This window comes from Brachypodium distachyon, chromosome 2 (genome assembly GCF_000005505.3).
Source record: "Brachypodium distachyon strain Bd21 chromosome 2, Brachypodium_distachyon_v3.0, whole genome shotgun sequence".
In the NCBI taxonomy this organism is placed as follows: domain Eukaryota; kingdom Viridiplantae; phylum Streptophyta; class Magnoliopsida; order Poales; family Poaceae; genus Brachypodium; species Brachypodium distachyon.
In genome coordinates this window covers 29,224,446-29,296,534 of record NC_016132.3, presented here as the reverse complement: position 1 = coordinate 29,296,534, position 72,089 = coordinate 29,224,446, and the positions used below count along the sequence as shown (strand labels likewise).

The window sequence follows — 72,089 nt, the reverse complement described above, 5'->3', positions numbered from 1 at the left end:
CCCAACGTGTAGGTCAGGAGGAAATCCTTGGGATTCACGGTCCCGTCGTATGTACCGAGCACTGGCACTCGGAACTTACGGGGCCATGTCACCCGCCGTAGCTCGCGCGTGAACGTGGTGCAGCCGTCTTCGAGGCATATAGGAGCATCTTCCTGCTCCTGCGGGCGCGGGCGCTCTATCTCGCACCTGCGCGGGCACTCTAAGCGTTGGCGTAGATCCTCTTGCTGGCGGGCATTCAAGATGCCGCGCACGTCACCCTGATTGACGGTGGGTGACGAGTCCGAGGACCCCTCCGGGCCCTTGTTTCCCTGGCCTCCCTGTGGAGGAGGGTTCTCCCCCTGTCGCGAGGCGCGGGGCGCGTCTCCGCGCTCCGGGTTCTGCCCGTGGCCGGAGCCTACCGGGACGCCCTCGCCCTGCGGCTGCTAGGCGGCCAGAGCGAGGAGCGTGTCCAACTCCTCGCCCCACATCTCGTGCGCCGGCGTGCCTTGTTGCAGTTCATCCCGCACCATGACCCGCGCGGCGATGATGGCTTCCGCCGGGGTTCGTGCAGGAGGCAGCCGATTTCCCGAGCGGCTGTTGTCTGCTCTGGCGCCGGATGCCTCCGGGTGCGCGTGGTGTGAGCCCCCGGGCGTCACCCGCGACGCAGCATGCTCATGGTGCTGCTGTCGCTGCGTATACTCGGCCCGCGACTCGACTCGCTGGCAAGGGCGGGTGGCACCATGCCCGCTAGTGCGGCTGGCCCCGGCACTGGGGGCCACCGGCCCCCTCAGCCGATTGTCTGCAGACGGCCGAGGAGGCGGGGCAGGCAGCTGTGATTGCTGCACTCTCGAGGGCTCCGAGTTCTCCTGAGCCCCCGACGCGGGTGGCATGTCATGCGGCCGCGTGTGTGCCGCCGGGGCCTCACACGAGTCTATCCGAGGGTCACCAGCCCGGTTGGGGGGCATGGTGGCCGGTCCCATCGGCAAAGAAGACGAAGCCGACGTCGATGCAAAGACCGCTGCCCGCGGTCACCAGCGAGCTCTCCTCTCTCGCCCGTACCTGGCATGCCAGATGTCGTCGCACAGGGCTCCGACACCGGGGGCGTGCGGTCACGCCCCCTTTTAGGTTCGGCAGGGGCGTCGGGGATCGCTCCAGCGATCGCCAGCGTGGCCGATGGGCCTACGCAACCTGCAAAGTAATGTACACCGGATGCATGCAAGCTAAGAAGACATGCACACACGTTTTTACCCAGGTTCGGGCCACCCGGGGGTGTAAAACCTTACGTCCTGCCTGTCTGAACTGGTATTGACTATAGATCAAGTGTTTACACGTTGCCGGGGGGAGGGTCCCCAGGCGTTCTCTTTTTGGCTAAGTGTGAGTCCGTTTACCCGTCAGATTGTGGAACCGTGGAACCGTTTGACCGTCGGTGGGGGTCCTCCTTTTATACTAGGGGTCGGTCAGGGAGACATGCAACTCCCCCTCGGTGAGTTGGTGGCGTGCATGGGTGCTAACTCGGCTGCTAGGGGTCTAAGACCCTAGGGGTAGGATTGGACAGCCACTGTTCACCTGATTTGGACAGGTAACGCCCCTCCTGTCGGCTCATTTAATGCGCCGTGCACCTCACTCCTCCCCGTGGTGAGACTAAGCACTCGACGCCCGCCACGTGCCCGCGTGGCGCTGTTGCTCTGCCCGCTGGGCCCCACCCTCGCGGCGGGAGCCTGCGCCCAGGACCCTCCTCCCGGCAAGTGGCTCCCGGGAGGCACCCAGGCCTGACACGCCCCGGAACCCCCTCCCGGCAAGCGGCTTCCCGGGAGGTGTCCAGGCAGGAATATTTCCCGAAGCCCCGCTAGCCCTTCCAGGCTGGTAGCTTGCCGGGCTGCTCGTGGCTGCTGCCCGAAACGAGATCCTCCCGGGAACTCAAAGACGGGGCCCACGCGTCGCGCAACAGTGGTACCCCAGGTGCCACTGGTGCGACAATTAGGGTTTTAAACAAAAGGCAAAACAATTAAATAAAACCCTAAATTATAGTTTTATTGGCATCAGCCAAATAATTTATTTCAAAATATTTATTTCTCTGTCCCAATGGACAGAGGATAATTAAACAAAATTTTGGGCACTGGTTTCATTTAAAAAGGATCTCTAAATAATTAGTTATGAATTAAATGGCATTAAACCCTATTCTGTAAATTTACTGTAATTCAAATATTCAAATAATTAGTGCCCAAAGATTCGACAGGTTGAGAGCTTTCCAAAAAGATCAAGTTTGTCAAATTTGGCCAAAGGGTTTAAAAGTTATAAGCATTTGAAGTTACAGGGGCTTTTCTGCAAAATTGCCACTTAATTAAACCGAGGGATTAAAATTAGATTTTCATTTTACAAAATAGGTGCCACGTGTCACGTTCTCATTCGTCGGTACCAGTTCGTTTAAGTGAATAAAACAGATCTAATCTCAGCCGTTGGAGATGGATGGACGGCTGAGATGGAACATGGGCTCACCGGGGCGGTGCGGGCGGGGCAACGGGCGGCTCTCCGGCGGTCTCCGGTCGTCGGGGAAGGGTCCGGCTGATGCGACGCGAGGAGCCGGAGAGGGTGACGCGGTCCGTTTGCTCCGGGGGCGACGAGGTGCACGGCTAGGACGACGACGAGCGGCGGCGTGGTCGCGGGGACTCCGGCGAGGACGAGCGGGTACGGGCGAGCTCCAACTCAGGCTTCACGGCCACAAAACGAGAAAATAAACGCATCGTAGGGTGCGCCCGAGAGAGAGGAACAGGGGAAGGTAAGGGGCGGCGCGGCTTACTCTTTTGGTCACCGGCGACGACCAATAAAAGCGGCGGCGGCAGTGCTGGTGACGGCAAGGAATCGCGGCGGCGTGGGTGCGGGATTTGCGAAAGCGAACGAGGGGAAAGACGAGGGGAAGCTCGGGCTTTATAGGGCCGTGCTTGGCAAGCTGCGGGAGGCACGGAGTGGATGGGGCGAGACAGGCGCGCGGGCGTCACGCGCGTGATTCCGGCTCTTTCCTTCGGGGAAGACGAGCTTGAGAGGTGGGCCCCACCTGTCAGCGGCTCGGTGCAGGCGGCGCGCGCTAGGCCGGTTCGGGCGCGGTTCGGTGCAGGCGAAGCTAAGCCGGGTCGGCCCATTTGGCCGGGCCGGTCCGGTTTTCTCCCTTTTTTTAGCCTTTTCTTTTTCTCGTGTTCTCATATCTTTGATATCTTTTGATTTTGAACTCCAAATTGGTCCAAATAAATTTCAAAAAAATTGTAAAATCATGTTCTATCATGATTCAACTTTTGGGAGTAATTTCGCCTCAAAATAAAATACATAAAAATACATTTGCCCTAGAAATGCCTTTAGGGCTATATAACTATTTAAATAAAATACTTTTTCAACTCCAAATAATTATCCAAAAATTATGGGATAGTTATTTATGCAGTAAACCCCTTTTATAGATAAACCCTATTGGTTTGAAGATCCAAATCTCAAATAGGTGAAAACCCTAGGGTTTAAATTTAAACAAAAACTTTTAAAGCCTTTTGAATTCAAATATGCAATTGTGGCATGATGCTTATGGATGCAATGCACATGTAAGAATTTGAATTTTTGGGATGTGACAGACCTAACCCCTTTAAGATGAATCTCGTCCTCGAGATTCGGTGTGGCTAGCAAAGAGGTGTGGGTGGTCTTCTCGAAGATCATCTTCGCGTTCCCAAGTGGCTTCCTCTTCAGTGTGATGGTCCCACTGTACTTTGCAAAACTTGATGGTCTTGGATCGGGTTTGTCTCTCAGCTGTATCCTAGATTCTGATCGGTTTCTCCTCATAGGTGGGGTCACTCTGCAGCTGGACTTCTTCTAGCGGTATCGTATCCCTTAGTGGTGTGTCGGCCATTTCAGGATGATACTTCTTCAGTTGCGATACATGGAAGACATTGTGGACATTGGATAGTGCTTCCGGTAAATCCAACTTGTAGGCTACTTCTCCTTGTTGTGACAGGATCTTGAAAGGTCCAATAAATCGGGGTGCTAACTTTCCTTTTATACCAAATCTCTTTACCCCGCGTATCGGTGAAACTCTGAGATACGCTCTATCTTCAGCCTCGTAGGTAACTTCCCTACGTTTAGAATCTGCGTAGCTTTTCTGCCTTGACTGGGCTACTTTCAGCCGGTCTCGGATGAGTCTAACCTTTTCCTCGGCATCCTTTATCATATTCAGGCCAAATAGGGTACGGTCTCCTACACCATCCCATAACAATGGTGTTCTGCAGGAGCATTGGTCAAACTGAATGGCATCACGGTATACTCGTACAATCCATACCTAGTGGTGAATGCCGTCTTGGGTATATCCATCTCTCGAATCTTCAGCTGAAAATACCCTGATATCAGATCAATCTTTGAGAACACTTGAGCTTCCTTCAATTGATCGAAAAGATCATTGATTATGGGCAAAGGATATTTATTCTTTATCGTCACCTCATTTAGTGAACGATAATCAATGCACATCCATTGGCTCTTGTCCTTCTTTTCTACAAATAGGACAGGTGCTCCCTAGGGCGATGAATTGGGGCGGATGAAACCTTTCGCTAACTGTTCAGCTAGCTACTTCTTCAATTCCTTCAATTCGTCCACAGCCATCTTATAGGGTCTCTTGGCTATGGGTCCACTTCCAGGCATTAACTCGATGAGAAACTCGACATCACGGTCTGGTGGCATACCTGACAACTCCTCCGGGAAACATCCGGATACTCACTCACTACTGGAACCTTGTCCAGGCTAACCCCCTTAAGAGAATTGACCTTAGGTCTCTTAAGTTCAAAAGCAGACTTGAAACGGATTCTCTTATTCTCTGGGGTGGTGAGGGTGATGGTTCTTCTGACACAATATATGAGTCCCTCATGCTTGGCTAGCGAATCCATTCCTAGGATGACATCCCAACCCTTCGAACATCCTCGGGCAATCATCCGCGTAGTGCCCCGTCTTGTGGCACTTGAAACATTCCACTTGACTCAGGTCAAACTAGGTGAAGTCTTCATTATGATTCTGTCCATTGTTGTTTCCACTGCCTTGACCAATGGTGTTCCCTTTTCCATGGTCAATGCCCACGTGCTGGTGTCGGTGTCCATTCCCCTGATAGTGCTCATGGTGGCCATTCCCTCCATGGATGTGGTGGTGGTGGCTGTTGTTGTTGGGGCACGTCTCGGAGGCATTTGTTTAGGACAGCATAGATGAGAAATAGACAGAGTAGAGCTAAGGATGTCTAATTCCCCACAAAACAAGATATTAACACAGGCATATTTCAATCATTCACTCAATCAATCATGAAAAGGTTTTGAAAAAGGTAGCAAAACACACTTGTTCACGATGGGGTATTACCCATAAGAAAAGAGTACGGGAAAAAAATGCAATCGATCTACATTGCCATACACATGGATTGTATGGTCAATGACTAACTCGCAATACTGATAACGATAAAGACTGATAAAAACTGGCAGTCACCAACAAGTCTAAGGGAGTGTGGCTGATGGTGCGTCCCGTTCGCCTTCCTCTTGGAGCTGGTGTTGGAGGCAGGGGTGTCCATCTCCTGGGGCTCCTCCTCCTCAGTCGGTACCTCCTCCTGAGGCTCCATGTCCTGATCCTGTGGCGGAGGTGGGATCTGAACAGCCACCGGTGCGGCGGCTGGTGCGGCTGTGACGAACGCCTGGAACTGCTCGAAGTAGTAGCGAGCCTGGTCCCAAACTTAACCCTAAGAAGTGCACGTTCGGTGTGGACTCGGGGCACTTTCTGGGCTTCTTGGTCTCTCACAGGGGAATAGAAGCCAATCCACAGAAGATCGAAGCGATCGAGAAGATGGAGGCACCCCGCAAGGTTAGAGACGTCCATCGCCTTAACGGGTCCGTTGCGGCGCTCGAGCGTTTCATTTCAAGGCTGGACGAGCGAGCCCTGCCTTTCTTCAAGGTGATGAAGAAGAAGGGTCCAATCAATTGGACTCCCAAGGCGGAAGTTCCAGGACCTGAAGAGGTGTACCTGAACTCGCCGCCGGTCCTCGTTGCCCACAAGCCGGGCGAGCCGTTGCTTCTGTACCTGGCAGCAACGGACCAGGTAGTGAGCTCTGTGCTCATTGCCGAGAGGGAAGAGCAAGTGCCGAGGGCTGAGACAGAAGGGCCGGGGGCTCCCGGCGAGCCAAAAGAACCCCCGGCTACCTCCTCTGCCCCGAGGGACAGCCCATGCATGCTCTCCCCCGCAAACGGCTAATACAGCATCCCGTGTACTTCGTTAGCACGGTGCTGCGCGATGCCCAGGTACGGTACCCGCAGGTCCAGAAGCTTCTGCTTGGGATCCTGCTCGCTTCGAGGAAGCTGCGCCATTACTTTCAGGCGCACAGCATCACGGTGGTGTCGGGGTTCTGTTTGGAGAGGGCCCTCACCAACCATGAAGCCATCGGAAGGGTGGCCGAGTGGAGAATGGAGCTGGCAGAGTTTGGGCTGCGTTTCGCAAACACCAAGAGCATCAAGAGCAACGCTCCGCTGACTTCATCGCGGAGTGGACGTCGACAGACATAGATGAAGAAGAGCCGGGAGTGAGCCTTCCCGGCACATTGGACGAAGGTACTGGGTCATGTATTTTGACGGCGCCTTCTCCTTGCAGGGCACCGGTGCCGGAGTGGTGATCGAGTCGCCCACCGGAGACCAACTCAAGTTCGTAATACAGCTTGACTTCGCCAACTCCACCAACAACATAGCAGAGTACAAGGGGCTGCTTGCCGGCCTGTGCGGCGATCGCCCTCGACATCAAGCGCATGGTTGTTCGCGGGGACTCCCAACTCGTGATCAACCAGGTTAACAAGGACTACGACTGCCCCCAGATGGCAGCGTGCGTGGAGGAAGTGCAAAAATTGAAGTCCAAGTTCAAAGGACTTCGGTTTGAGCACGTAAAGCGCAAGGACAACTTTGTTACGGATGAACTGTCCAAGTGGGCAGCGGAACGTAGCAAGGTGCCTCCCGGGGTGTTCGTGCAGAGGCAGTCAAAGCCCTCTGTCGACCCCAAGACAGTTGCCAGGGAAGCCCATCCGGCAACTCAAGGTGACCCTGCAGCTGCAGGGGACTATGCCGCCAAGTTGGTGGCATATACTAGCCGGGAGCCACCACCCTGAGGGACGGATATTATTCGCTACATCAGGGACGGGACCCTCTCGGAGGAAGACGTTGCCGCGGAGCGAGTAGCCCGACAAGCTAAACTGTATGCCCTGGTGGACGGAGAACTCTAACGGAGTCATGCTCCTCTGCGTGCCCCAAGAGGAAGGGCGCGCGTTGCTGGAAGATATACATCGAGGCACATCCTCACACCATGTGGCCTCCAGGGTACTAGCTGGGAAAGCATTCCGGCATGGCTTCTACTGGCCGACAACACTAGCCGATGCTGAGCAATTAGTCAACACTAGCCAGTTTCACGCCAAGAAGAGCAACCAACAAGCGCAAGCCCTGCAAGTCATCCTGACCTCGTGGCCGTTCGTGGTCTGGGGGCTGGACATCGTCGGCAAGCTGCCGAGAGCAGTTGGCGGCTACGAGTACCTGCTCATGGCCATCGACAAGTTCTCAAAGTGGATTGAGGTGGAGCATGTCCGAGCCGTCACGGCACAGGCAGCCATCTAGTTCTTCAAAGGCATTGTGTGCTGGTTTGGTGTGCCTAACGGCATCATCACCGACAACGGCACGCAATTCACTAGTGCGGTGTTCCAAGCTTACTGCGAGGACATGGGCACTAAGATTCACTTTGCCTCCATCGCTCATCCGAGGAGCAACGGGCAAGTGGACAAGCTCAAAGGCCGCAGGAAACACTGGGTTGAAGAACTCCAGCCCGTGCTGTGATCACCGCGGACCACACCGAGTCGCGCAACAGGTCAAACTCCATTTGCCCTCGTATACGGGACAGAAGCTGTGCTGCCCCTCGAGCTCAAGTATGGGTCACCTCGGGTACGCGCGTACGGCGACAAGAGCCAACACACGCATAGGATTGATGACCTTACCTTCATCGAGGAGATTCGATGCCGGGCTGCTGTACGAGCTGCAAGCTACCAGCAGGGGCTCCGTCGTTATCACGACAGGAGAGTCTGTCCCCGGTGGCTCGAGGTTGGAGACCTTGTCCTGCGCCGGATACAAGGAACGAAGGCCGGGATAGAATAGGTGTCTCAATTCAAATTAACTATTTCTATCTATTCGAAAAATGTCTTAATATTCTTATGATATAATTAAGTATATCTATTATGAGGAATATTGACTATTGTATTTTTTAGTTTGCAAAATAAATATTTTTAATAGAAGACTTTTTTCTGTAAATACTGCGTATTTGATTCTATTATCATATGATATAGTATATTTGATTTGTATTTATAACAAGTTGACTCCAATCTGGGAAGGCCCTTTCCGGGTAGTGCAGGTGACCAGACCGGGGACTATTAGGCTGGAAACCGAAGAAGGCTTGCCGGTGCCCAATAGTTGGAACATTGAGCACCTACGCAAGTTCTACCCGTGAAACGATGGCGCCTTACCCACGGGTGACGCTGCGGTAGCGTGCCTCTTTAAGCTAGTGTAGCCGGGCAAGGACCGATTGTAATCCGCTAGCACAAAGTTGAATAAAGATAAGTATTACATTGGTGAATATCGTGGTTTGCTGTTTGAAAATGCTTCTATCTCCTGCTCTAGGTGCACAGAATTGTCTCCTCATCCTTGGCTGTGAGCAGGGGGCTGCTGGAAGCCCGAGAACCAAGCTCGTTGCCGGGACGCCCCGAAACGAGGCCTAGCAGTTGCCGGACCCGTCCGCAACGTGCTACGTGCCAGCGAGGCACCGTGGAGATGTAAAGATGCTCACACCCAGGTTTGAGGTCGACTCTTCAGTGCCCGGGGGCTGGGAGGCAGGAGGTTATCCAGTTGATACTGTTTTTCTTACATTTCAAAAAAAATTGCTATGTACCTTGGGCACTGCAGGAATCTGACATGAAGGATAGAGATAAGGCGAAGGCACACTCTGATGCCCGTGGGGTGGTCACGGGTGTCGTCGTCTTGCGAGTAAGTTGTACATATATGGCAATTACTTCGAGGCTTGATGCAGGAAATTGAGACAGGGCCAGTCCCTCCACGCGGCGACTGGTGGTCCCGGACGTGTGGAGGCAAGAGCAGCACTTTGGCTATTTAAGAAGACTAGGGCAAGTGCAACACCAACAACGGGCAAGAAAACAAGAGATATCGCAGAGAGGCGATGGTGGTGGATCCCTCTGAGCTTGTCGCTGAGGGTGTTCCCACCATCGTGGCCTTGCCACATCTCTTACGAAGCGACATCAGAAGTGGCGATGAGACAAGTGAGAAGTGTCGTAAAGACGCGGTGGGGGTGCATGCCTCTGCAGCTCCAAGGGTGCTGCTGGAGGGTGCACGGCCACCGCGTCCTTGCCACGGCTCTTAACAAGGCGCAACAAGTCCAAAAAGAATGAGAAGCTAAGTATCTCATTTTGGGTCCTTGGTTTTTTCCCCTTTAGTAATACTGGTTTGCTGGGGTAGCCGGAGCGTAGGAAGGACGCTTGCTGGGTGAGGACGCCCCCCACACGTGGCTCGCGGGTCCGTCCCGGAGGCGTGCGCGCTGGGGTAGTTAACCCGCAGGCGGAGTGACTAGCCGCTGCTGTTTGGTCCTAGGTCAGCACCGTGGGTCCGTCCCGGGTCCCTAGTCTGGCCAAGCATGTGGTTGGCGAGTCCCTGGGTACGCAAGGCTAAAACACGGGAAGGACAGAGCCCTTCACCGGCAAGCTAGTCTTAAGCAAAGAAGCAAGTTAAAATAGCATCGGATATGTATTAAAGCTTGGGCAAAACAAGTTGACGATTAACACTGATAATGACAAGGGAAAGCTAACAGAAAAAGTTCTAAGGCGCCACGCGCCACTTGCAGGGAAAAAAAAAAAGAGAAGGAAGGGAACTACGCGGGAGGTGCTCTCGGAGCGGCTGCTTCGGTGTCAAGGGCATCCTCGGCATCGGGGGCTTCTCCAACAACCTCCTCAGCAGCGGCTCCGTCGTCGTCGACCCTGCCCTGCATTCGTGCCACCATCTCGTCCACGACGCCCTGCACTGCCTCCCGGTGGGTCTCGGCCTCTTCCTCGTCTGACCAGGCGTCGAAGACCGACTCGAACGGGAAGTCGGGGTGGGCGGAGTGGACCCGGGAGAGAATTTGCCCGGTGACCTGCTCTGTCGCGAGGCCGACTTGCTGCTCCCCGAAGGTCGTGACACAGCTCTGTAGGCCACTCAGCCAGCCGACGAAATCTGTGAAGAACGAAGTGAAGCTCCCCATATCAGCCCCATCGAAGGAAGCCACAGTGATGTCGAACCCCTGCAGCGCTTCCACCGCTAAGTCGGCCAGCTTCTTCAGCCTGGCCACTTCCCCTGTCCTGCGGGCCCGCAGCTCGGTGTTGTTGTCGTCGGTCAGCCGGAGTTCCTGCCGCACCATGTCAAGCTCGCCCTGAAGGGATGAGCTGGCATCTTGGGCGGCCTTGAGCTGCCCCGCAGCTCGCGCTCCCGGGAGCGGGTCTGGTCCTGTAGCTCCTTCTCCCGGCGCGCCGAGGCTTTGGCTGCTCTTGCGGGCGCCGTCTCCAGCTCTCTGACCTCGTGGCGGAGGCGCTGGATCTTCAGGTAGTAGCCGGACAGTAAGTCCGTTTTCTCCCGGAGACGCCCTTAGAACGAGTCCAGAGCCGCTTGGTGCTCCTCCTCGCTCTTGGCGTGTGTGGCCTTCACCAGCTCGAGCTCCCGCTGGTGCTCTTGCTGGAGATCCCACAGCTGTTGGAGGACCTGCGCCTCCGGCACCCCTTGCACGGCAGGCATTGCCCCGGCTTGCCGCGCCTGCTGGAGCTCCTCCCGGAGTCGCTGCAGCTCGGTGCGCCGCCTCCCATCGCACTCCGCCCAGTTCTGCCACTACACGGGCGTGGTGCTGCTACGCGTCGTTGAAGAAATCGACGAACATCCGCTGTTGCTGCTGGATGTTGTCGATCACTTGGTGTCCCTGCTGGAACACGCTGGGGTCGAAGGTGATCCGACCACAGGTCCGCCCGGCGAGCTCCCCTACTCCCAGGCTGAAGACGGCTCCAGCGGAGGAGGAGGACCCCGCCGCGACCGTCTGCAACCCCGAGGGCGCATTAGGATTTGATGGCGCGCCCCCGGCATGGCCGAGCCCCACTACTCCCTGCTCGTCCGAAGGGGCAAGCTGGGGGCTCGGGGGCTTCTCCAGGGCACCACCGCCCGCCCCAGCTGGCGGAGGCTAATCTGTGCCGCCCGCCTCCGATGGCGCCCCTTGTGTGTGGCGTCACCTATGGCAGCAGTCACGGCCCAGGGCAGGCGCCATGGCCGATTGCTGAAGGGCTCCGGCGGAGGCAACATCTGCCGGAGCATCGTTGTCGACCTCGCCAGTAAGGTCGATGACCCGCACCTCTGTAGGCGCGGGCGCTGCCGGAGCCCCTCCGGCAACTGCACGAACGGCTCCTACATCAAGCGTGGGGATTGGCCCGAATAATAGTAAAGAAAGTATTCGACCTTGCGCGTACCTGCCACCAGGGCGGTGCCCTGCGAGCTCGAGTCGGGGATCCTTGGGTCCCCTGCGGCCGCTGCCGCCGTCGCCACCGCTGCGTCAGCAGCGCCTTGGTTGGCGCTGCCCGATGCCGGGCGAGGCTTCTTGGTTGGGGCTGCTGGCGACACGTTGGTCTGCGCCCTCTTCCTCGACGAACTGGAAAACGCAAAAGTAGATTAGTCAGGCACAAAATAATTTCGCAAAATCAAAGCTGTTCTGGACGACATTGTACTTACCCCGCCGGCTTGAGCATGAGCACCCTGTCCGCCAGGATTCTCCTCGTCGGAGGGCCGCTTCGCGCGGGGGGAGTTGTCGGAGTTGCCGAGGTGGTCGGGGCAGCTGCTGCAGCCGCGCCACTGCCGCCGGAGGCCCTAGTCCCCGCGTCGCCGTGAGGCTCCTGGAGCTATGGGCTGGCCTCCTGCCTGCCCGCCCGCTCCGCCGCAGACCGCCTCACCAAGGGGACGTCATCTTCCTCGTCGTCCTCTTCTGGCACGACCTCGCCGGCTACCGGGGGAACGTCGTCGTCACCGTCGTCGTCGCTGATGTCTCCTCCGACGCCCAACGAGGAGTCGTCGGAGTACGAGCCCTTTGCCTTGGCGGAGGCCTGGCCTTGGCCCCCTTTACCCGAGTCGGTAGCCGGTTCCTTGACCTTTTGGGACCAGGGCTGCGGGGGTGAGGGTTGCGCCAAGGGGTCCTCCACGATCCCCCACTCGTCGCAGAGTGGGAGATCTCGACCTCACGCAACGCTTTGATCTTTGCACAGATCGGGGCCAGCTCCTCGTCCTTCGGGTCACGGAGCGTCCAGTCGTCAAAGCCCTTCGGAGGCCCGAGGGGCTCCTCGTGGAACTCCTAGAGCTCGTCGGTGCACACCCAGCACCAGTCGCGGCGCCATTCGTGCTCGATCTTCTTCTTCCCCAGCTCGATGAATTCCGATTTGATCCTGTCGCGGAATCGGAACACTACCCCCGAGGACAAGGGGGCCTTCGTCTCCACCCTCGGGTAGTAGTAGTGGCAGAATAGCACCACCGACGACATCACCCCCACGAACGCTTCACAGTGGTTTTGGAAAACAACCAATGTGAAGAACGTCGTGGGGAGAATCTGCGCCATGAGGAGCCCGTCGGACTCCATGATGGCCGAGAGGAAGTAGGAGTGCGGCGGCACGAACCTGGCAATGATGAACCTCCCGAAGATCCGGAAGTAGTTCCCGTCGCCCTCCGCTCCGACGGGAAGGACCCGCGTCGGCCCGTGCTCATTGTGCTTGGTGGCCAGCGCCAAGTCCAGCATATCGACCCCCTCGCCGTTGTACCCGGGGGGGGGGGGGGGAGAAGGCGAATTTAGCCCGCATTTCCTCCTCCTTCCGGGCCTTGTCCGACAGCTCCTTCTTGCCGGTCTTATCCCCTTTTCTGGTGCTCCCCTTGGGACGGTTCTGACCCTTGGAAGACATCGGCGGAGGTGGAGAGGTGGTTCGGTTGGAGTTGGGAGCGGGGAGCTTGCGAGGAGATGATGGCAGGAGCGAGAGACAATGAGGAGTGCCCTGCCGCCGGCCTTGGGTATTTATCGGGGCTGGCGGACTGCAACGGGCACCCCCACGATCGGCAATAAAGAACCCTAAAGCATCGGAGATTAAGAGGGGGGTGCGCGATGTGGCCTTAACTCTCTGGTGATTAAGGGAGATAAGGCACGAAATCGTGCGCCCGACCGTTCCGCTTGGAGAAGTGGAGCTATAAATGCGTCCCACGAGGCCAGGTGCCAGGGGGTTTCCCCCTTGAGACCCACACGTCGGATAGGGCGTAGCCCGGCAACCGACCGAGGAGAGCACTTGCTGGAAGCTTCAAGGCTGCCGGCTGTAATAGCCCGAGAGTAACCCTTTTCCTTTTAAGCCCTTTTGGATTGTTTTGTAATTTAATCGTTATCATCATGTTATCATGCTCATGTCATCATCAACATTTTGCAATGTCATTAGCATCATGTCACATGAACTTACTTTCGTTTGCATAAAAGCTGTCGTTCCACCTTTTCGTGTGTTCGCGAAAGCCTAAAACTATTTTGTACAAATCCTAATTTGAGTTTGACAAATTATTTTAGGGTTTAGTTAGACCTAGCCACTCGTCTCTTAACTTATTTTGAAAATCTAAATTGCAAACCTGTATTTTTGTTTGAGGCTTTTGTTGGCCCAAAAGCCCACTAAGCCAAACCCTAACCCTATCTATTTAATCCCCTTTTCCCTTCTCTGTTTTCCTCTCTCCCTTTATTCCTCCGCCGCCGCCAGCTCTCCTTTCCCCTTCTTCCTTCTTCCTCCCGACGCATCTCCCTCAAGCTCCCGCGACCCCCTGGCCGGCACGCCCTCGAGCTCCCTCTCCACCGGCACGCCTCCCTCTCCCTGCGGCCCTCTCTCCCGAGCTCCCTCTCTCCCGTGGCTCCCTACCGCTCACCCTGCGCCTCTCTCCCTCTGTGCCGGCGCCGCCTCCACCTCGCATGCCCGCACACGCGCCTCCTGCTCTCCTCGCCTGGCCGCCCCACGCCGCCTTGCTTCTCCCCGCCACCACCGTCGACCTGGCCGCGCCGCCTAGTTCCCCTGCCGTGCGTCGCCCACCGCCGATCCGCGCGACCACGCCCTCCGTCGCTCGCGTCTGTTGTTTCCCTGCTCCCCTCTGCTCCGACCACCTCCACGCGCGCCGCTCGCCGAGCTCGCCTCCAGCTCGCCGCGCCCCTCCGCCTCCCCTTCCCCGAGCGCCACCTCGCTCCCTTGCTCGCCCCGGTGCCGATTCTCTGCCTCCGCCGCGCGCTGCTCCTCGCTCCCCTTGTCTCGTCCTCCAACCCACAGGCCCAGCTCCTCCTCCTTGGCCCATCTCCAAGCCCAAGTCTAGCAGGCCCGTGCCTTTTCCTCCCTTTGGTCTTTTCTGTTGCCGTTGGCATGTGCAACCCCATTTGACTCGTTTCTTTGGTGTGTTGTTCTTGTTTTAAAGCACGCATCGCACCTATCCATGTCATTATCATGCATGATAATACAACTATAATGTTGTGTGTAATTAATTAATTAAACTCTATTCCTTGCATATGGAGTTGTATAGATGCTATGTATAGTGTATTCAGACTCCATCTAACTTGGTAGTTGTAAATCAGATTTACTTTTGGAATCCTTAGTATGTCATGCATCATCCCTATGTCATGCATCATCCTTTGATTGCGCATATCTATTAACTTGTGTATCTTGTATGCTTCTATTTTCCTTTTCTGTGGTGTATTTGCTTCTTCCTCGCTAGTCTTCGATTCCTACGACGACGACTACGTTTGTGTTCTTCTTCCAGGATTCTTGCTCAATTCCGGGCAATTGAGTACTCCAGGCAAGCAGTCCTTCCTTGACCATGTTGATTATACCTATTGCCTCTCTCTCATTCTTGCACTAAGTTACGTTCTCAGTCTTGTCACGATGCCTCTAGGATTGCATAGCTTTTAGTCAGTTCTACTTATTGCCCTATGTCTTGTTACTTGTCCTATTACCATGTCACATGTCTGCTTGTTGCCCTAGTTCTTGGTCATTAGAATTCTTGCTTACTTGCGAGTCTAGTGTCCTTATATCTGGGGTTCCACAATTGCTACATCCACATTCTACTTTATGTTTTAAATTGCAATTATTAAACTGTGATATGATATTTAACTGTAACAAGGCAACGATGGGAGGCCGTGCTCTAACGCATTGGTGATTTGTTCCATTTGCGCCGACCTAAGACTGAGTTCTTGTTTTCGCCGACCCAAGAAACTTCGTGCTAACCGCTCGTGGGAGAATATATGGGTTCCCCCTCGACTTAGTACTTGATCCTCAGCTCTTCCAGGGGCCACATAGTTCGGGCGTTCCATTTGGCATATCGCAGATACACTGGTGTTGTGTTGGAGACTTGTTGGTGACTTTGCATTCATATAGGATTGCGGCACTAGTCCGGAGTGGTCATCCTGCGGGCCCTGAACCACTACCAACTGTCCTCGCAACTTTTGAGTCCGTACGACACTTCGGCCGGGCTCTCGTTTCGGATAGACTCAGTTGGGTGGTCCCCCTGGATTAGTTGTGGAACTTGGAAACGTCATGTCGCTCAATCCAGCCAGCGCACATTTGAGTGTGAGCACGCTTGGTATTCGTGGGTTGGTCGAACGTGTCCGGGTAAATTGGTGCACCCTGCAGGGATAAATCTTTCGGAAAGCCGTGTCCGCAGTTATGGATGACTTAGCTGGTCATTACTTGATCATAGAGAACTTAACCAACTTAATCTCAAAAACTTGAGTAGTAATTAGCCTTAATCATGGATATGCTTAAAACTGCTTAATTGTGAGTGTCCTTTGGATTGCTTCCTCACAGGGTGTTGAGGGGGTGATATGAGGATTGTGTTGTTTTGTGTTTAGTAAATAGGTTAATCACCTTACACCTTGGTAGACGCTTCTCTTCCTCTCATTAGACGTTGTTATTAGAGTGTCTCTCCAGATATTAATGCTGCCGCATAATCCCACCATATTTATCCATCCTTTGAGACTTGTTGCATATTTAGTTTAGTTCTCCCCATAAGTCTTGTGAGTACTTTGTACTCAGTTGCTTTGCAACGTTGTTTTCTTCAGAGGTTCGAACAGAGCATGTGAGCCGCTAGCTTCTTCGTGGAGCACGACGTTGGATTCGATGTTTAGCCAGGAGATCCAGATCAGGGTTCTGAGACCCGTGGCGGGTTTCCTTCCAGCTTCCAGCCTCTTCAGGCCATGCTGTATTCTTGTCCGTACTCGGGCATAATTCGACTTCCGCTGATGTAATGATTAATGTTGGGACCTGTGTCCTCTCTTTGTAATAGTTGTTATTCTGCTCCTTGTATGAGCTTTGTAATTACTCTCTTCTGTAGAGTTTTGGTAATGATATTCATGTTGCAAAACCCTGCGATGAGCACATTAATGCATGTATGTATTGAAGTGTTTATTGTAGGTTAAGAACCTGAGGCTTGAATTATGCAAAGGTTAGCAATTTGGGGCTAAATTATATAATTTCGGTCCCGGGGTCTTACAACTTGGTATCAGAGCTAAACTGATTCTAGGATTCCCTGGCTACTTATGGTCGAAGTTTAGTCTAGAAATCTAGTTCGTTCCTCTAAACTATTTGAAAACGTGAAAATAGACTCTATTCTTCTTCTTTCCCACCCACCCACCCTTCTTGTTTTCGGAAAAGTTCCCTCTGGCCTATGTTTTGCAAACTAAGTATCTCGTTAGTTTTTCCTGTAGTTCCTCAGGTGGTGCCTTTTCTCGTCTCTTCTTTTGCTTCAAGACAGATGAAGACCTTCTACTTCTCTTCTAGCTGGTGTTTCTATATGTGTTATAGACCAAGCTTTTCTTCTCTTTCGCTCGTCTCCTTCTTTTCTTCTTGACTCCCCGACTTGCCTTCTTTTTAGATGGCTTCGTCTTCTTTCAATTGGCTTCATCAGGTTGTCCGATTTTACTCGCTGCGAGAACAACGCTGTTCTTTTGGCCATGCCGCGTAACGCAATGAGTTCGTCAATCTGTTCTTTCCTTCCTCTTTCTGGCATTCTATATTTGTTATAGAACATGCTTTTCTACCTTAGCTTTTGCCTTTCCTTTTAACGACTTCGTGGATCGCCTTCTTCTAGGTTGGTTGTTTCACATGTTGTTCCTTTGTCCATTGAGTCAAGATCTTCTGTCATCTCTGGCTATGTTTTGCGATGCCTTGGATTACATTGGATTTTTTTGGGAATCTTAGTACGTTGTGTACGAAGATTACCTTTATCTCAACCAGGAGATGTATCGTGTAGTGGTTTACACTTAAGACGATGAGCCGTCTGACGCAACACCACTTCATGTTTTTGTGGCATTGGATAATATCGTTTGAGATTGCAATCCAGCATGTCAAACCACATCTGCGTTACCCTGCTATGTACGAAGTACCTCAGTATGGAGAAGTCACTTTTCAAAATGCATTCCTAGGGGATACATTCGTGAAGTAGGACTTTACTTTAGACTATGCAAAGAGGCTAAGGATCATCTGATCTATGTTGAGAGCATACCTAAGTTTGCACATGATGAAGGTAGGATCAACCAGAATCTGCATTTCTAGCTTGGTCACACCCGTGAACGACAATGGAATGCTCTGTGTTGATTGTTGGCTACTATAGATGATGGGTTCTTCTTTAAGGATGTGTTTTACCCTGAGAAACCCTAGTTCTCGTTTCCAACAAATTCCTTGATGTTGGTGGTTTTATCTTTGAGCGTGGTTTTCTCACTGCAACATCCCAAAATTTCAAAACCTTTCATATGCATTGCATCCATGAGCATCATGCCACAATTGCATTTTTGAATTCAAATTTGAATCACAAAAGGCTTTAAAAAGATTTTATTTCAATTTAAACCCTAAGGTTTCACCCATTTGAGCTTTGGATCTTAAAACCAATAAGGTTTATCTATAAATGGGGTTTTTGCATAAATGAGCTATCTCATAATTCTTAAGATTTTATTTCGAGGTAAATAGCTCTAAAGGCATTTATAGGGCAAATGTATTTTTATATATTTTATTTGGAAGGGAAATCACTCCGAAAAAGTGAATCATGATAAAACATGATTTTACAAATTTTCTGGAATTTATTTGGACCAATTTGGAGTTTAAAATCAAAAGATATCAAAGAAATCAGAAAAAGGAAAAAAAGAAAAAAAAAAGAGAACACCGGACCGGCCCGGCCAAAAATGGCCGAACCAGCCCCGTCCCGCCCGCCTGACCGAGCCGAACCGGCCCACTTACCTGCCGCGTGCCGCAGCCCAGCCAGCCCGCAGCCGCGGGCGCGAGCCGCAGCCGCTGACAGGTGGGACCCACCTGTCAGCTGCGTCTTCCCCGAAGGAAAGCGCCGCCGGTCACGCGCGCGATCCCCGCGCCGCGCCGTCACTGCCGTGACGCCTGTGCCCGTTGATTCCGGCCTTCCTGAAGTTGCCCGAGCGCGTCCCTGTAAAGCCCAGCCACCCCTCTCTTCTTCCCCTCTGTTTGCCCCCCTCCCGCACGCGCCCACACCGACGACATTGCTCGCCGGAGCCGCGCGGACACCACCGCAATTCTTGGTCGCTGCCGACGAACGGGTGAGCCAATCTCGTCGCCACTTGCACCCCCCTCCTCCTCTCTCTCTCACGCACGTCGTGACACGGTTCCCTTTTTCTTTTGTGCACCGCAGCTCACCGGCATCATCGAACCGAAGCTCCGCCGTCGCCCGCCGCCTTCGCGTCGTCCTAGGCAAGGATCCCGCCGTCCCCGAGCCTCACCGACCTCGTCACGGGATTCGTCTCGTCGTGCCGCCCTTCCCCGTCACTTTCCCAAGCTCCGGCGAGCACTGGAACTCCGTCCGCCGCCGGACGCCGCTCGCCAGAACCCTAGGGTTCCCGGAGGTGAGCCCGATGCCCCTCGTCCGTCCGATCTAAATAGACAGTAAAATTAGATCACCCGAATAAAATCAACCCACTCATGTCACATGCTTGCATCGCATCATAGCATACTTTCTTTTGTCATGATGTGAATTGTGTGTTTATGTGTGTGTATGCTTGTTTGTTTTAGTTTACTCGGAGAGCGAACCTTGTGATTGTGAAGAGTGCTGAATACCAACTACTATCAAGGCAAGTTCACTTTGATCATTCACCTATTATTTTACTATGCACTAGATGTTTTATTAGTTGCATGGATAGGACTATTATTGTATTTATGCTAGCTATGAATTCCTAGTAGTATAGGATACCATTGCCATGTCCTCACCACCAATTGCCAGCGTAGTAGTAAATGCTATGCTATGTTAGTATACGAGGGTTGGTATTATTACAATGTGACGTTATTGAATTAAAGTATGGTTTTCCTAGTGTATGGCAAAACAAGTAATTCAATGAACCGTCCTGGGTGGGCTACTTTGAGTATTTGAGATGTATGCGACGTCAGGTCCATTTCTATGGGTCCCTCTGAGTCGAGTCTCCGTGGATTCGGAGATGGATCGTCCATGGACGTCTCTTCCGTGGATTCGGAGAGCGCTTGCGTCGCAAATGTGGAATGCCACCTAGGGTATCAGAGACTGGACTAGTTTCCTGTTTAGTAGCTTCCAGTACAACCACAAGCTAAACGGGCTCTGGCTGGATGGAGTAAGAAATATGAACCCAGATCTGAGGTAGTTGTGTAGGTGGGAGCGCGGGTCCCTCAGGTTGTCTGGGGGAGTATGTTCTGAAAATTCTTGAAGTCGATGCCATTGCTACTCTACTCTGAGGACAGCAAGGGATTAACACGTCGATTTCTTGTGGGGAATGTGTACAACCTCTCGAGAGTGTCAAACTAAGTACTTAGCCGTGTCCCCGGTTACGGACAATTTTGAGCAACTAGATTTGGGGGCTGTAAGGAAAGTCTCACTCATTCGAATTTCTTAATAAAATGAATAGATTGAACTGGGTAGGAGCATTGATGTGTCTACTCAATGTGCCTAGGTTAATAGGAGCATGGGTATATCTACCCCGTGTCCAATAGAAATAAAACTATTTGGTTAAAAATGATAGGATGAAACTCTGATGCTTTTATGCAAATAGCCAAACGCCTCCTAGCCAATTATGCATGTACTTGGTAGGTCTTTTATAACTCTGGTGAACTTGCCAATACATTCGATGTATTGACCACGTAGTGGCTGCAATCAATAATGCAGGTGAATCTGACGAAGAGTGAGGTTCGTTGATGTTCTTTGGGTCATGTGCTTACATTCCAACATGCTCTCTCCTCTGGGAGTAGACGAGGCTCATTTGCTCTACCTTTCCGCTGTAGTTTAATGATATAATGTTTTGTGGTTTTGAAACAATATTTGTTTATGCTGGCCCAAGGGGTCATGCAAGTTTGTAAGTACAATTAAGTCTGGATGATACGATGTAATAAAGTACTTTTGACCTTTGTATCTTGGTATTACATCTTGAAACTGTGTGTGCTAGTGAGTCGATCCAGGGTCTAGCACAAATAAGCATAGAGATCAAACCCTGTACGGGGGCGGTCGCTTCGCTTCACTCACCATACTCACAGCTATAGCCATCATCTTTCGTATTTCTATGGCAAGTAAACGCCTGTTCATTTTTCCATGAGACAACAGGCAATTCCAAATGTGTCCGTAACGCTTGATCCTCGTTACTGGGATTCATGAATCCATAGCAATTGTGTACTACTATCCCGTGCGATGTGTGATGCATAATGGTTTTTATGGGTCAAGTTTATCTTTTGATGAACTCGGATCTTTCTTTTCAACCTTGTGTCTATGACTTTGTATCACTGGTACAACTTGGAACTAGACTATAACTTGGCATCTTTTGCAATGTCACTTATGGTCGCTTTCCTTTCTTGTTTTGTCACTCATGCATTATGCAAAAGTGGGCAAACAAACCTCTCCAATCCCTAGAGCATTCTTCTGTGTATGAATTGCATCTAGATTCTTTCCCAAGCTTCTTTTTGTTCATCACCCAGAGTTCAGACGAAGACTTCAAAAGAATTACCTCCGTTCGGAATCTGTTTTGCTTTGACTTTCTGTTCTCTTTTCCAACACTTGATTCTATACCGGTGTTTTGAATCTTTCCGGATGTTATTCCAGAGAATTTGCTAGGCATTCCGTCTAACAAAGCAATCAAGTTTGTTATCAAACTAGAACCAGGATTAACTCCAGTTTTCTAATCGGCCTTGTAAGATGTTTCCCAATAACTTGTTAAGCTCAAGAAAGAGTTGGAAGACTTCGAACTTAAAGGCTACTCTCGATTTAGTTCTTATCCTTGGAATTTTCCACTCTGTTTGTGCAGAAGGGGAATAAAAACCAAGTGCATGTGCATTGATTATCGTCCTCTTAATCAGCGTACAATTAAGAACAAGTATCCTCTCTCGCGCATCAACGATCTTTTGATCAGCTGTCTAGTGCGTAAATCTGTTTCTAAAACTTTATTTGAGAATGGGCTACCATAAACTCAAAATCCGAATGAGGACATTCCAAAGACTTCCTTTCACCACTCGTTTTGGTCTTTACGAGTACACAATCATATCTTTGGCCTCCCCAATACTTCATCAACTTTCTGCCGTCTCTTCAAACTTTGTCTTCTTGGAATATCTCGACATTCTTCGTGGTCCTCTTCAACGACTTCCTCAAGCACTCCAATCCGAAGAACATCATATCTTGCTGAAGATATCTCTCTTGTCCCATCCAACCTTTTTGCACCACCTCTCTATTTTCGTAAATTCCAAGAGTTAAGTTGCTCAATCCACCTATCTGTTTTCGTAAGATGGACTGATCACCCATCGATCACTCTTATTATTCGCTCTTGTTACGTTGGACCGATGGATCGGTGTGTGGCTTACACTTTAGGCAAATTCCGGCTTCCTGAAGTTCTAACTTCTACAAGGTCGTCTTCCTTTCGCTATTATCTTCAAGAAGGATAACTGTTTCCTTTGGACCTCACAGTGCGATGAGTTTCCATATCTTGAAAGATAAGCTTCCTAACCCACAGTTTTCCTAGAATTGTAACCTAACTCTGATACCCTTCTCTAGTTCTTGCTCCTTTAGACTCTTCAAGCTCTTTTTGGATCTTTTGAGATGTTTCTCACTAAGGTCTAGGCGACATTCTCTTCCAAGATCATAAATAAGTTGTGGCGTATGCGTCTCGCCAACTTCGTTTTCACGAACACACAACTATCCAACTCATGATCTTAAATTCTTGCACTTTTTCTCAAAGTCTAGTGACATTACTTGCTCGGCAACCGTTGCAAAATCTTTTTCGAGAACCAAAGCCTCAAGTATGTTTTCGCCACATGATCTTAATCTCAGACCGTGATGCTGAATTGAGAACATCGAAGACTCTGTTTGGACAATTTCACACTTCAGGCAAAAGCTATCGTTATGGCTGACGCATTAGTCGCAATTCTTTTTGCCACAACCACATGTTTAAGGTTTGTCAGCTTGCTCTCCATGAGGAATTTGTGAAACTGAACCTTGAACTCATTCCACAAGGTTATCTCGCCAACCTGTTTGTTATGTCAACGTTAGAAGACAAAAATTCGGAATGCTCCACTTTCTGTTTCTCCTTGCCCGTAAGCTCATTTGTGAGATTATTGCTGGTAACTCCGTGTCCAAGAGTTTCACGACTGATGACAAAGGGATTGTGTTCTTTAAGGATGCATTGTTGTTCCTAATCATCAAGGTCTAAGAGATTTGTTTCTCAAAGATGCTCATGGCACTCCTCTCCTTTTTCACAAAGTTGCACTAAAATCAGGACATTAGTCTTGGTATATGCACCATGTGGTCAATCTTTTCTTCGTGTTACTTTGTTGTGAGGTGCACATCGTTCAGGTATCAAGGACAAGTTCGCTCCGCGATACATTCACCTTTTCAAGTTTCTTGTTTGCTTCAACCTTCCTCCAACCTCTCTAAGGTGCATGTTGTGTTTCACGTGTCCTATGCTCTGCTTCACGTCTATATCTAGTCCTTGACCTTATCCGGAGCGTTTGGTTACATCTTTTGTGAAGCCGAATGTCGCTCTTTGACAAGACCGTCAAGCTACTTCAAGGACGAAGCATCGCAACGTGAAGATCATCGTTGGACCGAGTATTCCACTTCGTTCCCATCCTTCTTTTGGAATCTCGGGACGCGATTCCTTTGAGTGGGGGAGAGTTGTAACAGCCTGAGAGCAACCCTTTTACTTTTAAGCCCTTTTGGACTGTTTTGTAATTTAATTGTTATCATCATGTTATCATGCTCATGTCATCATCAACATTTTGCAATGTCATTAGCATCATGTCACATGAACTTACTTTCGTTTGCATAAAAGCTGTCGTTCCACCTTTTCGTGTGTTCGCGAAAGCCTAAAACTATTTTGTACAAATCCTAATTTGAGTCTGAGAAATTATTTTCGAGTTTAGTTAGACCTAGCCACTCGTCTCTTAACTTATTTCGAAAATCTAAATTGCAAACCTGTATTTTTGTTTGAGGCTTTTGTTGGCCCAAAAGCCCACTAAGCCAAACCCTAACCCTATCTATTTAATCCCCTTTTCCCTTCTCTCTTTTCCTCTCTCCCTTTATTCCTCCGCCGCCGCCGGCTCTCCTTTTCCCCTTCTTCCTTCTTCCTCCCGACGCATCTCCCTCAAGCTCCCCGCGACCCCCTGGCCAGCGCGCCCTCAAGCTCCCTATCCACCGGCGCGCCTCCCTCTCCCTGCGGCCCTCTCTCCCGTGGATCCCTGCCGCTCACCCCGCGCCTCTCTCCCTCTTCGCCGGCGCCGCCTCCACCTCGCCTGCCCGCACGCGCGCCTCCCGCTCTCCTCGCCTGACCGCCCCCCGCCGCCCCCGTCGACCTGGCCGCGCCGCCCACTGCCGTACGCCGCCCATCGCCGATCCGCGCAACCTCGCCCTCCGTCGCCCGCTTCCACCGTTTCCCTACCCCCCTCTGCTCCGACCACCTCCACGCGCGCTGCTCGCCGAGCTCGCCTCCACCTCGCAGCGCCGCTCCGCCTCCCCTTCCCCGAGCGCCACCTCGCTCTCTTGCTTTTATTATTCTATGATATTACATCTTGAAACTGTGTGTGCTAGTGAGTCGATCCAGGGACTAGCACTAAAGCACAGAGATCGAACCCGTGTACGGGGGCGGTCACTTCAATGTCACATGTCTGCTTGTTGCCCTAGTTGTTGGTCTTAGAATTCGTGCTTAGTTGCGAGTCTAGTGTCCTTATATCTGGGGTTCCACAATTGCTACATCTACATGCTACTTTATGTTTTAAATTGCAATTATTAAACAGTGATATGATATTTAATTGTAACAAGGCAACGATTGGAGGCCGTGCTCTAAAACATTGGTGATTTGTTCCATTTGCGCCGACCTAAGGACTGAGTTCTTGTTTTCGCCGATCCAAGAAACTTCGCGCTAACCGCTCGTGGGAGAATACATGGGTTCCCCCTCGACTTAGTACTTGATCCTCAGCTCTTCCAGGGGCAACATAGTTCGGGCGTTCCATTTGGCATATCGCACATACACTGGTGTTGTGTTGGAGACTTGTTGGTGACTTTGCATTCATATAGGATTGCGGCACTAGTCTAGAGTGGTCATCCTGCGGGCCCTAAACCACTACCAGCTGTCCTCGCAACTCTTGAGTCCGTACGACGCTTCGGCCGGGCTCTCATTTCGGATAGACTCAGTTGGGTGGTCCCCCTGGATTAGTTGTGGAACTTGGAAACGTCATGTCGCTCAATCCAGCCAGCGCACATTTGAGTGTGAGCACGCTTGGTATTCGTGGGTTGGTCGAACGTGTACGGGTAAATTGGTGCACCTTGCAGGGATAAATCTTTCGGAAAGCCGTGTCCGCGGTTATGGACGACTTGGCTGGTCATTACTTGATCATAGAGAACTTAACCATCTTAATCTCAAAAACTTCAGTAGTAATTAGCCTTAATCATGGATATGTTTAAAACTGCTTAAGTGTGAGTGTCCTTTGGATTGCTTCCTCACAGGGTGTTGAGGGGGTGATATGAGGATTGTGTTGTTTAGTGTTTAGTAAATAGGTTAATCACCTTACACGTTGGTAGACGCTTCTCTTCCTCTCATTAGATGTTGTTATTAGAGTGTCTCTCCAGATATTAATGCTGCCGCATAATCACACCATATTTATCCATCCTTTGAGACTTGTTGCATATTTAGTTTAGTTCTCCCCGTAAGTCTTGCGAGTACTTTGTACTCAGTTGCTTTGCAACGTTGTTTTCTTCAGAGGTTAAAGCAGAGCAGGTGAGCTGCTAGCTTCTTCGTGGAGCACGACGTTGGATTCGATGTTTAACCAGGAGATCCAGATCAGGGTTCTAAGACCCATGGCGGGTTTCCTTCCAGCTTCCAGCCTCTTCAGGCCATGCTGTATTCTTGTCTGTACTCGGGCATAATTCGACTTCCGCTGATGTAATGATGTAATGTTGGGACATGTGTCCTCTCTTTGTAATAGTTGTTATTCTGCTCCTTGTATGAGCTTTGTAATTACTCTCTTCTGTAGAGTTTTGGTAATGATATTCATGTTGCAAAACCCTGCGATGAGCACATTAATGCATGTATGTATTAAAGTGTTTATCGTAGGTTAAGAACCTGAGGCTTGAGTTATGCAAAGGTTAGCAATTTGGGGCTAAATTGTATAATTCCGGTCCTAGGGTCTTACACCGGCCCACGCCCGGGGGCGACTGTCGTACCAGTGGCCCATGGGGTCCCACTGATACGGGACGCGTGGGTCCTCAGTGACGGAGCCTCATCAAGAAGGACTCCCGGGAAGCGGCGAGCCCGGGAAGTCTGCCTCGAGGAGACGACCCCTAGCGAAGCTAAAGCTAAGGGCCCAGTACAAGATGCTCCCGGGAACCCCGGTCCCAGGAAGCCGAAGGAACGCCTCCCAGCAACTAGCAGGTACGCTAGCCGGAAAGGTGCACCCCAGCAACCCGCGCTCGGGCATGCAGGCAGGACCCGCAGAACAGTGAAGACAGGACAAGACGGCGAGCGCAGTGCATTTAATGCACCGACAGGAGTCTTATCGGCAGACCTAGTCTTGGTGAGCAAGGCTAGGGCGACTAGCCTACGAACTATTTTTTCTACCGTGTACAATGGACTGGGTGCTGGATGGCGTCCAACGCGGATTAGTAAAATTGTATTCCATGCGGCCGTGACACGCGTCTAGGGAACGTGTCACGCTGCATGCATAGCCACCTATGGTATCCCCTTGTCTATAAAAGGAGGGCCAATGCCACCGGTCAAAGGGTTGGTTGGGTTCAGCTCAGTTGGAACCTGAGTGAGTAGAATATAGCACATCGATCACGCTAAGTAGCCAACCCGGGAACTCCCCGGGTGATCTGTACGCACTCAAATTTGTGAATATAACTCATAGCAGGACGTAGGGTATTACACCTCCGAGTGGCCCGAACCTGGGAAAAAATCTCTTGTGTCTACACTACGTGTCCATCGCCACGCCGGCGATCGCCGGAGCGATCACCTCGCCCTCCACCGAACCAAAAAGGAGGTGCTCGGCATCCCCGGTGCCGGAGACCGTGCTCCGATATCTGCACTGCAATAGAATTAACTGTATCTCACCATCGTGCAGAGCTGCATGAATAAGTGCACCGCCACCTTCAAAGTCCTGCTTGCAGCACACAAGAAACTGGCGGCGCAGCACAAAGCTTTGGTAGCCAAACGGCAGAGCAAGAGTAAGTACATTTCCACCGACATAAAAGCTACGTCTAACTTTTTATGTACTGTGAAAACTGATATGTGCTCTCGTTCACAGCCGGGGACGACGCCCAAGTGTCGGAGCTCTTGAAGTGCGTCGCGGAAGTGCAGGGTATAATCTTATCCTTATCTCGGGTTTCCTCCATTTTAGACTTGACTCTTGTAATTCACGTCTTCCAAACAGATGAGAAGACTCGGCTAGAGGAACAGGATCGGGATGAGGTGGCCCGGCTAAAGGCGCAGCTCGAAGCGCAGGCGGAGGCGCACAAGGCCGAGGTAGTTAAACTTACCTCGGCTCTCTCCACCCAAGCCGACTAGAAGATCCGCCTAGAAGGCGAAGTGCAGAAATGCAAAGATCTTGTCGCCAAGGCCACCTGCGCCACTTCTGCCGAGGAGGAGAAGGCCGAGAGCACCCACCTGGTCAGCGTGTGCCGCCATGATCAGAGCTCGCGGAAGAAGGGATCCAGCCAAGGCATTACCCTCAGAATATGATCTGGAGGACTACCTCGTCAGCATCGCGAGCCACGTCAACTGGCATCCGAGCTCTGTGGCCGGGAGAAGAAGCTCCTACTGGCATCCCGGAACTAGCGAAGCGTCTCCTGGGGGTGGAGGACCGGCTAAACGAATGGCGGGAGTCGGCCGCTCGTGTCGGCGCCGATGAGGCACTGTCGTTTGTACTTTCCTGGTACGACGACATTAACCTCGACGTGCTGCAGTCGATGCATGTCTGCTCGCCCTTCCTTTCGGACCCGGAGCTCATTTTAAAGCTGTCAGATTCCCAGGATGCCGGATGCAGATGTAACCAGTTCGAAATACTTTTGGTTGTGAGGCACGATACTTTCAATTTGCTTAAGCCTTTTTAATTATCGAGTTACCAACCGAGTCCCCGAGTTTATTTTTTCTGTTGGTGAAATTTTATGACTTTGGTTCTTTGTCTGCCTTGTCGGCGTTCAACGTACGAATCGCGAAGTCATAGAATCAGACCTTTCAAAAAATCTTAAACTCAAAAAACTCGCTTGGAAATGCCCGAGACAGGAAAGAAATGCTGGTTAGGTAAAATAGTGCGCATCTCAGCTCGCTCATTTGCTTGTCTCTGCCATCGTTTTTCATGTGTTCAGTAATTTCGTACCCATACTCTATCTTGCCATGAAGCCGGGTTGCGGACAACAGCTAAGTCGTAGAGGGAGTTTTCAATACCGACACAGTACTAAACCGACATAAGATTACACAATCAAGCCATGACCGACATACAAATAGATAAATGTAATACAACACTTAAATAGTATGGAAGTCCTCGAGTTCCTTTTGAGACCCAGCGGATAATTTCATTGTCTCAAAACATTCAACATAAGGAAAAACGATACAAATACTCATCTCTTAAGTATAGAACGGATGAAGCAAAGCTACATTTCATGGCCTCTTGGCTTCCTCGCCCGATCGGTCCATCCTGTTCGCGTTGGGATCCTGCGCATCCATAAGATAGTAGGAATCCTTGTGTAGCGCTTTGCTCACAATGAAGGGTACTTCCCATGGGGGCGACAGTTTATGCATGTCGGCTGTGCGCTGCACAAGTCGCGGCACGAGATCTCCTTCCCGGAATACCCGCGGGGTGTACCTTCTGGCAGTGATAACGCCTTAGGTGTTGTTGATAGATGGCCGACCGAGATAGAGCCAATTCACGTGCTTCTTCGAGCAGGTCGACATCATTTTCTCGGGCCTCTTTTACCTCGGCTTCCGTATACATGGTCGCTCGTGGAGAGTCATGTTCAATGTCGGCTGGTAAGACAGCTTCCGCCCTGTATACGAGGAAAAATGACGTGTAGCCTGTGGAGCGATTTGGAGTTGTCCTGAGACTCCATAGCACAGCTGGAAGTTCATCTAGCCAGCATCCTGGAGTGCATTCCAGTGGCTCAATTAGCCGAGGTTTTATGCCGGCTAGAACCATGCCGTTTGCTCTCTCAACTTGTCCATTGGGCTGAGGATGTGCCACTGAGGCGATATCCAGACGGATTTTCTTTTCCACGCAAAATCACACAAAAGGTCCCTCCGCGAAGTTTGTTCCGTTATCCATGATGACGCTGCGCGGATAACCATACCTCAAGATGATGTCTTTCAGAAATGACACTGCGGTCTTGCCGTCACACTTCCGTATCGGTTTCACTTCGATCCACTTGGTGAACTTGTCAACCATAACCAAGATATGCGTCATGCCTCGTCGCGCCCACTTGAAGGGTCCCACGATATCCGAACACCAAACAGCAAACGGCCAAGTAATTGGGATAGACTTGAGCTCCGATGCCGGCATATGAATTTTGCTGGCATACCTCTGTCAACCATTGCACTTCCTGACCAGGTCTTCTGCTTCCTGTAGCGCACTCGGCCAGTAGAAACCGTGCCGGAATGCCTTGCCCACCAATGTTCTTGAAGATGCATGATAACCGCACTCTCCCTGGTGAATATCCCGGAGTATCTCCTGCCCTTCTGCCGGCTCAACGCATCACTGCAAGACGTTAGTAACACTTCTCTTGTACAGTTTGCCATTGATGATAGTGTATGCCTTTGCCCTTCTCTGAATTTGCCTTGCCGACACTTTCTCTTCCGGGAGACTCCCATCTTTGAGGTAGGACATTATCGGTTGTGCCCAAGCCAGCACAGGACGAGTGACAAAAACTGGTTTGTCTATCTCCATTGGCTCAACAGCCATTGCTTCGGCCGAGTTAGGGCGCTCAGTCCCCGGGTTATCAGAGCCACTGCCGCTGTCAATGTCCATTGGAATGACGTCAGCTTCTAGACTTGCCGGAATAAATATTGACTCCGATTTTGGTGACGGCTTGATGGATGGCTTGCGTAGATGTTCCAAGGCCACACCAGCCGGGATGGCCTGTCGCGTTGATCCGAGCTTCGACAGAGTATCGGCTGCCTCGTTCTCCGCTCGTGGTATATGATGAAACTCACATCCCTCGAAGTGGCCACTAATCTTCCGAACATGAAAGCGGTATAGTGCCATATTGGCATCCAATGCATCCCAATTGCCAGAGGCTTGCTGAACTACTAAGTCGGAATCGCCAAAGCATTGAATTCGGCAAACTCCAATCTCTTTTGCCATCTTGTTTTCATACTCGGCGAAATGAATTTGCAGCACATATTTAAGTTGGTCGCGCTTAGGCGAAGTTAGGACTATACCGGCACCAAGCCCACTTTTCATTTTGGAGCCGTCAAAATGCATCTTCTAGTAGCTAGTTTCAGGTGGTGGTGGTTCATATTTCATCTCGGCCCAATCCACCAGGAAATCCGCCAGAGCCTAAGACTTTACGGCATCTCGTCTGTCGTACTGCAGCATGTAGGGTGCTAACTCAATAGCCCATTTTGCTATCCAGCGCTTGCATTTTTATTGCTCATGATTTTCGAGATGGGCACTTCACATATAACCCGGATCTGATGTGCGTCAAAATAATGCTTCAGCTTCTTTGCCGCCATATAAACGCCGTATGCCATCTTCTGGTAGTGGGCATAATTCTGTTTAGACGACGATAACACCTCGCTCAGGTAATATACCGGCCTTTGCACCGACTTGCCATCTTCATCTCATTCCACCACTATGACAGCGCTGATGACTCGGTTTGTTGCTACTATATATAACAACATCGGTTCTTGCGCCATTGGCGAGGCTAATATCGTCGCCGTAGAAATCATCTTCTTTAGCTCTTGGAAGGCCACTTCTGCCTGTTGTGTCCACACAAATTTGTCGGGTTTTTTCATCAGCTGATATAAGGGCATTGCCTTTTCACCCAGCCAACTAACGAAACGACTTAACGATGCTAAGCATCCAGTGAATTTCTGCAGATCTTTGAGACATTTCGGCAGTTTCATTCTCTCTATGGCGGCGATTTTCACATGGTTTGTTTTTATACCTCGGCTCGATACCAGGAACCCGAGTAGCTTTCCTGCCGGCACACCGAATGTGCATTTGGCCGGGTTTAGTTTCATTCGGAATCTCCTCTGATTTGCAAATGTTTCCGGATATCATCCAGCAACGTGGCGCTTTTTCTGGTTTTTATGACGACATCGTCGACATATACCTGCTGTCGCACCAGTGGCCCCCGGGGTACCACCGTTGCTTAACACGTGGGTCGCCTCACTTGCTCCCCGCAAGGACGGCACCCCGGGCAGCGCGGTGCGAGCTGCCCGGGAAGCCACCAGCCCGCCAGAACTAGCCGGGCTACGGGGGTTGACCCGGATGGCAGCGTGAAGGTTCCCGTCAGGGCGCCCCCCAGGAAGGTCACTTGCCGGGGAGGGTGTTCCCTGGCGCAGGCGCTTACAACGGGGCCAACGCCCAACGCAAGCAGAGTATTGGCACCACGTGGCTGCCCGGCAGGCTCCTTTTGTGCAGGGCTGGTCAGGTCGTGGCGTATGGCACAAGCAAGCATTAAATGCTCCGACAGAAGGGTGGTTCCCTGTCTAGTCAGCCCACAGTGAGTGGCTCGCAGTGAATCTAAGGCACGTACCGCCCTAGCTACAGCAATTTGCACCATGCATGCATGCCAGCGCAGCAAGGGCAAGCTGCCTAGGGTCTTTGCTCGACACTTGTCCCCCATGCACCGAGGCACCTGTGGTATCCCCTTGAGTATAACAGGAGGATCAGCGCCATCGGTCGGGGGTTTTTTCTCTGTTCTTTCTACGTTACACTCCAGTGGAGTTTAGCTTGTGGTTGTACTGACTTCATCTTGTCGCGATGAACTCTGACTTCATCTTGTCGCGGGCGCGGAACCAGACCCCCGACGACATCGCTCCCGACTGCTCGACGCGTGGGTAGAAGTAATGACGGAACAATGCCACCGATGGCATCACCCCAAAAACCCCTCATAGAGAAATTGGAAGACGGCGAGAAGGAAGAGGGAAGTGGGGTGGAGCTACGCAACCTTCAGCCGGTACGCTGCCATGAGAGCCTGGACGAAGAGGGAGTACGGAGGTACGAGCCCAGCAAGGATGAAGCGGCCGAACACCCGGATGTCGTTGTCCTGGTGGTCGCCGCCGGCAGGGAAGATGAGCGTCTCACCGTACTTGTTGAACGAGGAGGCGAAGGCGTGCCGGATCTTGTCGACCCCCTTGCCGTTGTAGCTGGGCTTGAAGAAGGCTCGCGTGGCCCTCATCTCCCGGTTCTTCTGGTCCTTCTCCGACAAGGACTTCTTGGGGGCTTTCTCGCCCTTATTGACCGCAGAGCTCGTGAAACCCTTTCCCTCTCTTGGGGGCCTTGGGCGCCATGGAGGATATGGGTGGCGATGAACAAGATTGGGAGCGCAAGGAGGAATGGGGATGAGGAAGATGAACTCGGGGCTAAGTGATTGTCCCTCAGCACAGCGGTGGGGTTTTATAGCACCCCAGCGCTGAGCAACGGTTACATCCGCACCCTACGGGTGCGCTAGGGATACTACGTTTTAAGAGGGGAATGCAAGACGTGGCCTTAACCACCCACGATTAAGGGGAAGTTAGGGCGGAAATCTCGCCCCCACCGCTCCGCCCGTAACGGCGGAGTCCCTGGAGCGGCGCATGGTCGGAAGCCCGAAACGACTCGGGACCCACGCGTTAGTTAGGGCGTAGCCCGGCAACCGACCAAGGAAGATTTCGCCCGGGAACAGGCGTTGCCGGCCCACACCCGGGGACTACTGTCGCACTAGTGGCACCCGGGGTACCACCGTTGGTTAATGCGTGGGTCGCCTCACTTGCTCCCCTCAAGGACGGCACCCCGGGCAGCACGGTGCGAGCTGCCCGGGAAGCCACCAGCCGGGTAGAACTAGCCGGGCTGCGGGGGTTGCCCCGGATGGCAGCGTGAAGGTTCCTATCAGGGCGCCCCCCGGGAAGGTCACTTGCCGGGGAGGATGTTCCCTGGTGCAGGCGCTTACAACAGGGCCGACGCCCAATGCAAGCAGAGTATTGGCACCACGTGGCTGCCCGGCAGGCTCCTTTTGTGCAGGGCTGGTTAGGGCATGGAGTATGGCACAAGTAAGCATTAAATGCTCCGACAGAAGGGTGGTTCCCTGTCTAGTCAGCCCACAGTGAGTGGCTCGCAGTGAATCTAAGGCACGTACCGCCCTAGCTACAACACTTCGCCCCATGCATGCATGCCAGCGCAGCAAGGGCAAACTGCTTAGGGTCTTTGCTCGACACTTGTCCCCCATGCACCGAGGCACCTGTGGTATCCCCTTGAGTATAACAGGAGGACCAGCGCCATCGGACGGGGGGGGGGGGGGGGGTTGGTTCTTTCTAGGTTATACTCCAGTGGAGTTTGAGGGAGAGTCTTGAGCCCAGAAGTAGCTAGTAGCCACTTAGAGTAAAGGGAAGAGAACACCCGGGAGCTCCCTCGGCAACCTGTAAAACACCTGTTCATTGGCTAATATAAATTCAGAAGCAGGACATAAGGTTTTACACCTCCGGGTGGCCCGAACCTGCGTAAACAGGCTTGTGCATTGTACACTCGTCATTGGCCTCGCCGGCGATCGCCGGAGCGATTTCCAATGCCCACTGCTGAACCAAAAAGGGGGTGCCTCGCATCCCCGGTGTCTAAGCCCCGGGCTACGACACCTGCATATTTTTGCCGAGTTGATCGTGCAAACATTTCTGCAAGCATCTTTGATAAGTAGCGCCTACATTTCTCAAACCAAATGGCATAGTGCGATAGCAATAAGCCCCGAACGGGGTGATAAACGATGTCTTTATTTGATCATTAGGGTTCAGCAGTATCTGGTGGAAACCAGAGTACGTGTTTACAAAAGACAAGAACTCACACCCGGCTGTAGAATCGATCACTTGATCAATCCGAGGTAACGGAAAAGGATCTTTGGGACACGCCTTGTTCAGGCTGGTGTAGTCGATACACATGCGCCACACCTTGGCAGCAGTTGGGTCGTCTTTTTTCTTCTCAACCATGACCAGGTTTGCCAGCCAGGCGGGATGCAACACTTCCATGATAAAGCCGGCAGCTAGAAGCCGGGATATCTCTTCCGATATGACTTTCCTTCTGTCGTCGGCGAAGCGTCGAAGGGGCTGCTTCACCAGTTTTGCGTCTGGTCTGACATGTAATTAGTGCTCACCCAACTCCCTAGGCACACCCGGCAGGTCTTGATTTGAGCATGCGAAGATGTCCCGATTCTCACGGAGAAAGCTGGTGAGCTCGCCTTCCTATTTCGTGTTCAGGCCGGCACTAATGATAACAGTGCGGTCCGGGAACTCATTGTCGACCCGGATCTTCTTTGTCTCCTTGGCTGCCTAAAAGGCCATGCTTCCATGGGGATTGGTCATAGCCGGCAGGCCAATCTGTGCCGACTAAGCCAACGCAACGGCTTCTTGCAACTTCTTCTTCTCACCAGCGATGGCTAGTGATTCGGCCAAAGCAGACCCTACCGTAGATAACCAATGTGGGTTGTCGCCATGAATTTGGCCAATGCCGGTCTGCCAAGCAGCGCATGGTACGGACTGCTGAGGTCCACCACTTCGAACACCAAGTTCTCGGTTCGACAGTTCTCCCTAGTGCCGAATAAGATGTCAACTCGGATCTTGCCTACCGGGGCACAAGACACTCCCAGCACAATACCATGAAAGCTAGTCCGGCTAGGCTCAAGCATGTTATCAGTAATGCCGAGCTTGAGCATCATGTCCCGGTACATGATGTTTATGCTCCTCCTATTATCAATGAGAACCCGAGTGAACTTGACGTTAATGTCAGGCCCAATGAGCGTCGGGTCAACCACCAGTGCATAACCACCAGTATTCGGCATGACATTGGGATGATCCGCCCGATTCCAGCTGAGCTCCTATTCCGACCAGTACATAAACTTCGGCACCGCCGGCATAACAGCATTGACTTCCATCTCCCGCATGCGCTGACTCTACTTGTCAGTCGGCTCCGTGATGAAGATCATGTAGCTCTAGTGATGCTCTTTGTACTCATTTCTTCTGGCATATTCCGGGATGCCTTGGCCTTCCACCTGGTTGACAACATTGTTTGCCGAAGGGGATCCCTGAATCTGGGCGTTAGCGCTTGTGAGCGGCGGAGGAGGGGGCAGCCGACTTGCCTCACCTTTCTCAGCTCGCTGCATCCAGCTGCATTGCCGGATTGTGTGATTTGCCAGTTTGCTGGGATTAGTTGTGTGAAAATGACAAGGCTGATCCAGCATCATCTCGAACGTGTACTTCTGCTTATCTTGCCATGGCTTCTTTTGCTCTCCCTTCTTGGCCCACTGTTGATTTCCAGTCTTTTGACGCTGGCTAGAGCCGGCATCAGGTTGATCCTGAATAGCGGCAACATGGGCTGGCCCATACCGGTAATCTGGCCTGTCGTCCCTTCTCTTGCTGCGGTGATCTTGATGATCATTCCTCCGGAATGCCCCGGCAGGATTGTATATTGGCTGCTCCCTTTGCGGTTTTGCCGGCATCAGCGATGGCTGAGTGGGATCACCGAGCGCATACATGTCCGCGATCTTGATCATCTCGAACAGAGTGGCCAGCATTTCTTTTTGCAGCTTTTGCCACAACATGCCGCCATGCCGGCATCCTTGGGCAAACCACGCTATGGCCTGCGACTCCACTATCCATTCACAGGAATTGCGGAGGTTGTTCCATCTAGTCAGGTAATCCCGGTCAGTCTCGTTGTCCTTTTGCTTGCACATGGACAGCTGCTGAGGGTGATTAGGCCTCTTGTAGGTGCTGGTGAAATTGCTGACAAAAGTTTCTTCAAAGTCTATCCAGCAATTGATGCTACCTTCCGGCAGATTGTTTAGCCAGATCCTGGCCGGCCCTACCAACATCTGGGGTACATAACGTACCGCCCATCTGTGATTGGCGCCTGCCACATGCACCGCAGTGACATAGTCTTCCAGCCAATCTTCCGGCTTAGTGTTGCCGTCATATGTTCTCGTACTCCTGGGCAGCTCGAAACCCTGGGCTAGTGTCTCCCTCATGATCTGGTGAGCGAACAACGTGGTCCCGGAGGGCCTTGTTCTTCCAAAAGCTCCGACAGATAGATATTGTCAAGGCGATGTCGGGCATCCAGCGGCGACACTTGCTTGTTCCCTACTCGGGCTCCGAGCAGGCCGAGATTATCACGTTCTCGCCTGAGATAGCCTTCATCACCTCGATACAGGGGGTTGCGCTCGACACCCTGCTGACCTGCAGCAGTATTGGGTACCGGACTCCGAGGTTGGTGTCCATGACCAGCCGAGTGACGCTCTTGCTAGTCTCGGCGATTGTTGCCGTGACGTAGAGCACTTTGGCTGTCATCAACCCTCCTAACCATTTGCTTCTCGGCCAGGGCCGGATCATAACGCTCTAGTCGCTTATCTCGGCCTGAGTTGACACTCTTATCTCGTTTACCACCAAGCGAAGATGCTTGCTTGTCAACCCGGCCATTAGCGCCCGTGGCCGAGTGAATGACTTGAGATGCACCAGGCTTGTCGTGCAACCTCATGTATGCCTCATTCTGCTCATTAGCTGTGCGGAGCAACTCTTTCACGCGCAACTGCTGCAGTCAAAGCGCCTCTCCCGTGAGATTCGGCACTTCTTCTGCTGCAGCCTCGGCGGCCCTGAGGTTCTTAACAGGGGTGTTGTATTTCGGCTTTACTGCCGAGGCGAAACTTGCCGACACTGCGGGTATCGCCCTGCCATCTCTAGCTATTTCGGCGTTCAGGTTCCTGCCACGATTACGCACATCCCCAACTCGGATAGGGTTAGTCAATGCAGTAGAATTGAGACCATGAGCTTTGTTATACTCACGGAGCGAAATATCAAGCTCTTGCCGAGCACAAGCCACGTCGACAGCTTCTTGCAGCAGTTTCTGGCGCTCCAATTCCAACTCAGCCTGCAGCTGGGCTGGGTTAGCGTTTGACGCCACCGGCACGGTCAGCCGTTCGATGGCGGCTTGGAGCTGAGTTGGCTGGGCCGGCACAACGGACGTGCCGGCTTGAGCAGCGATATTCTCTGGCTTCTCTAGGGGGAACTTTGCCGTTCTGCCGGATTTGCTTGGGAGCGCGCCACTCTCTGCAGCGCCCTTGCCAGCATCGCCGCCGTGAGCCGTCACCATGACCTCCACACGGTCATCGGGGCAGTCGACATGCCGGCCGCGAACCGTGTAGACGGCACGGGGATCTTCGGCCACCACCACCTGCTCGGGGTATCTGCAAGGACTGTCAGTGGCGACATAAACCTCATGCATGCCGAAGCTGATGAAGCAGCCGGTGCAGGGGAGCGGCGCGTCGTTGAATCAGCATGTGTTGTTGTCGATGAAGCCGAGAGAGCCGAATTTCTGGACCAAACCGGAGACCACACGCTCTCCCGTGACGAGGAAGCTTCTCGTCCGGATGAAAACTGCAGCCAGCGCCGCTGCTAGCCCCCCGGTGGGCGCCAACTGTCGTGGTGGTGTCATGGCAGATGCCATAGGATGGCATATGTTGGGGCCGATGGACGAAAGAGGAACCAGAGGAGGGAGGACGTGATGAGAACCACACACAACACAAGAACACACACACGGTTTACCCAGGTTCGGAGCCCTCTTGTTGAGGTAAAACTGCTACTCCTACTTTGTAGTATTTGCCGAGATACCGAGATCTACAATGGTGCTCCTTGAGCAGTTTTTTTGAGGGAGAAGAAAAAGAAAGGGAAGCCCTAGATATCTAAGTCAAGGACCCTTCTCCTGGGAGGGGTAGTGCTCCTATTTATGGGCCGCCAATGTCACACTGACATGTGGACCAAAAACTAACCTTATCTTCTATGGGCCCCGGCGGGCACGCACGTCGGTTCCCTCCAGGTGGCACGGCAGGGGACAAGACAGTTTTACTTTTCCTTACGTCTGGCAACACGTACTGTAGCCACGCGCTGGCTTCGGTCATCGGTTCTCTTTCGGTGCTTCTTTGCGCAGTCACCTGGCACCGCGACGTAAGCAACGACTGCTCTCCCGTGATAAAGAAGGCGTTGCTTTACTTTGCGCCATGTGATAAGGATAAGACCGTTGACCCGTCTTGACGCTGCCGAGATCGGACTGCTCATGCCTATCCTACAATCACATAAGACAAAATATACATGCCGGCCTGCTATTAGTTCGATTTAAGGATGTCGGCGTACATGCCTGTGCCGCCTTTGCCCTCGTCATATCGGCTAATGTGTGTCGTCGTGACCCTACCCGGAGTCATCCCCCGACACAAACACACACCTGCGAGATGGAGAGGATATTGGTGATGGTGTGTGACGTGGCAGGCGTAGGCTGGAAGCTCTGGTCGAAGGCCTCGAGGAGAGCTGCCTTCTCCGTGGATGTGGCGAATCAGCCCCAAGGAGCTCGCAGCCATGGCCTCACTTACAGTGGGTGAGATTCAAAAGGTAGAGATGGCGGATTTGATGAGGGAGGATAGATTTGTGTATGGGCCGTCGGGGGACAAGAGCACGATGGGGCTGGGGTGGAGCGCCCGCAGGCCGTGCAGTGGCTGGGCTCGGCGGTCGACATTGGAGAATTGTGAAGCAGCGGGTAATGGATGGACGCGAGTAGGAAGAAAGAAGTAGAGGCAAGAACTGGATTCGAGAAAGAACGGAAAGAAATTAAAAGATCTGAATCGGACGCAGCGCCGTACGTATGTGCGTAACACGAGTTTTCGGACGGCAGGAAACTAGAATTTCCGATCTTGTAAAGCCAGTTAACCTCATTTCACCTAGTACAACTCGATAACAAAATAAATGATCATGGAAACGTTAACAACGAAATAACAATCACACAAAATAGCTTACTACAAAGAAAATGAATGACGACGAAACAAGGCTTTCAGCTGGTATTCACATCTTCAATTCACCCTGCTTCATCGAAGATCTTCATACACAAACATAGCTCAAGAAATATTAAGGAGTTCCCATGCCTAATAGATCTAAAAACAAAGCACAAAATTCTAGATTCGAAGCTTATTAGTTCTGCAAAGGAATCCAATCCGTGATCTTCATTGAACGAAGCAAACGTCCAGCATGCCGGCCAAAAGCCAGAAACTTAGTTTGGCTTCTTGAAGGAATCATAGCCCTTCAAAGAACTCGCTTAGATCAGCATCTCGCAATCCAGGGTTGAACATGACCCGATCTTCAGAAATACACGTGGGGAACGGCTCGGCCAATTGGAGCATGCCCTCCAGCATGCTTGGATTGAAGTCATCCAGGTATGAAGGCTCCTGTTGGTCAAAATCGACAACAGTGTTTGCTCCCACATCCTGGAACCCAGTCCACGAGTTCTCAACCATCGGTTCAGCAGCTTCTACCGGGTCAGCTTCCATCATTCTCAACAGTTCTTCAATATCAAAACCATCATCTTCCCCATCTGGCAAATTTGCTATAGGCTCCAATGGCTCAAAGAGGTCGTCAGCTCTGCTCCTTGCAACGCTTGACCCAGCTTGAGGAGAAGAATATTGATTGCTTCTTTGGTCATGCTCGGAGCCAACATCTGATTGCTTCAACGAACTAGAAATCTCCAGAACTCGCGAGGAAGCCACGATGCCAGAATGATTAGATGTCATTGTAGACTCACATGATGTTGAACCACCAGGTAGAAGACGCTGAACAACCGCTGGTATATCCACAGCAGGAGTTGGCACATCCTGTATGGTGAAGTTGGTACGGGCCAGCGGACCATACATTGCTCTGGCTGCCTCATCATAAGCACAGGCAGCAGTTTCAGCTGTGGGGAATGTTCCTAACCAGAGCCTGCTGACCCGATTTGGCTCCCGAATTTCAGCGACCCACTTCCCCCAAGTGCGTTGCCTTACACCACGGAACTTGCACCGCGTGTTCTCAGGTCCCCCTTTCCCCTGCATGCAGCCCTTCTTTGAACCCTTTGCAGGTGGCTTCCTTGCCCTCTTTGCACCCTCTGGATCATGCTCCAGCTGTTGGTTGACTTCTTTCCACCGCCTGATCGTCTCAGAGACTGAATTAGGCCCGTCGCGTGATCTACGGGGTCGCTTTTTCCTGATGAAGAAGGAGCACAAGTTAGTATATCATTCACCCGACTGAGGCACGAGGTTCAAACCGCCAAGCAGAAGGAATACAATTAAATCCCCTTCAACCAAAACATCTCCACAGAAATGTTCAGCTAAATAAAAGAACTGTTACCAGTTGCTTGCTATTCATCAGCTCTTCAACAAACATATTTTACGAACTGAACAGACCAGGAGACCAAGCTTTTAAACTAAAGATCATCAGAAGACTGACAAAAGAAGACAGGACATAATTGATCATGTACTGATCTAGCGCAGGACTGTTCAAAGGCACAAAAACTCAGTTTGACTTAGACGACCTCCATGCAACTGATACCTTTAACTAACAGGAAGACCGCAGGCCCATAATAACTACTAAGAAATCAAGTATTGGAATGACCAAGCAAAATCAGCCAAAGAACAGTTAGACTCAGTCATAGCTATGTGCTCTATAATAGATAGAGCAGCCAGACACGGAACGGTTAAACACACCGCAGAATAGACGCCACTGGCGCAACTCCTTTGGGGGTTTGCTGGGCCGAGAGTTCGCACTCATTACAGGGAAGAGTACAGCTTCCTGCTGAAACACAAACAGTTATATGTGCCATCTTTTCCAGTGCCGAACATGAGGGACCCATCGCAGTCATACTTCACGGTATGTTTACAAGAGTGATCAAAGTAGCCATACCTATTGATTCGACGGAAACATGACTCCGGGTATTTGCCTCTGCTCCAAGTGTTCTAGTTACCGAAAAGAAAGACAAACATACACAACACGTATCAGAGACTGGATAAACTAAGTAAACTGACAACACACAATTTGACAATAGAAGGTAACAAGTTAAGACCAACAACAACGAAACAAGTTAGTCCCTGTGAACTACACAGGGAATGTTCTTGTACAGAGTACAGACTGATTTTCCGCTCAACGACATAGACGTTGCTCCTAATACAAAAAAGAAATTGATCCCATGTACACAAGTTTCTATGGAGATGGAATTGACTGAAGTTACAACACACCATGCCTCTCCCAAAATCCTGACTTAAGTGATCTGAACTATACTGTTTCCCCAACCGATCATAGTATTATAACCCAATTTCCAGATTTTAATTTGATTTCAAAGGATCAGTCACTACGGTATCTAATTCAATAGGAGATCCATGACACCAGTTCCCCAATTAGCCGCTTGCCGCCAATTCTGAACAAAGGAACGCCGACTGTTAGCAATACCACCCCTACCTGAATCCCAGACCCCCAAATCACAATCCGGCCAAATACAATCAATTCGACCACCAAACCCCACTACATCTGACTCCAAACAACCGAAAGGGATCACCCACCCTTGGGCTGCATCCCATAGAACCCCCCCCCCCCCCCCCCCGCCAAGAACATTAAAAGGAAACCCTATGACAAAAGGATTCCGCAAAACATTCTCACCTTCCTGGCTGAAGCGCCGGGATCTCCAACGGCGCCGCCGCGACGGATCTCTGGTCTACAGTCATGGCCGATCGAAAGATCGCTTGAAAATTTCTAGGGTTCGCTATCTGTCGCCTAGTTTCTTCAAGATGTCGATTTGGGTCGGGGATAGAGAGAGTCGTAGAAGAGGAGAGAAAAGAAGGAAACCCCTGGTGCCCGAGGTGCGGCTCTAATTTATAGGCTGATTCTGGATACTTCGTGGACCTGGCACCGGAAATATCTAGGTTATTTGCGTACGATTTCACTGGGTGGGACCAACATGTAAGTGACGCTGATCGCGCCAGACGGGGTGCAGGGAAGGTTAAGCGGCGGGCTCGTTATGTAAGCTATGCCGTGGTGCCTGGAAGCTTCTAAAAACTTGGCACCGAAGCAAACCCGGCCTTTCCTCTGGTTTTCACATGCGGTGCGCACGTCTCTCGTCCGTCGGATTCAATTTTGTATCTTCCTTCTTCCCGAGGCGGCGGACCCAGCCGATTGGGTGGGGTCCGTCCCACCCAATAAATTTAAAAACTTTTTATCATAAGTAAAACTCTAAGAAAAATTAGGAAAACAAATCGTACGCGCTAGGCGTCGGCTGGGCGCTGGATGTGTACCGATCGGCGCCCTAGCGAGCCGTTCGATCGTCATGCGTTTAACCGTCTGATCAACCACGCGGTCTCACGTTCCGATCGTGTGCTTCAGCCTGTCGCGCGACGTTCTCACGGCCAGACGAATCAGCCAGCACCGCGGTACTTTCTCACGCAACTCTGACCGTGGCCTCGTTCGTCTCGTAGCATTGACGCCTTGCCTTGCGGCTTCGCCGCAGTAGCAAGCCGCCTGGCCGCGTACATCACCATCGTTGCAGCAAGCCGCGTTTCAATCCCATCATCCTCCGCCTGGCCGCGTGCATGCCAGCTGCCGCCGCCGTTGCCGAACCAGCCGTGCCGCATTTCCGCACCATGGCTCCGCCTCGTCACGCTGTCGTCGCACCAACCTCGTCGTGTTTTTACACCATCGTTCGTCGCCACCACCGGCGCATCCGTCACAGCAACCGCCAGGCGCCACATTGCCACAGCATCGTCCGTTGTCGCCTCGCACTAACCTCCCATAGGCGCCACGGAAGAAGAGGTTGACGTCTTTTTTATGTCGCAAAAGGTGTTTCTAAATGTTACAAGTGTGCAATTCTAGGTGCGCTACGACGAGATTTGTTTCGATGCTATAAATTCTACATCAGGTTTTTTGATGCTTCGATCAGTTTTGAGACCAATGTCGCGATGAGATATTTTATGTTGCATGTGAGATTTTAATGTTGCGATGGGTTTTTTATGCTGCAACATGGCGGTGCTACGAGCAACGGCCAACGATGTTGTTGCGAGAGGTGGTCGTCGCTACTGGAAGCAAGGGGTTAGCGATGCTGCGAGGGGGAGGCGATGGTGCTTTCATAGTCCGGCGGTGCTGCGAGACCAGCCTGCCAGTGCTTCGAGGGGGAGGCGGCTGTGTTGCGAGGCCAAGACAGTGGTGCTGCAAAGGGGAGGCGATGGTGTTGCGAGAGTCCAACGGCGTCGCGCGAGGAGGCGGCAGTGCTGCGAGTCCAGCCTGCCAGTGCTTCGAGGGGGAGGCGGCTGTGTTGCGAGGCCAAGACGGTGGTGCTGCAAAATATTACATGTCAGTGTCCTCCGTTTAATAATTCTTGTCAAAATATTACATGTACTTAGACGTTTTTTAGAAATAGATACATCCATATTTGAACAAATTTAAGACCGGAACGATGGAACAGAGCAAGGAGTTTTATGTACACGCGGACGAGCAGAACGTCACGATGCTACGTCTATATACGTACACGCAGGCCCGTCGAACGCTGCATACTCCGATGCTGCGTGAGTGCTATACGCGGGCATTCAGAAGGCCGCGATCGATCGGACCAGCGCCACGCTGGCTGGCTCGGAGGCACCCGCGCGGGACGTACGCTGTGATTGATCGGACGGCTCCGCGCTCGGCCGATGCAGCAATCGGATCGGCCGACTGATATTGATCGTTTAAAAAAAAAATAGAATTCTAGTGTATTTGTCCCATCCAATATTAGAAATAGACTGTTTTTTCACCCAATATTAGAAATACACTGTTTTTTCATCCAATATTGGAAATCTGGGTCCGCCTGAGCACCTCTTAAGTCTTTTGTTTTGTTATCTTATGCCTCCTACTTCCGATCCAATATCCAATTCCCCATTCCCGTGTTTCACTAGGTTTTTGCATCGCCGGTAGGAAGGTGATGCGCCGGAGAGCGCCGCGGCGTACAGGGTGGCCGTGTATAAACCAAGAAAAGTAGTTGTCTCCTCTTTACAGAGGGCTATTCAAGAACGTGTTCTTCGTTGGCGCCAAAGATCAAAAATAAAATCGGCGATTCTTGGAGAGGAAAATTCAAAATTCTTCCATGCGATTGCTACTCATAGCTGAGGAAAAATAAAATTGCAATGTTGCTGGTCAAAAATTCAGGGAGCACTCTCAAAAATCTGAGATCTTAACGTCTTTCTCCAGGGATATTGTTTGTTCCTCGCCCCCTACCTCTTGGTCTTTCAGTCTGTCAGAACTTTATCCTCTTCAGGTGCCTCAGCTGCTCTCCCTTCAAGCTCCTTTCTCTGACAAGGAGATTCAAGATGCCTTCCTTCAGATGAATTCAAATGCTAGCCCTAGGCCGGATGGGCTTGGTCCGGGTTTCTACAAAAAATTCCAGAACATTGTGCGCCCAAAAATTCTAAATTTGTTCCGAGATTACCACTCTTGGTCTCTTGATCTAAAATGTATGAATAGGGCCCTCGTCGTCCTACTTCCAAAATCGGAAAATCCAACTTCTCCTGACGCTTTCCGTCCCGTCTCCTTGCAAAACTGTCCTCCAAAGGCTATCGCTAAGCTTCTCACAAATCGGCTAAAACCTCTAATCCCCTCCTTGTTCATGAAGACCAGACCGGTTTTATTACTGGGCGCTCAATTTCAGAAAATTTTGTATATGCGGCTGATTTGTTGGGAGCTTGTCATAGGGGTCAATGGCCAACCATGCTAATTAAACTGGACTTCAAAAAAGCTTTCGACTCGGTTAGCTGGTCCTCCCTGATCACCATCGTGAGGGCTAGAGGCTTTCTGGAGATTTGGTGCAATTGGATTGAGATGCTCCTTTCCTCAGGCAAAACGGCAATCATGCTTAACGGTGTTCCTGGGCCTTGGATCACGTGCAGATCAGGCCTACGTCAGGGGGACCCCCTCTCGCCGTACCTCTTCATCATTGTCGCGGATGTTCTGCAGCAGCTCCTGACACGTGCGGCGTTCTAGGGGGAGGTGGTCCACCCAATCTTACCAAACAAACCGTGCGCGGTTCTTCAGTATGCTGACGACACGATTATTCTTGCCATAGCCTCTCCTGGTGCTGCTGTCCACATCAAACAAATTCTCGACGACTTTGCAAGTGCTACTGGACTTGCTATCAACTTCCATAAAACAACTTTTGTCCCTCTCAATATTCCCTTGGCGGACGCATTTGTACTATCTCAATCCTTAGGTACGGGCTTGCACTCCTTTCCACAAACTTACCTTGGTCTGCCCCTCTCACCGTACAAACTGTCGGCTTCTGTTTTTCAGCCAATCATTGCGAAATGTGACAAATACCTTGCTGGCTGGAAGGCATCGCTGCTATCAAAAGGAGGGAGGATGATCTTAGTTTCATCTGTCCTAAACTCCCTCCCAACTTATTTCATGTCCTCCTTCAAAATTCCTAAATCAATTCTAATTAAACTGGACAAATTAAGAAGGTCTTTTTTTTGGGCTGCTAAAGATTCTTGTTCCGGGGCTCAATGTTTGATTGCTTGGGATAATGTCTGTCTACCTAAGCTTGCGGGTGGTTTAGGGGTAAAAAATCTTTCGTTGCAGAATGCTAGCTTGCTCTTAAAATTTGCATTTCGTTTCCTCCATTCCCATAACCTCCCTTGGAAAAATTGGCTATTAGCTCACTGGCCTCATTCCTTCAAAGCCTCACCACCCACCTCCCACCTTGCTAAGCTTATTCTGCAGCACATCGATTTATTAAGATCGATTACTTCTTGCAAGGTTAGAGATCAGGAGCTTCCACCTTTTTCTGGCTTGACTGCTGGACTTTACCACTTTCGCTTGCCTCAGTTTTCCCTATACTTTTCTCCCACCACACCAGCCAAATGCTTTTGTTTCAGAAATTTTGGAGGAGGGACTTGAGCTTGGCTTGCGGAATCGGCTAATTCTCGTTGCTGAGGCAGAACTCGATCTTTTGCTTCTTGTGTTGTAGGACGTTGCTCTTGATGATGCGCCCGATGTCATTACCCTAAAGGGCGGGTCTCCGCTGTCCACACGGGACGCTTACCTTGCCCTCTCCGCTGCTCCAAAGGACCCTCACGCTGATCACATTTGGCAAGCTTTCGTCCCCAACAAAGTCAAGGTATTCGCTTGGCTCCTCTTCAGGGATCGTCTCAACACGCATCAAAATTTGCATCACAAATTCGACACTCAATCGGCGGCCTGTGCGAGCTGTGGTCATGGTTCAGAAGATCGGGATCACCTGTTTCTCTCGTGCCCTCTTGCGCTCCAGGTCTGGGATAAAATGGGTATTCCATCTCATGGAACTGTCTTCCCCGACCTTTGGCATCTCCCTCCTCCTGTCGGTCTCAACGTTGCTATTTGGCCTTCTATCTTGCTAATAATTATGTGGAGGATCTGGAAAGTTCGTAATGCCAAAGTATTCAATAATGAGATCGTCACCTCGTAATGATAATTGAGGACCTAACCTTATGGACCTTCAGAATTAGGAAAAACGATACAAAAATAGCTGCCGGTCTGTGGCGTGACTATTTATCATTCCGTTTGTGATTCTTACTTTGGAGTAATATATTCAGGTGGGGAGTCTCCCCCCCCCCCCCCCCCGTTGATTGCCTCAAAAAATAAACATAACAACGGAATACGTGTAACACTGTAATGGTAATAGATGGAAGCTGCTGCGCGAGGTGGCTCCCTGGCATTGCCTTCACCCTCTCTATTCAGCTTCTCGATTATCTAACTGTCTAATTGGAGTAGGAGAAGTATATAATACCCCTACTTGATAAGGGGTGGCCTCTTCTCGTTGAGCTCGTTGTGGATGGATGATAACTCGCGAGACGCTGACGAATCTATGGCTATTCCTTTGCTGCCAATGCAACAATTTCTCAACCCTATTTAATATTCGCAACACCACACGCTTGCGCACGTAGCCGCCGACCACGAAGCAGTGAAGGAAAACTCCTGATCGAATCAAAGAGGAATATAATTTCAGATGAATGCTTGCAGCAATTCAATGAAAGGTTCTGAATAATCTAAACGTGGTCTAACCCTAATCGTGGGCGTCCCTCAACTTATATAGGGGTGGTGGACGTCCATCAACCTAGAAGGACTCAGAATCGAACATGGTTCAACCCAAACTTGATACAAGCTGTGAGATCGAGATAGGCAATCAGTGATGATTGCGCAGAAGCAAATTAAAACTTTCCCAAAAGTTCAAACCCTAAATCACCTTTCTTTCCGTGATAGTAAAACAGCTGTAACGTTTGGTTGGATGAACCAAAAAATACGCATGAGTATGGAAAAGAAAGGTATTCAAATTATCTAACCAACCCAAACTTGATACAAGTTGTGATGATTGCGCGGAAGCAGATTAAAACTTTTCCCAAAAGTTCAAACCCTAAATCACCTTTCTGTCTGTGATAGTAAAACAGCCATAACGTTTGGTTGGATGAACAAAAAAAATACGTATGAGTATGGAAAAGAAAGGTATTCAAATTATCTAACCAACGCAATAAGAATCAGTTCAATCGGATGTACCAATCAAAACATATGATCCAAACAGTAACAGGTGATAGAAAGTTACGAGGATTAATCTAAAACCAATTTCGAGGAATAACAAGAAAGATGAATTATAATCGCAATTTTCCCTTGATCTCGTGAGAAACCTGCAGCAACGTGTTATGATCTTGTGAGAAAGCTGCACCAAAGTGTTAGAAAGATCTAGCACGAAGATTCCACGAAGATCCGAGAACAACAGAGATGACACCACCAACGAATCTCTTTATTGCAACGATGTCGATCGATTAAAAAAGATGCAACCATGCATCCAAGAACTCTCTAAGAATTGATCTAGATCCAAAGCTCGGAGTTCCCTCACGTCCTTGCTAAAACCCTAGTCTAGACGCCCTCTATTTTTAAGGGAAAATTCGTGACCCTAAATCGAGTCCGAATCCAACAAGAACTCCTCTGTCCTGGTCGGTATTCTGCTCGTGGGGCCCACATACGACCTCGGATTGAGATGGCTCGAAAAGCAAAATTGTTCGTCTCGATGACACACACAACATTCACGTGGACCACTTTTCCATCGGACGCCATCTTCATCACGCTACTGTTTAATCTTTAAACAGCTCTCATCCAGCAACGGCTGGACCTACATGTCTTCACTTCGATGCCACTCCATGCCATCAACTCTTCTTGTGATGTCTTGAAAACTCGACCATCACGTGTCGAATATCTCCAATACCGTACATCTCCGGTATAAACAACGTACGACAAACCGATGCCCTCCCGGATCATCGTAGCCTTCACTTCCATTGTTCATTCGCACGAACGTCCCGCATGACCTTGATCCCTCGACCTTAGCTTCTCCCAAGCTTCGTCCCTCGATCCCGTCATCGACCACGTTTCTCTAGCTCCGGCAACACCTAAAAGTGAACACACAAATAACCAGTACGAGCACAAGTCCACGACTTGACTCAGTGTGAGGTCCAACACAAGATACATGTCATCACATAAGTATCCATATTATCCAAAGTATCCACATCAATGTTTCATCTAAAACACTTACCAATGTTACACATCACCTATGATTTCACAATCTCCCCCTTGATGAAAACATTGGCAACATCTCCTTAACACTAGACATTGAACATTGATTGGCACACACATTCATTTAACTCCCAGATTTCAAGGTTTTGAAAAGAAAACAAAAACATCAAAATATTGGAGAAACACCAATAAACACCAAAATATTGGTAAAATATGGTATGTATATGTGTTGAAATCTCTCTCCCTTTGACAATGAATTTCATCAAAAGCACACAAAAATATTTCCCCTGCTTCAAAAAATGTTTCTTTAAACTAAAAGCGATTTTTTTTGTCATATTTCATTTTTTTTGTTGTATGAGCATTATGAAACATCATGAACATGATTGCATTCAAGTCATGTAAAAAGTAGTTGTACTCGACATGTATATAAGTATGATGTAATCTACACATGACTTTTTTTTTGACTGAAACTGTAAGGGAAACCCCTACAGCAAATTTTATTAAAGAAAACAAACTTTACAACAGCTGTACAGGCCGAAAGGGGCTAACAAACTCTTACCTAAACTTACCTACTAATAAACAACAAAGAGTCAATTCAGGCAACAAGCCGTGGGGATAGCCCCGGCTTGAAACGATGACCTAACAGAGAAATATCATGAATAAAGGACGCTCGCTAGGATCTAAAGGAGGGCACAACACCCTCAAAAATAAGACTATTTCTCTGTTTCCAAACATGCCAGCAAGCCATCGCAGCCACCTCCATCAAGAACGGCTGCCCAAATGACCTGCTCGCACGCTAAAACACCACATCCAAAGAGGGTCCCGAATGCCAATTAATTTGAAGAAAGGACCAAATCCGCCGACTGAAATTGCATTCAGAAAAGAGGTGCTGCCAATCCTCGAGAACGTGACAATTGCAGAGAACACAACAATCATCCTCCTCCCCTCTCAACCAGTGACGACGACGAAGCATAGCTTTGGTATTTAAACGGTCCACCAACAAGAGCCAAGTAAAAACCTTAACCCAAGGAGTGCAGCGAGAGCGCCAGAGCCAGGATAAAAGATTGGGGACAACCACATGCTCGAAACCCAGCGCATAGTAGCGGTTGGAGGAGTAACGTGCTCCCCAAGGAACTGCCAGCTATCCGAGTTCGAATTGAGCTGAACCGCGGAAATCAGGGTGGTCAGAGCATCAAGCTGCACAAAGGCCTCCAGAGACAGAGGCAACCTGAATGGATCAAGGATGTCAAGGGCCAAGCACACGTCCTCCACCGACAGGTAACCATCCAAAGCAAAGGAGAAAAGATGCAGCCAAAGATCTTTAAGAGCGCCACCACTTATCATGCCAAAAGAGGACCGAACACCCCACACCGACTTCAACAGAAGAGATGGACAGGAAATTATCCACGAGCTTCATTATATCCTTCCACCAAAAAGATCCACAAAGCTGGCTAGCATGAGGGACAACACCATGATAATAAGAGGACCAAATGAGCTGTACCCAGGGTATGGGGGTTGAATTATAGAACTTGTGTAGCTGCTTGAGAAGAAGCCCCTCGTTCTGACGTTGAAGATTCACAACACCCAAACCACCTTTGGCCTTGGGCTGACAAACCCTATCCCAAGCAACAAGATATTTTCTGGAAGATTCCTTGTCATTGCCATGCCACAAACATTGGCGCCGGATGCGATCCATCTGCTTAATCACACCAGGAGGGATAACCAGCGAACACATAAAGTAAGTAGGAAGAGAAGACAACACCGAATTAACCAGCTGCAGGCGGCCCCCATAAGATAAAAACCAAGAGCTAGTGATAGCCTCGAGGGTGTCCCGATCTTTCGATGAGATACCTAATTATCGATTTGGTAGGAGGTGACGTTGACGATCCGACTACAACCTAGGAGGCAGCGCCTTAGCGATCGATACATCAACTCCAGAAGGTTATTGATCCCGCGGGGGCACGATCAACCTGACCACGAAGGTCTTTGTTCCTGCAAGCAATCGAAGAACAAGCAAGAACAAGATGAAAAGCAATCTGAAATTGCGAATAGGAGATATGAAGGTTCACTAATCTGAATATTCTATATAGTTGGAGTCTTGATGACGGTAAGACACACGCGATTACACGAAAGTAGCAAAGGCTAAACTTTATCTAATCAAAACCCAAGGTTCCATAGGGGGGCTCATGGGGTATAAATAGGAGGGGAACTAGTTGGTTTTCGGCCAGGCCCTTGAGGGACTCCGAAACGGCCTAGGAATCCTCCTAAAACACAACGAAAACATCTAAAAATTGGCTGGACCCTATTACATAGCCTTAGGCCCAATAAAGCAAGGTTATAACCCTCATCTTTGGCCCATAGATACCCATTGGAGGGGGATTCCTCCACTTGGCCGAAATCCCATTGATGAAGAGGATGCGGCCTTCTTCTCATCTCTTTATGGCGGTTTCAATGTTCTGAAATCATCACTTGAGCTAGCTCCCGCCACCTTGCTGCCACCTCCATGGTTTGCTGTCCAACGCTGATCCTTGAGGTCCAAGCTAGGTCCTTCATTCCTAAAACACATAAAAGAACCCATCTTAGGCAGCAGCATATTCTCATTAATATTAAATGAAGTACTGAGGAACGAAAGTACCTGATAATTTAGTTGTCGTGCACGAGCTCTAGTAATTGGTCCATGTATCTCCGGTACTTGAGGTGTAGGTGCTGTAGGGGCTGTGGTTGTATCATTAGTTGGGATGTCCTCATCATCCTCCCCTTCTTGAATCGAAGTCGTCCTCGACGGTAGTTCATCTTCTTCTCCCAAATAAGGCTTCAAATCTGCAATATTAAACGTGGGACTAACCCCAAAATCTGCAGGTAGCTCAAGTTTATATGCATTATCATTAATTTTTGCTAACACCTTAAAGGGACCATCAGCTCGTGGCATTAACTTAGACTTGCGCAAATCAGGGAAACGATCTTTGCGCAAATGCAACCAAACAAGATCTCCAGGTTCAAACACAATTTGTTTTCTGCCCCTATCTCCCGCAAGTTTATACTTAGAATTCATGCGCTCAATGTTCTCTTTAGTCGTCTCATGCATTTTTATTATAAGTTCAGCACGTTCCTTAGCATCAAAGTTAACTTTTTCAGAAGTAGGCAAAGGTAACAAATTAATTGGTGCACGAGGTATAAAACCATAAACAATTTCAAAAGGGCACAATTTTGTGGTTGAATGCAGTGAACGATTATAAGCAAATTCAATATGAGGTAAACATTCTTCCCACATTTTCAAGTTCTTCTTTAAAACAGCCCTAAGCATAGTAGATAATGTTCTATTAACAACTTTAGTTTGTCCATCTGTTTGGGGATGACATGTCGTACTAAAAAGCAATTTAGTCCCCAACTTAGCCCATAAACATCTCCAAAAGTGGCTAAGAAATTTTGTGTCACGATCTGAAACTATAGTATTGGGCACACCATGCAAGCGAACAATTTCACGAAAAAATAAATCAGCAACATTTGTAGCATCATCGCTCTTATGACAAGGTATAAAATGTGCCATCTTAGAAAATCTACCAACAACAACAAATATGCTATCCCTCCCCTTCTTAGTTCGAGGCAATCCCAAAACAAAATCCATTGATATATCTTCCCAAGGAACATTAGGAACAGGGAGTGGCATATATAAACCATGAGGATTGAGTCGTGACTGAGCTTTTTGACATGTAGTGCAGCGAGCGATAAATCTCTCAACATCCCGTCTCATTCGAGGCCAAAAGAAATGATCAGCGAGCACATCTTCGGTCTTCTTCATGCCGAAGTGACCCATCAACCCTCCTCCATGTGCCTCCTGTAACAACAAAAGACGAACGGAGCTATCTGGGATGCATAGCTTGTTAGCACGGAACACAAATCCATCAATGACGAACTTGTTCCATGTTCTGCCCTCTTTACAATGTTGCAAAACATCCTTAAAATCTGCATCATGTTCATATTGTTCTTTTATAGTCTCCAATCCAAATATCCGAAAATCAAGCTGAGATAACAAGGTATAACGACGTTATAACGCATTAGCAATAACATTATCTTTACCCTTCTTATGTTTAATAACATACGGAAAAGACTCAGTAAATTCAACCCATTTAGCATGACGACGGTTCAGCTTTGCTTGACTACGAATATGCTTCAAAGATTCATGATCAGAATGTATAACAAATTCTTTGGGCCATAAATAATGTTGCCATGTTTCTAAAGTCCGAACGAGAGCATATAATTCCTTATATAAGTAGAATAATTCAGACTAGGCCCACTCAATTTTTCACTAAAGTATGCAACAGGTTTTCTATCTTGTAACAACACACCTCCTAAATCGATTCCAGTAGCATCACACTTCAACTCAAAAGTCTTATTAAAATCAGGAAGTTGGAGTAAAGGAGCATGTGTCAACTTATCTTTCAATATGAGAAAAGCTTCTTCTTGTGCAGCGCCCCATACATATGGAACGTCCTTCTTTGTGAGCTCATTAAGCGGTGCAGCAAGGGTGCTGAAATCCTTTGCAAAGCGGCGATAAAACCCAGCGAGTCCAAGAAAGCTCCTCACTTGGGTGACCGTTGTTGGAGTTGGCCAGCTTTGAATAGCGTCGATCTTAGCCTTATCAACTTCTATGCCCTGTGGAGTGACAACATAGCCAAGAAACGAAACTCGATCGGTGCAAAAGGTGCACTTCTCAAGGTTACCAAACAAACGTGCATCTCTCAAAGCATCAAAAACAGCACGTAAATGATTCAAGTGGTCTTCTTGCTCTTCCTCGGCAATGAGAGCATAGGTAGCTTCATCAAAATCACTGGCTGAATCATATACTTCATCTTCACGTATGATCATAACGCGTTTCGTTGGACAGTCCCGCTGAAAATGCCCGTATCCTTTGCACCTACGACATTGGTTATCTCCGGTCCGTCCGGTGGAAGCAACGGACGCTGCTGAACTTTGTGTAGAGGCAGCGGGTGTATTTCTTGTTGCGGCTGGTCCAACCTTTGCGGATGTAGGTGTAGAGGTACTTTGCTTGTTGGTGGAAGTAGTCGGAACAGCCGGACGTCTAGGGGGTGCAGCTGAGCGTGTGGAAGGGGCAGCGGGGCTGCGTGCTGCCCATGAGGAAGTACGACCTGCAGAAAAGTTAGTCCGCGCGTTTGCGTGTCGTCCCTGCACTTCCCTTTCAACTTTGCAAGCAATGTGAAACAATCGATTGATAGAATTATACTCCTTATAATCAACAATGTCAGCAATTTCACGATTTAAACCACCAAAGAATCTAGCCATAGCAGCTTCCTCATTCTCAACTAAACCACAACGTAACATGTTCTTTTGCATTTCTTGATAATAATCTTGGACATAATTACTACCTTGCCTTAATTTTTGTAGTTTCTTTAACAAGTCATGCGAATAGTATGAAGGAACATATCTAGCGCGCATAATTCTTTTCAAATCATCCCATGTTGGTGGTATAGCGTTAGGATGTGCAATACAATACTCATGCCACCAAACAGAAGCAAAATCAGTAAACTCACTAGTAGCAGCCCTAACCCTCTTATTAGCAGAAAATCATGGCAAGTAAATTTTTGACTCAATTCTAATTCCCATGTAAGGTAAGCATCAGGGTCATATTTTCCATCAAAAGGAGGAACCTTAAGTTTAATAGAATCCAGCGAGTCATGTTCCTCTCTTTGAGGTCGTGTCGGTCCCATACCTCGGCGGTTGAAACGAGTTCGGCGACGATCACGGTCGTTGTGATGGTTTACGGCCCTGTCGTGTTCCGTATCCGCGGAGTAGTCGTCGTCGTTCTCCTCAACCTCGCTTGCGAAGGTACCATTATTAGCGGTCCGCTGGTTGTGTGTATTGTTTCCTCCTGGTGTAGCGATGGTCGTTGCAGCAAGTACCGCCAGTTGCGTCGTGATTTCTGCCAGAGAAGTACTAATGGTAGCAACGGAATTCTGTAAAGATGTTAGCTTGGTATTTGTTTCAATGTGCACGCTCTCCAAGGTTCCAAGTCTCTCATTCGCAACCCGAACGTCCTCATCCAGCTCCTCGTTACGGAGCCTAAGCTTGCGATCAAAATGTGAAATAATGCCCTTTGTGCGTGGAGAGTGGCCTTGTAAATCATCGTCAGAACCTGCCATCGTTAGGAGAAAACAAGAAAAAAATCACAAGAAAAAGTCCCTATGCACTACTAGGATGTGGGGTTCCAAAGATCACTCCACTCAACTTTTAATCAAGTTCTTACTCGTTCTTACCCAGCAAACAGGAAGGTGATGGCCAGCGGCGAGAACAAGCCCTCCGAAGATTGATGTATCGATGCCTCGAGGCAAACCAACCTAGGTGTAGAATCTGTGGAGCTTGGAGGCTTATGTGAGTAGCAAGGAAAAGCGAATAATCAAATCAGCAATGCAAAGTTGAAAATATGCTCAAAAATGCTAGTCCTAGCTGCTGGAGTCGATAAGAACGAATTACAGAAATTAACTAAGCCTAGATACTGAAAAAGGTAGAAAGGAAAGATCAAATGAAAGGTAAAACAAGTAAATCTCTGGGGAATATTTTTTCTCTTTTTTTTCTTTTTGTGGCCTTCTGTTTGGCTTCTTATTCTTTTCTATTTTTTTTCTTTTTTTTTATCCTCAGAAACTCACGCAAAAGAAGTTAAGACCGGAAAGCTGCACGTCGGTCTGTAGGAGAATAGCAAAGGCTGTAGTAAGGAAAACTCAGAAAAATATGTGAAAATATGGGTTAGAAGTGTGTCAAAACAAGCTTTCCAACAAGTGCAAGATCACTCAAAACGGAGGTCGGACGGTGGAGAAAACTGAGATATACTGCGCTGCCCCGGTGTCGAAAAACGGGTGCAGAAACTTCGGAGCACGAAAAGTCCACCTTAGAGGCTGAATTTGAGGGTCAAGGAGCCGTTAATTTTAGAGGATGCGCCTCGTCGAGAGCTTTCCGAAAAGTCCTGGAACGTCCAAATCTGACATCGTATGCAAAAGATACGCCCGTTTTAGTGAACACGGGTCAAACCCACCCAAAACTCTAATTCTACTTGGACTCGGATCCGAAACTGACTCGAACTCTTCCTCTCTTTTTTTTCGTTTTTTTTCTTTCTTTCCTTTTTTTTTCTTTCCTTTCTTTTTTTTTCACAACTTTCCGAACAACTTGATCTCTAAACAAAATTCGATCTATTATCAAACACTTTCCAAAAGCACTCTTGATTGGACTCGGACTCGAACTCGCGGCTGAAAACTATAACTTGCCGACTCGATGTAGGACTCGAAGAGGGACTCGGTGTAGGACTCGACGAGGGACTCGGTGGAAGATATGGTGGTGGCGGAAGATTATGGCGGTGGTGTGGCAGGAAGTTTGATGGAAAGCCTGCGTCACACGAAATCAAAAGACAAAAACAAGTTCGATCTAGTAGAAAAAATCTGAAAAACGATCCAATCTAATCCAGCAACTCGACACAATTAATGCAGCAAAGATTCAACAATGCAAAACTAATGTGAAAATTGCAAGGCTCAGATTGGTTCTAGGACAAGGTAACTAATCTAATTTTTTTTTGGTTTTTTTCTTGATGATAGGTAAAAAACAGATCTAAGCTAGGGATAAATTGAAAGATCTCACCAAGCAACCTTAAGCTCTGATACCACGTGATAGCCTCGAGGGTGTCCCGATCTTTCGATGAGATACCTAATTATCGATTTGGTAGGAGGTGACGTTGACGATCCGATTACAACCTAGGAGGCAGCGCCTTAGCGATCGATACATCAACTCCAGAAGGTTATTGATCCCGCGGGGGCACGATCAACCTGACCACGAAGGTCTTTGTTCCTGCAAGCAATCAAAGAACAAGCAAGAACAAGATGAAAAGCAATCTGAAATTGCGAATAGGAGATATGAAGGTTCACTAATCTGAATATTCTATATAGTTGGAGTCTTGATGACGGTAAGACACACGCGATTACACGAAAGTAGCAAAGGCTAAACTTTATCTAATCAAAACCCAAGGTTCCATAGGGGGGCTCATGGGGTATAAATAGGAGGGGAACTAGTTGGTTTTCGGCCAGGCCCTTGAGGGACTCCGAAACGGCCTAGGAATCCTCCTAAAACACAACGAAAACATCTAAAAATTGGCTGGACCCTATTACATAGCCTTAGGCCCAATAAAGCAAGGTTATAACTCTCATCTTTGGCCCATAGATACCCATTGGAGGGGGATTCCTCCACTTGGCCGAAATCCCATTGATGAAGAGGATGCGGCCTTCTTCTCATCTCTTTATGGCGGTTTCAATGTTCTGAAATCATCACTTGAGCTAGCTCCCGCCACCTTGCTGCCACCTCCATGGTTTGCTGTCCAACGCTGATCCTTGAGGTCCAAGCTAGGTCCTTCATTCCTAAAACACATAAAAGAACCCATCTTAGGCAGCAGCATATTCTCATTAATATTAAATGAAGTACTGAGGAACGAAAGTACCTGATAATTTAGTTGTCGTGCACGAGCTCTAGTAATTGGTCCATGTATCTCCGGTACTTGAGGTGTAGGTGCTGTAGGGGCTGTGGTTGTATCATTAGTTGGGATGTCCTCATCATCTAGCCAAAAGTCTACGCTCCATGCGGTCAATCAGTGGCGCAAAATCCTGAAGGCGGGGTCTTGTAGTGCCCACTGGTAATCCTAAATAGGTGAACGACATCGAACCCACCGAGCAACCCAAGACAGCAGCAAGGGAAGTCACTTGATCATCAGGGACATTAATGGGAAGGATCATAGACTTGTGGAAATTAACCCTGAGCCCTGTAGAGAGCGCGAACTGATCCAAAGCTTGCTTAAGCACCAAAAGTTGAGCACTATCAGCTTGTAAAATGACAAGGGTATCATCAGCATATTGTATCACCGGGAAATCAGAGTCATGACAAGGAATCGGAAGAGACAAAAGGCTCTGGTGTAGAAGATCATTGATCACTCATTGCAAAAGGTCAACCGCCAGGACAAAGAGCAACGGAGAAAGAGGATCCCCCTGTCTAACTCCACGTTTGCAATGAAAAGATTTGTCAGGAACTCCATTCAGCAAGATCGAAGAAGTGCCCGACCGTAGAATCTCAGCCACCCATTGAATCCATCGCTCTGGGAAGCCCTTAAACATCAACATTTGAAGGATAACATCATGTTCAACAATATCAAAAGCTTTGGCAAAATCCAACTTAAGGAGCACAATAGGCTGACGAGAAGTTTTGCATTGGTGTATATACTCAAAAGTCCACGCAAGACAGTCTTGAATCGAGCGAGAGCGTAGGAAACCATACTGATTTTTGTGGATGCAATCTAAAATGACACTCTGCAAACGATCAGCCATCATTTTGGTCAGGAACTTGAGACATGTATTCGTAAGAGAGATAGGCCGAAAATCAGTGACCGTTTCAGGAGAATGCTTCTTAGGAACAAGGGTGATGTAAGAGCCATTGATAAATTGGAAAGAAAGCACACCCACAGCAAAATCATCAGCAAGACGATAGAAATCCGGGCTAATCAAAGACCAACATTTCTTGACAAAAGCACCATAAAACCATCTGGCCCTGGAGCATGATCCGCCGGCATCATACGAATTATCTGATCAGCCTCTTCATGGGAAAAAGGTATAGCAAGGTCCTGAAGATTTGGCACACGAGGAATAAGGCGAGGTAAATCAAACTGCATAACCCATGGCAGTCCCCATCCGTTGCTTGAAATCCACCAGAAAAGCAGCTGCCATTTCACCATGCTCGGAGATGATCCGGCCGTCAGCTAGAGTGATCCTGGAAATAGTGTTACAACGGAATCTCTCCGTGGCCTTGGCATGGAAGTAGCGAGTATTTTCATCCTCCAAACGAAACCAACACACTGTGCATCTCTTACGCCAGTACGTGCACTGAGCCCGGAGGAGGTCCGCGTGGCGCACCTTGACCACCTTGCGAAAATTGAATTCAGGCACACTCAACATGCGATGCTCTTCCAGCTGATCAAAGAACAGAATCACCAAATTGCACTTACTGATGAGAACCTTGATACGAGAAAGGCTGAGATGCCATTGTTTCAGATGCTGCCGAGTCCCTTTGAATTTGGCCGACGGTAAACGGGCCGAAGAGCCAGACACAGATAAACTCCATGCCTCCACAACACACTGTAAGAACCCCGGCTGATCGACCCGGTAATTCTCAAAACGAAAGATTTTGGCTTTGGGGATGTGGGTATCCACTTGAACAACACAGGGGACATGGTCCGAAGCAGTACGCGCTAAAGGATGTACCATAGTGTTGGGGAAGTTAGAAATCCAATCACTAGACGTGAAAAACCAGTCCAACTGCTCAAGGAGGATCTGATCTTGCATGTTAGACCAAGTGAAAGAACGACCTTTAAGAGGGAGCTCTAACAGACTCAAATGAGAAATGATCTCATTGAAAATAAACATGTCATTTAGATCCCCTCCTGGCCGATTACGGTTCTCCAAGTAACACACAAAGTTAAAATCCCCCAACACTAGCCAGTTCTGATCAGGTTCAATGCGGCAGGTTAAAAAGCCATTCCACAAAAAAATCTCTCTGCTCTCCTTGACAGGGCCCATAAACCACCACCAGGGACCAAGTGATCTGAGAATGGACCGACTCGAACTGGATTGACAAACCAAAACGCTGACTATCAAGGAGCACTTCAGAGAGAACCGAGGAGCACCAAATCACAACAATGCCCCCCGAAGCCCCCACCGAAGGCACATAAGCAAAATTATTGAATCTCTTAGGGCAAAAGGATCTAAGGAAACGATGATCAAATGTTTCACATTTAGTTTCCTGTAAGCAGATCACCGAACACTGACTCTCTTCCACTTTCTCACGCACAGCACGACGACGTTCTTCAGAATTTAAGCCCCTCACATTCCAAGACAACACATTCCACTTACGAAAACAGGTAGACTGACTATCCATAAAACAAATTGATAGAAGAAGCACAAAAGGAGCGGCATAACCAACTCATCTCCATCATCACAAAAGCAAAGTCATCACAACCACACTGCCAACAACTAGGGAAATAAAGCACACAAGTAGCACTACCAAAAGAGGGAATCCAAACCCCTAGGCAAGAGTAACTGATAATAAGTTGACTAAACATTAAATCAAGCTGTAGGAGTGGCAGGAGCAGGTGGAGCCATAAGCTTCTCCTCAGAAATCAGGACCCTGTCGATGCCCAACAGATTGCAGGACAGGGACAGGGATTGGAGCCATTGCGTTGGTGTGGTGAGCAGAGCCAGACTCCTCAGCTGGGCCTCCAGAAGGTGGAGAGCGGCGAGCCCGCTTGCGAGGCGTGGGCTTGAGATCCTGAATCACGGGAACATGGAAACCAGCCCTCTGGGCGCTTTGGCGAGTCATCCGGCGCAGTCCCGAGTCCACCACGGGGGTGCTTGGCTTGCGGGCCTTCCTACGCTTCACAGGAGTGGACACAGGTGACCCAGAGAAAACTGGTGGCGTAGTCGCGCGTGGAGGAGCACCATCAGAGAACAGGGGACGAGCAACTTGCCTTGGCGAGATCACTGGCCTCCTACATCCCACCACCATAGGCGACTCGCACCAGATCACATCCACCTGAGTCCGATCAGGATCAAAAGCTAAGCACCAGTTACGCTGGCTGGAATGTCCAATCTCAAGCTGGCCGGAATCGAACTAGAGAAAATTTCAGGCAGGAGACAAGCAAAAACACGCTGCCATGCCAGTTCCGGAGAAACCAGAGGCCCCAAAGGCACCTTCACACTCTGCAGCCAACTGAAATTCAGAGGAACAAACGGCACGATTTCACGACAGGGGTTGGCAGTGGCATCCACAAAATCAATCAAAACCACACTATCGTCAGAGGAGCTAGCACTAGTGGATGCTTCAGGCTGAGCCACCGAGAGAACAGAATCCACTGACACAGAGATCTGAACTTCACCTGGCGCATGATTCACCGCAGCGTTTTCAACACCTCCAGGATCAGCATTCCCAGCATGAGGACCTTCCGGCTGCACAGGATTCTGGACATCATTCCACCCAATCTCAGGGTATTCAGGAAGCACAAAGCCCCCATCATCTTGCAACGGAACACCAGGCAGAGGATGTGGGTTACCATCAACCGGCATAGGGTCTTCATCCTCCGGCAGCTGCTCGCCAAAATCAGCCGACAGGATATACACCGTTGCAGTCCAGGAGATCCTAACCCCACCAAATTCAGTAAACTTTCTGAAGACCACATCCCGGGGCACCAAAGCAAGCGACGGAAAAGTAGCGCGAACTAAAATCCTGACTTTCATGGGATCTTGCTCTTGCCAGTAGTGAAATTCCCCAAAAGTAGTAACTGCTTCCGTGATGCAACCAGTATTGCGGAAGTCCAAAGGAACCCCAAGAAACATCAGCCACCCCGTTCTAGTACCAATCACAGCTCGAAAATTAGGACCCGCATCATGGCGAACAAACCCATCAATGTACTCTTCCGGCGGCCGTTCACAGAGAGCATCGCGCGTGACGGCAGACCCCAAATGGAACAGACCAACACCAAAACAAGAGACCTGAGACTCAAGCACCTGACGCTGGAGCTGGTGGGTGATGAAGTGCGCGACGAGGCTGTGATGATGTGGAATCGCCTGCTCCGGAGGTGGCGGCTCCACAATGGCCACCAGGTAAGCTTCGTGGTGGCGTTGCAGCGGCTGGGAGGGAGTAACGAAAGTGCGCGGGAGCCTCGTCGCGCCTCCATCCAGTATGCCATGTCCTGGCGGGAGAAAATTGAAAGGATCGAGGTGGAAAACCGCCATGTGGTCGGTCGGAGCAGTGGTCGGCTCCGGCGGAGGAGTGTTCGAGGGAGAAGTGCTCGAGGGCGAAGGGGCAACAGTAACCGGGGCAGGCGATGTGCCGGGTGGGGATTTAGGGACCCACTGTCGCACCAGGGATGCATAAGACAGGCAAAACTTGGCAATATGTCCTTTTTTAAAACACTTCTTGCAGCGAATAGGCCTACGGCAGGTTTCGTGTTTATGGCCCATGCGAAGGCAGCGTTGGCAATCCTAGATGCAGGCCACAATATCATCCACCACTTCCGATAACCCATCTGGATCCCCCAGATCCACCATCGGCACCACATTAGGCAGTCCAGAATGCGAATTGGAAAGTGTAGGATGGGCTTCCAAAACTGGGCCAACAGTGGAGGGAGAAACAGGGCAAGGAGGCCCTAAATCACGGACCAGAGGAGGACTTGCTAAAACAGGCTCAAAACTGCCAAACCGAATCGGGCAGACCAATTCCGATGACCGGTCCATCGCCGGCGACGAAGCCCCGTAACCAGCATCCAAGAAATCCATCCGTTCTTCCTCCGAGAGACGGTAATTATAGCATTTGCAAGCATCATACGCCAGAACAGTCCCGAAAGAAAGCTTCTTACGCACAGAGGACGGACCGCCCTTCAAAATCGGCCGCGGAATAGGACCACCAATAGCTTTCATGGCACGAGTAGCACGACTCTTAGTAGGGTTAACAATAACCCATTCATTGTTTTCTTCATGTTGCCAATCCTTAAACTCGGGACCAATTCGGTCCACCTCCACCCCACAAATGAAAGAAACATTTGAATTGTGGGCAAGCGAAATGACGAAGTGCATAGATCAAGAAACCCACGTGCTTGGAGGCAACCGAGAACCGAAAAACACGACCATGCAAAAGCTGGACACCCAAATGATCACAAAGGCCACCAATACATGCTTCCAAAGCCAGGCTAACCGAGTCTTCATCCAAACGGAAACGAGCACGTCCAAAAGATACCACCAGAAGAAAATGGTTTGATTTCCCAAGGGGATGAACCCTAGATCCAACCCGGCGACGAACTTCTCGACGAAAAGCCCCGGAGAAAATTTCAGACCAAGAGCAATGACTGCCGACACAGCCATCACGAGCAGAAGGGGAGGAGCAGAAGACTCACCAGATGGGATGAACCAGGGCTAGGAGGGGATGGCCGCCATAGCCACCTCGCTCAGCGCTCGGTATGGTCGACTGAACGTTCCGGACTTAGGGGCCCCTTCGACGCTTCGCCGACGGTACCTTCTCTGCAGGGTGATAGGAGAAAAATCAAATATTGTTACGATTTATTGCAAGACATGGTCTCCCCCTGTCAACTACATCAATATTTGAATACAAAATAACTTGCAGCACATTACATTAACCAGAGCACTTTATAAAAGTATAATATTTATTTTCATTGAATTTATATGCCAAGTCAATTCAACCTTGTCAAGCCTATATTTAAAACACCATGCCAAGCCTATGTCCAAAGTGCAATGATTAACAATTATAAGCTTAAGGCAAATGGTAAGCAATCAGAAGCTTAAGACAAAGGTTTCGATAAACACAGCAACTTCCAAGTTCATACCAAAGTGCAATGATAAGCAGTCTCGTGAAGATATAGTGCGACATTGGCATATTTATTTAGTAAAAATTGCTTGACACCACGTGTCTTTGTATATTTGGAACCTTGATACCATTATATTTTCATCATTGCTAGTAATTAAGTATCCAAGACCAAAATAGCTAACAAAGTTTAACCATGACAAGATTTAGTTCAAGTCATCATTGATATTAGAAATCATGTGATAGACTACTTCATACGAGCATACATATAAAATGACAATGTCCTCAAAACATAAACGTGGTTGCAAAAGTGTCATTTCATGAAGGAATACAATGCTCATTACTTTTTCAGATTGTTATTATTTATTAAAGATAAAAGAACGAAAAGAAGCAACTGAAAAGATATTTACATATCGTACAAAAGAACAAACTCCCCCTCAAACCATCCCGTACTCCAAGTTCACCTCGAAGATAAGCAAACCGAGAAGAATCCAATGGTTTAGTAAAAATGTCTGCGAATTGACGTTCAGTATCTATAAAGTGTAGCACAACATTTCCTTTTTCAACATGATCTCTAAGAAAATGATATCTTATATCTGTGTGCTTAGTTCTAGAATGTTGCACCGGATTTTAGCAATACATATAGCACTAGTGTTATCACAATAAAGTGGTACACTTTCTAAATTAACCCCATAATCTTTCATTGTAGCTATTATCCATAAAATCTATGAGCAGCAGTTACATATTCACTTTCATCAGTAGTTTGTGCAACAGAACTTTGTTTCTTAGAAGACCAAAGTACTAAAGAGTCACCCAAAAATAAGCATGTACCAGATGTACTCTTTTTATCAATTCTGCAACCTCCAGAATCAGCATCCGAAAATGCACGTAGTGTAATACTAGAGGAATCAGAAAGCCAAATGCCAAAAGATTGGGTGCCATGTAGATACCTGATAATCCTCTTAACAGCTTGTAAATGTGATGCACGTGGGGAAGCTTGAAACCGTGCACACAAGCATACAGAAAATTGTATATCTGGTCTAGAGGAAGCAAGATAAAGAAGTGAACCGATCATACTCCTGTACATCTTTTGGTCAACAGGTTCACCGTCCACATCAAGATCAAGTGACGTCATAGATCCCATTGGTGTCATAATAGGCTTGCAGTTTTCCATCCCAAAACGTCGTGGCAGATCCTTCGTATACTTACTTTGATGTACAAAGGTGCCCTCCTTTGTTTGCTTAATTTGCAGCCCCAAAAAGTAAGTAAGTTCGCCCATCATGCTCATCTCAAATTCCCTGCTCATAGTTTCTGAAAATTCTGACACCAAAGCATGAGAGGCACACCCAAAGATAATATCATCAACATAAACTTGTACGAAAAGTTGATCATTGCCATGCTTGAGTACAAATAAGGTTTTATCAACATTACCCATGGTAAACCCTTTTTCAAGTAAAAACTTTTTTAACCTATCATACCATGCATGTGGGGCTTGTTTTAAACCATACAAAGCCTTTGAGAGTTTATAAACATGGTTTGGGAATTTGGATTCTCAAAACCTGGTGGTTGCTTAACATAAAACTCCTCATCAATGAAGCCATTGAGAAAATCACTTTTAACATCCATTTGATAAAGCTTGAAACCTTTAGATGCAGCAAATGCCAATAAAATTCTTATAACTTCTAATCTAGCAACAGGGGCAAAGTTTCATCAAAATCAAGACCCTCAATTTGAGTAAAACCTTGAGCAACTAACCAGCCTTGTTGCGAACAGTAACACCATCCTCATTTTGTTTATTTTTAAATAACCAACGTGTACCAATAAGGGTATGACCTGGAGGTGGTGAAACAAGAGTCCAAACTTTGTTACGCTCAAAATTTTCTAATTCCTCATGTGTGGCATTGATCCACGACTCATCAGTAAATGCATGAGATATATCTTTGGGCTCAAAAGAAGCAACAAATGCAGAATGAGTGTGAGAGTTAGAATCGATAAACCTTGACCGTGTGACTCTCTCAGTCATGCTTCCAATAATCTGTTCAGGAGGGTGCCTCTTTTGAATGTGTCGGGGTGCTGAAATATTTGACTCAACAGCTTGCTCAACCCCAGCTTGAATAGTCGAGGTAGTCTCCTAAGAGTGATCAACTGTAGCAGCAGTAGTAGTAGGTGTAGGAACAGCTACAGATGGTGCATCGACAGCAGGAGGCACGCCATCCTCCTCCTCATCTTCATCATCTAAAAATATTCCCTCCCCCTGAACATATGTTCCTGCATTAGAAACACGAGGACTAGAGCCAGAACTAGCCTCATCAAAAGTCACTTCACTGGTTTCCATTAGTCGGTTAGTCTCGTAAACATAAACACGGTAACCACGTGAATGAGCAGGATATCCAAGAAACATGCCATCATATGATCTAGACTCAAACTTATCTAGATTGCCAGATTTAAGAACAAATCATTTGCATCAAAAAACTCTTAGGTGAGATATAACAGGTTTACGTCCAAATCGTAGTTCATATGGCGTTTTACCAATTTTGGAACTCAAGAACACACGATTTGAAACATAACAAGCAGTAGATATAGCTTCAGCCCAAAACTTTCTAGGAGTAGAAAATTCATCAAGCATAGTACGGGCCATCTCAACTAGAGTTCGATTCTTACACTCCACTACACCATTTTGTTGTGGTACATAAGGTGCAAAAAATTGATGTTCAATGACAAGTTCATCGCAAAACTGATTAAAATATGAATTCTAAAATTCAGTTCCATTATCACTCCTCATAGTTTTCAAAGATCCTGGGTGCTCAACACTTAATCTATTCACAAGACTCTTAAAATGACTAAAAGCCTAATCCTTAGATGCCATAAAATAAACCCAAGAACATACCACTCACCACCAAAAGATTGTACTCTTCATGGACCAACTGTATCAAGTTGTAGAAGCTGTCCTGGAGCATCAGTCATGACACTAGTAATGCATGCATGAGAACCTGCAACCATCTTACCATGTCTACAAGGAGAGCATACAACATGTTTTTCTCCCTTGAGTTTAGGCAAACCATTTAATACATTCATACCACTAATGCGAGTAAGATGATCAAAACCAATATGCCCAAGTCTACGATGCCAAAATAATAAATCTGTAGATGTGTTGGCAACTAGACACCTATTTGCATTTAAAGCAGCATGAAAATCGGCCTTAAAAACTTCTCCAAAGCGTGATATATCAAAAACAAGATCACCCGAAGCATCTAAAACTTTGCAAGCACTCTTCTTGAAAGATACTTCAAGATCCTCATCAATCATTTGTGAAACTGACAATAAGCTGTATTTTAGATTTTCAACCAAAGCAACATCTTTGAACACAAAATTGTCGGTTACCTTTATTGTACCTTTCGCCACAACAGTAGAAGTAGAATCATCTCTATAGGTTACACTTTCAGCCCGAGATGCACGTTTGAGGGAGGAGAACCAATTTTTATCACCGGTCATGTGATGAGAAATACCGGAGTCCACTAGCCATATGTTCTCCTTCCTCACGCGAAGTGCCTCATTGTTGCTGTCACTGTCGTAGTCGTCGCAGGAGGTAGCACTCTTGTTGCTAGCCATAAGACACATCCCATTAATGTCGCGCTTGCCTTTGGATGCATCATCTTCATCAGACTCGATATCCACATCAATCAAGCATGGTTCACCATATTCATTGATTACAGAGAAAATACTATGAGCCATCGCTTGAGCAAAGTCACCCCTCTTTTTATTCTTGATGTTGAAGGGGCACTTCTTCTTCTTGTCCTCCCCATTTTCTTCTTTCGCCATCTTGGATAAGAATTTGGGACAATTTTGGCGAAAGTGATTTGGATCACCACATTCAAAGCACCTTGGAGCATTGTTCCCACCTCTCTTCCTTGAACGAACATTTTGCAGGGCACGTGTAAAACGAGAGTTGATGAGTGCCAATTCTTCCTCTGGATATTGCTCTAGCTGTTCATCAGTTAGTTGAGACAAAGAAGACAGAGCATAGAAATATGTAGAAGTACCATCATTAGAGCTGCCAGGGTTAGTAACAAGTGCAATTGATTTGGAACCGGTTCTCCTAGCAAGAATATCTAATTCATGAGTTTTCAATTTTGAGTACAGAATATCAAGTGTAAGTGTGCTCATGACAGTAGATTCTCTAATAGATGTAACTTTCATCTCCCATATGGACATATCTAATGCACTCAAAAGTTGCCTAGAAGTCTCAGCATCAGTATAAGTAACACCTAATGCACGTAAGTTGCTGAGAATCTTATTAAAACGTGCAAATAATTCATCCAAAGAATCACCTGTCTTCTCAAATTTCATATACTCCTTTTTATACATGTCCTGACGCACCTCGTTAACAGAGTTTGATCCTCCATGATAACTACAAAGTGTGTTCCATACCTCATGAGCGGATGCAAGGTGAGCGACACGATCGAAGTCACTTCGTTGTAGACCTTGAATGATGTAGTTCCTCGCCTTGTAGTTGTTCTCCACGTGGACCAAGTTTGTTGGTGTGATCGCATCGTCCGCGGGAAGCTCATAGGGCTTGGCGACCTTCTCACATATGGTGTAGCTTTGTGCCATGATGTATGCCTTCATCTTCGCCTTCAAAAACTGAAAATCAACACCATCGAACACACAGGGTTTGGTAGAATACCTATCCATATCTAGCAAGTCTAATCAACCGGTTAAGATAAAATAGAGAGACCAAAAACTACGATGGGCATTGTGAGATCGAGATAGGCATTCAGAGGGGGGGGGGGTGAATGATTGCGTGGAAGCAAATTAAAACTTTTCCTGAAAGTTCAAACCCTAAATCATCTTTCTATCCGTGATAGTAAAACAGCCGTAACTTTTGATTGGATGAACCAAAAACTACGTATGAGTATTCAAAAGAAAGGTATTGAAATTATCTAACAAACACAACAAGAATCAGTTAAATCGGACGTACCGATCAAAACAGTAACAACTGACAGAAAGTTACGAGGATTAATCTTAAACCAATTTCGAGGAATAACAAGAAAGATGAATTAATCGCAATCTTCCCTTGATCTCGTGAATAACGAGGATTAATCTTAAACCAAAGTGTTAGAACGATCTAGCACGAAAATTCCACGAAGATCTGAGAAGAACAGAGATGACACCGCCAACGAATCTCTTTATTGCAATGATGTCGATCGATTACAAAAGATGCAACCATGCATCTCAGAACTCTCCGAGAATTGATCTAGATCCAAAGCTCTGAGTTCCCTCACGTCTTTGCTAAAACCCTAGTCTAGACGCCCTCTATTTATAAGGGAAAATTCGCGACCCTAAACCGAGTCCGAATCCAACAAGAACTCCTCTGTCCCGGTCGGTATTTTGCCCGTGGGCCCCGCATAGGACCTCGGATTGAGATGACTCCAAAAAAAAAGTTGTTCGTCTCGACGACGCGCACAACTTTCAGGTGGACAACTTTTCCATCGGACGCCATCTTTATGATGCTAATGTTTAATCTTTAAACAGCTCTCATCCAGACACGGCTGGACATACATGTCTTCACGTCGATGCCACTCCATGCCATCAACTCTTCTTGTGATGTTTTGAATATCTCCAATACCGTACATCTTCAGTATAAACAACGTACAACAAACCGGTGCCCTCCCGGATCATCGTAGCCTTCACTTCCATTGTTCATTCGCACGAACGTCCCGCATGACCTTGATCCCTCGACCTCAGTTTCTCCCAAGTTTCGTCCCTCGATCCCGTCATCAACCACTTTCCTCTAGCTCCAGCAACACCTGAAAGTGAACACACAAATAACCAGTACGAGCACAATTCCACTACTTGACTCAGTGTGAGTTCCAACACAAGATACATGTCATCACATAAGTATCCATATTATCCAAAGTATCCACATCAATGTTTCATTTAAAACACTTGCCAATGTTACACATCACCTATGATTTCACACAAGCTGACCCAAAACGTTGGGTTCAGCCCAAACTATAAGCACGCAGGCCCAACTCACACTTAGGCAAATAAATCATGTTGTAGGCAACCCTATGTGTGTCACATGCTCCTCGACGTGCGTTGATGCCTTAAACATGTTTGACGTGTCGTAGGACTTGTCCTATCATCAGCCATGACAACTTCTATTGCTGGTTGATTTCCTCTTCTTCATGTGGTGCGCCGGCCTCCCTCTCCTCACTCGCGCTCTTCTTGATATTGGAAATCAATGTCAATGGATCTTGTTGCAACTTTCCTCCTCCACGTGCAATGCTTGAGTCATCTTTCAATCTGATCATACATAGATGCATAGACTTAGGTAGTATAAAGCTCTCATCATAACATCAGATTCAATTAAGAGTGAGTTCACCTGTTGTTCAAGTAGCTTTGCACGTGCTCTTGTTATTGACCCAAGTCTAAGTTCATAGGGTTTGTCTTGTGCAGCAACATCATCAATTGAAGTTGATGATAAAAGACTAGGAATGTCCTCGTCTTATTACCGGTGAACCAACACACTGGTGGCGGGTTGAGCTTTAGTGCACATCGTTGCGTGTGCAACACAGTAGATTATGTCTAGTACTTCAGCTATATGCTCTGCATCGTACACTGCTATTCGTATTTCTCATACGGAAAAAATCTAACGAAGGTTTCTCCCCCAGATTATGGCTGATGAAAGTGATGCGGGTGCGGGTGGCCCGATCTTTCGATGAGATTGGAAACTCTTCGATTTGGGTAGGAGGTGACGTTGACGATCCGACTACGGCATAGGAGGGAGCGCCTTAGCAATCGATACACCAACTCCAAAGGGTTATCGATCACGCGGGGGCACGATCAACCTGACCACGAAGGTCTTTGTTCCTGCAAGCAATCGAAGAACAAGCAAGAACAAGATAAATAGCGGATGCAATCTAAAATTACGAATATACTATATCAAACCAATGTCTCAACGAGACGATAAGTTGGGGTTCCGAAAGCGGTAAAACAGGTGGTCTAACCGACACACGCGATTACACGAAGTAGTAGCGATGGCTAACTTTTAACTAAACAAAACCCAAGGCTCCTTAGGGGGGCTCATGGGGTATATAAAGGAGGAGGGAGAGATATTTTCGTCCACCTTGAATAAGGAGTCCGAAATCCAACTCTATCTCTAACTTTCCTAACAAACTACAACTCTTTAGGAAACAGAAAAACAGATCCGTCAGCTTGTTTTGTCCGTCACGGTCAGCACGAGTCGAATCTCTTTATGGGGCCAGATCCGTTGGAAAGGTCTTGTAATTACCTTTCCAACAAGTACTTGTTTGCTTGATTTGGACTCCGGATGCGGCCTGGGTGATTAAAACAAATTCGGGTCTCCTGGCAGCTCGGACCCGAATCGGATTCAACTTTAATTCGTGATATCTTTCTCTAGCAAGCTCCGAATCATGTGCCGTTTGATTTGTTGGAAAGTACACTTGAAATCCTTCCCTCTCAGCTGTATGAATGCTTGATTCTTGTTGGCCCTCCCGTTCGCCTCCACCGTATCTCATCTTCACCTTGGACTTGAAAAGCTCGACAAGATGCCTACGTAATAAAACGAGACAAAATAGTAGTAGCTCCGCCTCTTCATAAATATGACAATGAAAACAATTACTACTTGAATTCACCTGTGTGGCGACCGCAGAGGCCCCGGCAGTTGCTGCGGAGGGAGCTGCTGCCGGGTCGCTGGTGGTCGCTGCCGGGGGAGTCACCGCCGTGACTCTGGCAACCGCTGCAGGGGGGGTCACCGCTGAGGTGCCGGCGGATGCCCCCAGGGCGGCTGGCACCGCGGAGCTGGTAGCCACGACGGGGGCGGACGTTGCCGCAGCCGCCGTGGAGGTAGCCGCGGCCACCGCATGCGCCCTTGATCAGCGCACGATCAGGGGCGCGTCGTCGCTGTCCTCCTCATCGTCGTCCATGGGGACGACTGCTTGGGATGCAGCAGGCTAGCCCGCCTCGTCGTCCGAAGACCGAAGGGAGGGCCCGCTTACCTCCGACTCACCCCCGCTCTCCTCGAGAACCTGCTTCCCGCGAGGTGCCGGCGGAGGAGCGCGCGGAGTCCGAGTGGGGGTATCATCCATCAATCCCCACTCGTTGTAGGGCAGGACTGAGGCGACGATGTCGTTCAGCCCCTGAACGCCAGCATGGAGGGAGATAACCCCCGGTGGGAACCCCATAGCGGGAAGGTCCTCGCCGGAGATCCCCTTCACCCACACCTGGAGGGATTCCCGGTGCACGCCTTCGCGGTGGAGGCGTGTCCTGTCTCCGGGCCCCGTGTACATCCACGCGGGGCGGGAGCGCAGTTGGAGCGGCGCGACTCGCCGGCTGATGAAGGTTCGTGCCTTGTCGACGTCGGTGAGCCCCGCCAGATGCAAGGCCTTGATCTTCTCCATGATGGGGAGGAGATTGGCGTCGCAGTGGTATCGGTCCTGCCAGCCGCCGTGAGGTTGCGGCAGCTCGGTGGGCGAAAGGATGAACTCCTCGGGGTCTTCTACCCGGACCCAGCACCAATCACCCCGCCACTCCTTCTCGATCTTCTTCTCCGATCGGACGATGAACTCGGACTTCATCTGGTCGCGGGCACGAAACACCACCCCCGACGACATCGCATTCGCGTTATCGATTCGGGGGTAGAAGTAATGCCGGAACAATGCCACCGACGGCATTACCCCGACGAATGCTTCGCAGAGGAACTGGAAGGTGGCGAGGAGATAGAGAGACGTGGGGTGGAGCTGCGCCACCCGCAGCTGGTATGACTCCATAAGCGCATGGAGGAATAGGGAGAAGGGCGGCACTAGTCCGGTGAGGATGAAGCGCCCGAACACCCGGAAGTCGTTTTCTTGGTGGTCGGCGCCCGCGGGGAAAATCAGAGTCTCCCTGTGCTCGTTGAACCCGGAGGCGATGGCGTGCCGGATCTTGGCCAGCTCCTCGCCGTTGTAGCCGGGCCGGTAGAAGGCGAGCGTGGCCCTCATCGCCCGCTTCTTCTGATCCTTGTCGGCGGTGGCCTTGGCGGCCGCCTCGCTTTTGCTGGCCGCCAGTTTCTTTGGGGCCTTCCCCTCCTTTCCCTTCCTGGTGGTGGGGGACGCCAAGGGAGGCGGAGGCAGGAGCTAGCAAAGCTCTAGGGCGCAAGATGCGAAGAAGTTGGAAGACGAAGGCTGGGGGCTATGTGTTTTCCCCTCAACGCAACAGTAAAAGTTTTATAACACCCCGCCGTTTGGTAACGGCCGGTTCCGCCCCCTACGGGCGCGCTGGGGTTAATTGCTCTAATCAAAGGAATAATGTGAAGAGTGGCCTTAACTTCCTTGTTTAAGGGGGAGGTTACAGCGGAAATCTCGCACCCACTACTCCGTCCGTAACAGCAGGGTATGTGGGACGGCGAAGAGACGCAGGCCTGAGGCGAGTCGGGACCCACGCGTCGGTTGGGGCGTAGCCCGGCAACCGACTAGGGAAGGGTTCGCCCGGGAACGGGTGTTGCCGGCCCACGCCCGAGGGCTACTGTCGCACCCGGGGCACCCGGGGTACCACCA

The 72,089-nt window shown here is 49.2% G+C and overlaps 1 protein-coding gene across 2 annotated transcripts; it reads right to left on the bottom strand.

The window, feature by feature from the left end:
• Positions 1-38,506: 38,506 nt before the first annotated feature.
• LOC100845690 (dehydration-responsive element-binding protein 2B) lies at positions 38,507-41,504 on the bottom strand. Of its 2 annotated transcripts, XM_003568608.4 has the most exons (4): positions 41,230-41,504; positions 40,480-40,532; positions 40,284-40,368; positions 38,507-39,783 (listed from the first exon to the last, which is right to left on the bottom strand). In XM_003568608.4, the coding sequence occupies exons 1-4, from the start codon at positions 41,292-41,294 to the stop codon at positions 38,841-38,843; spliced, it is 1,146 nt and encodes a 381-aa protein (XP_003568656.1). In that variant the 5' UTR covers positions 41,295-41,504; the 3' UTR covers positions 38,507-38,840. The 2 variants fall into 2 exon arrangements, with proteins under 2 accessions (XP_003568656.1, XP_003568655.1); XM_003568607.4 differs by lacking the exons at positions 40,284-40,368; positions 40,480-40,532 and having other exon boundaries at positions 41,230-41,495.
• Positions 41,505-72,089: the final 30,585 nt, after the last annotated feature.

Coding starts and splice junctions, on each gene's coding strand:
- LOC100845690 (XM_003568608.4), bottom strand. CDS start 41,294: ATGACTGTAGACCAGAGATCCGTCGCGGCGGCGCCGTTGGAGATCCCG. Junction 40,533..41,229: donor CCGGCGCTTCAGCCAGGAAG/GTGAGAATGTTT, acceptor TTCGGTAACTAG/AACACTTGGAGCAGAGGCAA. Junction 39,784..40,283: donor CCAGTGGCGTCTATTCTGCG/GTGTGTTTAACC, acceptor CTTCTTCATCAG/GAAAAAGCGACCCCGTAGAT.